The 72,089-nt window shown below is 42.3% G+C and overlaps 2 protein-coding genes across 2 annotated transcripts; both read left to right on the plus strand.

The window, feature by feature from the left end:
- Positions 1-5,069: 5,069 nt before the first annotated feature.
- LOC139837579 (uncharacterized) lies at positions 5,070-6,067 on the plus strand. Its single transcript, XM_071826959.1, has 3 exons — positions 5,070-5,256; positions 5,336-5,524; positions 5,604-6,067. Exons 1-3 carry the CDS (start codon positions 5,092-5,094, stop codon positions 5,814-5,816), a joined length of 567 nt encoding a protein of 188 aa, XP_071683060.1. The 5' UTR covers positions 5,070-5,091; the 3' UTR covers positions 5,817-6,067.
- Positions 6,068-7,413: 1,346 nt separating this feature from the next.
- Positions 7,414-42,895, plus strand: LOC139837993 (uncharacterized). The gene is made up of 4 exons (XM_071827339.1): positions 7,414-7,436; positions 7,524-7,835; positions 8,022-8,358; positions 42,718-42,895. Exons 2-4 carry the CDS (start codon positions 7,733-7,735, stop codon positions 42,893-42,895), a joined length of 618 nt encoding a protein of 205 aa, XP_071683440.1. The 5' UTR covers positions 7,414-7,436; positions 7,524-7,732.
- The last annotated feature ends 29,194 nt before the right edge of the window (positions 42,896-72,089 follow it).

Genomic DNA, 72,089 nt, shown 5'->3' on the forward strand with positions numbered 1-72,089 from the left:
ACCTAGATACTTAGAGTAGACTACACTGAAGAAGATTTTTTTAAAAAAATGTTGTAGTAGCCCCCAAGCGTTATGGCGGAAATATATCCGGCAATAATGCTTCAAAAAGGTCAGTATTTTTAGAACGTAATCGGAACTTATTCTTTGTTTCTGTTATAGGAACAAAAAGCGCTGCACTATGAGCTTCACAAGAACATCGCTTTGCAGCGCCGCATTACCCTGAACCAGGCGGATAAAATCTGTGCTGCTAAGAAAAAGAATGCGGATCTGGAAAGGCAGCTGGCGGAAGCCCAAGTTGTGTTTCCAACCAAGCTTATCATTAGTCCAAATTCCGACTATTGAATTGATTTTTAACTTAACTTTAATAGGTGCATCTTCTTCCCTTGCCACTGCATCCTCCGAGCTGGAGAGTCTGCGCTCCTCATATAAAGATTTAGAGACAAAACTCATGGAGGCAGAGCAGAAGCGAGAACATGCAGAGAAGAAGCTGGCGGAGAAGAACTCTGAGCTTCTCAAAAAGGAAGCTGATTTTGTGATGAAGCGGAAGGTTGACAGCGACACACTGCAGAAACTGCAGATGGAAAACAATGGGCTCCAGAAATACATGGATACTATGGAGAAAGCCTGGGACCTTCTCAATGCAGATGTCATGGGTAAGTATCTGGAACGTCCAAGTCAAACTTATCTTTGAACTCAATCTTACGCTTGTCTCCGACCATTTTATGCAGAGCCGCTTGGATACGACGAAGAATGCCGCAACCAGTTTCCACGTGATGACCTCATCCAGCTCGCCGGAGAAAATTGTAAGGACTTGATCTCAACCTGCCGGAAAATCCGCCACGACCTGGCGATCAAGGACAACTGTACTTGCGACGTCCGCTATGTTATTCACAGAATGGACATTCTGCCGGAACTGGTTGTTGATCTTCAATCCTCATCCGCTCGAGGTGCTGCTGCAATGTCCTTGGCCATGTGCCTGGCCCATGTTCCGGAGCTCAATATTGACAGAGTCACTTCCGATGTTCCTCCGACCTCGGATGTGAATGCGCTCTTGAATGCAGTCAGCGGTTATGACACCCGGATCGCACAGCGTATCCGTCATGAAGAATTTTATGACAAGGTCCTACTTCCTGCTGACGAACCTCTTGAAGCAGAGCTTGAGAAGGAACACGAGGCGGAAGCGTGACCCACCGGATCCGGCGACAGAAGTAAATATACCTGGACTAGCTCCAAGGAGGCCAGAAAGAACAAGTCTGCGGGCAGCGCAACATCTCCGACCAAGGAAGATGAAGAGAGTGATGATGATGATGTGTCTTCTCCACCTCAGGATGAAGAAAAAAGTGAGCCACAACCTGGTGTCGAGGGCTGTTCTTCTCCGACCAAGGAGAAGTAAAGAACTCATTCATGCGGGAAGAAAACAATGCATCATTTTGGCCCCATCGAGGGTTTGTAATATAACTTAAATATTCTTATGTAGCTAGGACGAAATGATTTGCGTGGATGGAAAAAACTTATCCTGCTATCTGTTCAATATATGCATGTTTCATTTATTGGAAAAGAAAGTACTATTTTCTAAGTTTTCCGGCTTTCTTATTTAACCTTCCATGAGCTGGAGGACCTTTAGCCGGAAACGCTCGCCTGCAGCGACGAAGCTCAATGGCAATACATCAATAACCGCAAAAACAAGACCCCAACCAAGGTGCCGGAAGTCGCTACCAGGAATCCACAAGTTCGCAATGAAAAACTTTTCCACCAGAAACTTAAGATTACGTCCTAAAGGACGATTTTGAAAATCACAACTTTTATACACGCCTAGGCGGAAACATCCAGCTCTACGGTTTTAGTTAGAAAAAACATACACGATCCAAAAATGAAAAACTAAAGGAGGTAAAAGACTCAAAGAGTGAACCATATGCTTTATTTCATTACTCATGTATAACTATTACAAAGTATGTAATGTGAAAATTGCTAAGTGTGGAAAGGACGTAGCTGTGCTATATTCCAGGGACGATCTGTTTCATCATATATGTCATCCAGATCCTCTCGCTTTCGTTTCCGGTGCCAATTGGCAGGTCTGTCTTTTAACTCGCGGAAATCAACGAGATAGTAAGATCCGTTGTGTAGCACTTTGCTGATGACGAAGGGTCTTTCCCATGGAGATTGCAACTTATGCTCTTTCACCTGTCGAAGGCGGAGGACCAAGTCACCTTCCTTAAATGAGCGATTCCGAACTCGACGACTGTGATAACGTCAGAGTTTCTGCTGGTAAATGGTGGAACGTTGGTCAGCTAAGTTCCGAGCTTCTTCGATCAGGTCCACAGATAGCTGTCTAGCCTCGTAAGCAGTATATTCGTTGTAGGCGGAAACTCGTGGGGAGTCGTGGAAGATGTCGGAGGGAAGCACACCTTCAGATCCGTATACTAGGAAGAAGGGGGTAATGTCGTCGTGGTGAACGAGCAGATGCCATAGGATGGCTTAGATTGGGGCCGAATGGACGCAAGAGGATTCGGGGGAGGGTTTGCGATCAGGTGGGAAGAGATTCCGGATGGTTTCCTCAAGAACTTGGCCAAGGCCAGAGGTTGAAGAAGAAAGACACAAGGAAGAACTCCCTCTAGATCACCATGTTCATAGATTCACACAAGTTACAGGCTCTACCTTCCTACATACACGCGTACATACTTGCCCGTGAAGATGGGCTGCCCCCTCTCCTTATATAGGGGAGAGGGTGGCTTACACTGCAAGAAACCCTAATGGCATCTTTGACTGGACAAACTACTTTACAGAGTTACTGTACAAAGCTACTTTAACTGGCTACTGTACAAAGCTACTTTAATCATAGATGACACCGGGGCCTTCTTTTATCATAGAAGCTGACGTCCCCCGGCTTCTTTCTCCGTCACCTCTCTCTTTGGCGCCAGGGCTCTGAATAAAGTTACTTGGCTTAGCTCATCCTTGTCTTCTTGCTCTGAAGAGAATCTTTGACCAGTCCTGCCGACAGGCTCTCCTTTCCGGTATCTTTTATACCGGGTCCCGGCATACCCCTTTGGGGATACCGGCTTAGCCTTGCTCTCCCGGATTCCTACTAGGCTTCCGGCAAGAACATTAAACCGGTATCTCGATGGCTCAAACCATCCGGTTTGGCATGCCTTTGGCATACCGGGGGTTATCCCCCCAACATTAGTCCCCGAAGCTGGTATAGCCTGGAGGATTCTATCCTACAGACCATGCCATGTTTTCATCTTTCTAAGATACCGGTTTAGTCACTCATCTCTTGAGCTTAGTTCCGGCACCTTTACCCTTGTTCCTTTTCTTCTCTTTGCAAGGCTCGTTCCGGCATCTCTTTTTTCCGGCACCACGTGTCTTTGCTCCTTCCTCGGCGAAGTCGAGAATATATCGGGCCCCGCGCCTGTCAGTGACATGCGCACTGTAACTGACGCGCCAGTGTCCGCTGTCACATCGTTTCGACTCCCGCGCACGCATTTAATGCACCGCAGCGGATCCCACTACCTCTTCGGGATCCCGCGTGCGCCTCCGTGTGGCCTCCGTTTTCGCGCGTGTATCCGTTCGCCACGTGGCGGCCCAAGGTGCGAACCGTCGCGGGCCGCGAGGCGAACCGCCGCGGCCGGCGGTTCGCTGCCCACTTTCTCTCTCTTATATAAGCACAACTGCCCATTCCCCTTCATCTTCTTCGCATTCTCCTCCTTCGCGCACGAGCTCACGCCTCTGCGCCTCCGCCGCTCTCCGTCCGCCGTCGCCCGTTCAAGCTCCGGCGCCCGGCGGGCTTACGCCGCCCCTCCGCCGAACTTCGCCGTGCGGAGTTCTTTGGCAGCACCTTCCTCGCGTCCGCCGCATTTGTGCTTCTTCGCGAGCTTTTCCGCTTCGCCATCGACGGAGCTCGCCGGCGACCGCAGAGCCGCTCCACCGCCAGCAAACACTCCCCTCAGCGTCCGCGCCGCTCAAGGTTGGTATCAATTTCGCTTTACTCGCCGTTCGCTTGCTTTCCAGATCTTGAGCCTTTGGTGTTCTTATTTGCTCCTTTTCTTTGGTTTTCTTCTTACTCGTAGATCTTCACACGGGGTTGAAGTTTGGGATTCCTGTTTCTCCGCCCATCCTTGCGATGTCTGACGAGGGATCTTCCTCTGCATCCTCTTCTTCTCTTTCTCTCAAGCGCCGTAGACCTTCTCCCGGTGAATCTACGGCCTCAGATCCAATGGAAACCGATTCCGGCAACCAGCAGGAATCCGGTGACCCCCAAGAGTCCGGCGGCCACCTAGAATCCGGTAGCTTTAGCCAAGCTTCCGGTAGCCAAGAGGCCAGTGGCTCTGGTCAAGCCTCTAGCAGTTCCAGCCAATCTTCCGGCGAGGAGCCTTCCCCAACCACCCGCGGAGCCTGGATGGGCTCCTACGTTACTGAGTTTGAGATCGATTGGCTGTACCGGTCTCGGAGGATTCCGGAAGGAGTTGCCTGCCGGATTCCGGATAACGAGATCGAACCGGATCCGGAAGACGACGAGCATGTTGTTTTTCTCGCTCACTTTGAGCGCGGCTTCGGCCTTCCTGCCTCTACTTTTTTCCGGGATTTCCTGGATTTCTACGATCTCCAACCTCACCACCTTCCCGGCAACGCCCTTTTCTATCTTTCTTGTTATGCCACCTTCATGGAGGCTTACATCGGCATTCGTCCCACTCGTGAGACGTTTGCCCGTTTCTTCAACCTGCGGATCAACTCCGTCCAGGGCAAGGAGATCCCCAAGCCCAAGCCGCCCGTGCAGTGCGGCTCCTGCATCGTCGGCTCCCGCCAAGGGAGCACTTTTCTTAAGCTTTCCGGCCTCGAGTCTTGCCGCACCTGGCAAGGAACTTTCTTTTACGTGAAGAACACCGGCCGCGCTGATCGCATCAATCTTCCTCCATATCAAGCGGGCCCCCGATAGAACCAAGCTGGAGCTACAACCCAAGGACGGAACACGCCGAAACCAACCGGGTAGTGCGTTTCTTGGCCTCTCTGAAGAAGGAGACCAACATCTGTTCTGACGATATCATCCAGACTTTCATATCGCGCCGGGTGCTTCCTCTGAAGCGCCGCGCACATAGGATGAGCGAGATGTATGGCCCAGGCGATCCTACCAAGATCACAGGCCGCGCTCTCAGCAAGAAAGACGTTGTTCTCAAGGCCAAGCAGATTTGTCAAACTGCTATGCCTTTTGCGTGGGAATGGGGCCTCCTTCCCCTCAGTTTCTCTAACCGTCCGACCCAAGAAGTAAGAGATTGCGCAATTTGGGGTTGTCTTTGCCGGTAAGTTTCTGCTTTTGCTAACCATCTTTTTTACCTTGTTTCAGGCCAGGGACCGCTTCCCCTCTATCCAGGCAGAGCCGCGAGGACCTCTCCGGAAGCGTGCCTTTGACTCCTTCGACCCGGATCCCTACATCTTTTGGAAGGATCTGAAGATGGGGAAGACTCCGGCTGCGCGCCTTGGCCGGGACCCGCCGGAGCCCACCGGAAATCCGGAGGAGCTGGTTGTGCTCGAGGTATTTTCTTTTCCGGCTTCTTATACTTTGCCATTATCGCTTTCTTGCGAATTGCTTCTTAGCCATATCCAACTCACAGATCCACGAGCGCGTGCCGCCCCTGCGCGCCGAGGCCGGCACTGAGTTTGTGGACAAACTCATGGCCCAGGGCCAGAAGAACAAGCAGCCGGCATCTACTGCCGGCTCCAGCCATGCTCCTCCCTCCAAGCGCTTCCGGACGGAGCCCGTGGGGGAGAAAGAAGTGGGCGTGCGCCGCTACGGGCGCAAAGCGATGCCAACCGCTTCCGGGTAATTTCATTTTCCGGCTTGCCTCCTTTTTTGCTAAGTTCTTTTTCCGGTTGCTTCTTCTCAACCACTTGTCTTTTTTCTTTTTCTCAGCCCCGCTCTCAAGCTTGGCCCAAGGCCATCGGGCTCTGAGGGATCCGCAAGGACCTCAACCCCTCCTCCTCGTTCAAGCCCGGCACCATCTGGTGCCGGCAACACCTCTGCCTCTCTTTCGGGGGGCGCAACAAATTCGGGGCGTGCGGCCCCTTCACTGTCAGATCACCGCACGGAGGAGGATCTCTCCTTCCTCCCAGAACACCAAGACACCGGCGCCAGCAACACCGGCGCCGGAGAAGAAGAAGCTGCCGGGCGGGCGGAGCCTCCTGCTCCTCCCGTCCTTGAAAAGACAACTTCCGCGCCGGAATCTTCCGCGCCGGAAGGTTCTAACACGGGTGACGCTCCTAGCGCTCCCCCTTCTCCACGCACCATCCTCATGCCTCCGCCGGAGGCTCCTCGCGCCCAGCCTTCCAAAGCCGCTCCTGGCGCGCCGCCGGCCAAGACCTCCGGGGCCCCCTCTACTGCACCGCCGCCCAAGCCTTCCAAGCTCATCAAGGGGAAGGCGACGGCCTCCAGCGCCCCTTCGGGCGGCCAGCAGCCCTTGGTGCTGCACGTCTCCAAGGCCGCCAAAGGTGCCAGCATGAAGGCCACCGGCCTCCTCGGCCGCATTACGGAGTTCCAGCGCCAAGGCCGGGACCTGGGGCACCTCCTGCCGTATGCCCAAAAGTGGAACGCCGCGGACATCACTCCGGCGACCCGCGGCATGGGCAAGGATCGGCTGCCGGCACCTGATCCTGTCGGGGATCGGTGTTCTGAGGAGCACTTCATGCGGCTCCGGGCTGCCGTAAAAGAGCTTGACAGCGCGTGGTACGATTCCACGAACAATCTGACGGTATGTAGTACTAACTTTCAATCTTTGCCGGTTTCTTCGTTTCCGGTTCTGCTTTATCTTTTCCTTAGTTTCATGCCGGTTTCTCTCTTGTCTATCTTCCCAGTCCCCGAGTTTTGTGGTGAGAGCGCAGCTCTTAGCGCAAAACTTAACTTAAGTTTTTAGCGTGAAACCGGCACTGCCAGTCCCCGAGTTTCGGGTTAAACATCTTCTCCTTAACACATAATTTACTTTAGAAACGCGCAAAACCGGCACTGCCAGTCCCCGAGTTTCGGGTTAAGAACTTTGTTCTTAGCGCAAAACTTTATCTTAAAAACGCGCAAAACCGGCACTGCCAGTCCCCGAGTTTCGAGTTAAGAACTTTGTTCTTAGCGCAAAACTTTATCTTAAAAACGCGGAAAACCGGCACTACCAGTCCCCGAGTTTCGGGTTAAGAACTTTGTTCTTAGCGCAAAACTTAACTCATTTCTTCTTTTTCTTGAACAGGTCACCGCTGACACTCGGAAGGCCCTCTTCGAGGAGCTTTTATGGGAGCACCGGGAGCTCGCTGAGGCACACGACAAGTGCCAAGGTAAGTTTTTCGTTTCACCGGCATCTTTGGTACCGGAAACCTCTTTTCCTTGTGATATTCACAGTTTCTGTTCAACAGTGATCCCGGAAGCTTCCATCGCGCTCTCAAGGAGCAGCTCGCCACGGCCCAACGTACTATTTTTTCCTTTCTCATTTGAACTTGGTTTCTTTTCATTTTTACTAGTGTAACCTTGCTAACACTCATTTTTCCGGTTACAGGGGAGAAGGATGAGCTCAGCCGGCAGCACCAGGAGGAGCTAAACGCCCTCAAGACCAGCTACCAGGAGCTCAAGTCTCAGTTGATTCAGCTGGGGCTTGACCACGCCAAGGCCCTCAAGGCCGCTGAAGTGACCGCAGCGGCCAAGTTGGACGAGGCTCTGGAGAATGCCTGCAATGCCACTGTGGTGTTGCGGGCAGAGCTGGAGGAGATGGCCAAGGCCCGGAAGGGTGCCGAGGAGAAGGCCGCGCGGCTGGAGGAGGGGCACAAGGAGTGCGATCAGCTGATCCTGCAGACCGACACACTTGCCCTCCGTAAGTTGTTTTCTTTTACACTTTGACTACTGCATACGAGCCTTTTTTCCTTCGACCCCATTTTTGTTTCCGCTATCTTTCCGTCCGGTCTCTCTTCTTCCGGATTCTTTTCTCTCCGGTCTCTTTTTCTTCCGGTCTCTTTTTCTTCCGGACTCTTTTCCTTAAGCTTTTTCTTTCTTTGCACAGGCCTCTTTCCGGACTCGCAGAGGTATGCCGTCAAGAAGGTCGACGCGCAGCGCAAGGACAAAGGCCAAGCGGATCTTACCGTGCCATGGACGCCCAAGGACCATCTGGTCGCGCTTAACGCGCGGGTGTCCCATATGCGCTGCATAGACCGCAATCTTTCGGACATCCCTGATGTAGCTACCCAGCTATACAGGACTTTATGGCCTGGCGAGGAGGTGCCGGACACCTTCTCCCTCATCAACGACCGCCTGAAAGGTGCCGGCAGGAGGATCCGCGAGTGGCGGTGCTCGCTGCCCGCGCTGGAGCGGACTCCGCCCTCCGCGTCGCCTGCTCCCCGGTACCCGGAGCTCAATCTGGACGCCCTTGCTTGGCGTGCGCGAAGGCGCAGAAACGGATCTGGACCCGATCCTCTCCGCCAAGCGGCAGGATCGCGCGTACCGCATCGCGGAGTATGCCGACATGCGCACCTTCATCCCTCCCCCTCCTGGCGTCACGGATTATCTCGACGAGGAGGAGGGTGAAGCCGAAGAAGAGGTCCTGGGCGATGCTGGTGCCGGCGATGCTCCTCCGGAAGCCCCTGCTGCATGATGATTTCCTTTGAAGTGTTTGCTCATTATATCTGTTGGTCCTGTTGCTTTAAGACAATATCTGTTAAATTCTGCCCCGGAATGCCGGGGCTTATGATGTAAAACTTAAGTTTGCCTGTGGTTGTGCTACAACATTTCCTGCCGGTAAGTTATACCGGTAGCTAAGTACTTATGAGTTTGCCTTAGCATATTTTGCTTTTGGTTCCGCTTTTATCCTGCACTGCAAAGATTTCTCAATTGCTTCCGCATCCAATTTGATGCATACTTGGTTCTTTTGCCTTGGCTCTGCCTGCCTTCTACGGGCGTTCTTTGGCGTATGAGCACAAGGTTCTTTCACCAAACAAGCATCTTCTTGAACTTAGAAATAACTTTGAAATTTTGCAAAAAACCGGTTTAACCGGGGTTAATTAAATTTTTCAGATTGTTCTTTCCTCGCTCTCCCTTTTCGCAGTTCATGTGCTTATCCCCTACCGGTTTATCTTGCTTGCCATGAAGCCGGTTTGCGGACAGCAAACAGTAGTCGAAGACTCCGGTAGGATTTAGCACACTACTAAACCGGAAAGAAAAAACATTCAATAAGCAACCGGTAAACTGAAAAAATAGACAAGTTACATGCAACTTAAGTTGGGGTAGTCCCGAGATTCACTCAAGGTTCCGGCATCTTTTATTCATAGCATATAAGGTACAAAAAGGAACTTCTTACACCACCACTTCAAGAGTAGAAAGGACGCAACAGAGCTACGTTCCATGGACGCTTGCTCTCCTCGCCGGACTCTGTCCGCCTTTCCTTTCTTCCATTCCTGTGCATCTATCAAGTAGTATGCATCATTGTGAAGCACCTTGCTTACAATGAAGGGACCTTCCCACGGTGGCAAAAGCTTATGCCGGCCTTCAGCGCTGCACTGTGCGAAGTACAAGATCTCCTTCCCGGAAAACTCTTGGGTTAACCTTCCGGTTATGATAGCGTCTTAGGTTTCTTTGGTAAATGGCTGTTCTTGCCAAAGCCAGCTCTCTTGCTTCTTCTAGCAAGTCCACATCATTTTCTCTGGCCTCTTTGACCTCTTGCTCAGTATAGAGCTGTACCCTTGGTGAATCATGGATGATATCGGTTGGTATCACCGCTTCGCTCCATAAACCATGAAGAAGGGAGTGTATCCGGTAGACCGGTTTGGAGTTGTTCTTATACTCCACAAGATCTGATGGTAGCTCATCGAGCCAACATCCTGACTTTTCCACCGCATCAATGAGTCTAGGCTTGATACCGGAAAGCACCAAGGCATTCATTCTTTCTACTTGGCCATTGCCCTGTGGATGTGCCATCGAGCACAAATCCAACCGGATGTTCTTTTCTTCACAGAACCTTTTGAACTCACCTTGAGCAAAGTTGGTTCCGTTATCGGTGATGATGTGCGGGTATCCATACCGCAAAATGACATCTTTCAAGAATTTCACAGCTGTATGCCCATCACACTTTGCGATAGGTTTTACTTCCAGCCACTTGGTGAACTTATCCACCATGACCAAGATGTGAGTCATGTCGCTTCTTGCAGTTTTGAATGGTCCAACCATGTCAAGGCACCAAACAGCGAATGGCCATGTTAGCGGTATTGTCTTTAAACCGGATGCTGGGGTATGGTTTTGCTTGGCGTACCTCTGGCAGCCGTTGCATTTTCTTACCAAATCCTCAGCGTCCTCCAAAGCAGTGGGCCAATAGAACCCATGCCGGAATACTTTTGCTACCAAAGCCCTTGATGAAGCATGATGCCCACATTCTCCTTGGTGAATTTCCTCAAGCATTTCTTTTCCTTCCTCCGGTTCCACACATCTTTGAAGGACACCGGTAACGCTTCTCTTGTACACCTCACCATTGATGAATGTGTAAGCTTTGGACCTTCTTTGTATCCTCCTTGATTCATTTTCGATAGGCAAGGTGCCGCTGATCAGGAATTCCTTAATAGGTTTAACCCATGATGGTATTTCTCGAACCAAAAACACCGGTGCATCTATCTCCATGCTATCTACCAGCATCGTTTCTTCCGGTATGGGTACAGCAGTCCCCGAGCCTACCGGAGCAGTCCACGAGCTTGCGGAGCGGTCCCAGGTTCCCTTCATCGATATCCATGGGTACTACGTGTGACTCTGGTACAAAAATTGATTCGATTCCGGGCTCGGCTTGATCGATGGCACTCTTAGGTGAGCCAAAGCTATTCCGGGAGGAATTTCTTGCCTAGATGAGCCCAACTTGGACAAAGCATCCGCGGCTTCATTTTCTGCTCGCGGCACATGGTGAAACTCACATCCTTCGAAGAATCCGGCAATCTTTTGCACGTGAAACCGGTACGAGGCCATGTTGGCGTCTTTTGCATCCCAATCTCCTGAGCACTGCTGTACCACAAGGTCTGAATCACCATAGCAAATGATCCGGTGTGCACCGATTTCTTTTGCGACCTTAAGCCCATGGATCAAAGCTTCATATTCAGCGACATTGTTCGATGCCCTGAAATGTACTTGCAAAACATACCGGAGGTGGTCTCCTTTTGGTGAAGTAAGCACCACACCGGCACCTAGACCTTCCTTGAGCTTAGATCCATCAAAGTGCATCTTCCAGTATTCTATCCTCTGATCTGGCGGTTTGTATTGCATCTCCGCCCAATCAACAAGGAAATCAGCCAAAGCCTGTGATTTTATGGCATCTCTTCTTTCATATACCGGCACGTACGGTGATATCTGGATCGCCCATTTTGCAATCCGGCCGCTGGCATCTTTGTTGCACATGATGTCGGAAATTGGTGCTTCACTCACCACCTTCATGGGGTGCTCCTCAAAGTAGTGCTTGAGTTTTGTGGCGGCCATGTACACGCCATAAGTCATTTTCTGGAAGTGAGGGTAGTTTTGTTTTGAGAGGGAGAGCACCTCGCTCAAGTAGTATACCGGCCTCTGGACGGTTTTTTCTTCCTCTTCTCTTTCAACCACAACCACTACACTCACAACCCGGTTTGTTGCTGCTATGTATAACAGCATAGGCTCCCTTTCTAGAGGTGAAGCCAGTATGGGTGCTGTGGCTAGCATCGTTTTTAGCTCCTTAAACGCTGCGTGTCACTGAGGGGTCCAGCATTTAACGTGTCAGATTTCTTCATGAGAGCATAGAGTGGCAGAGCTTTTTCTCCCAACCTGCTTACAAACCGGCTCAGCGATGCCAAGCTTCCGGTAAACTTTTGCACATCTTTTAACTCTCGAGGGATAGCCATTCTTTCTATCGCCCGGATCTTTACCGGATTAACCTCTATGCCCCGGCTTGAAACCAGGAAACCGAGCAGCTTGCCGGCGGGGACACCAAAGGTACATTTTGCCGGATTGAGTTTCATCCGGAACCGCCTTAGGTTATCGAATGTTTGCCGGATGTCATCGATTAAAGTGTTTTTTACCTTAGTTTTTATCACGATGTCATCCACATAGACTTGCACATTTTTTCCAATTTGATCAAACAAGCATTTTTGCATACAGCGCTGGTACGTTGCACCGGCGTTGCGCAACCCAAAAGGCATAGTGACATAGCAATAAGCCCCGTGCGGGGTAATGAACGCAGTTTTTATTTGATCTTCCTTTTTTAAGGGAATTTGGTGGAAACCGGAATAGGCATCCAGGAAGGACAACAACTCACACCCAGCAGTTGAATCAATCACTTGATCGATTCGTGGCAAAGGAAAAGGATCTCTTGGGCAAGCCTTGTTCAGGTTGGTGTAGTCGATGCACATGCGCCACACCTTCGAGCTTTTGCCTCCAGGTTCTCATCTTTCTTCTTTTCAACCATTACCGGATTGGCCAGCCACTCGTGTGCGTGACCTCCACAATGAATCCGGCAACAAGCAGCTTGGTTACTTCTTCTCCTATGATCTTTCTTCTGTCTTTCAGCGAACCGACGCAGTGGTTGCCGCACCGGCTTGGCATCTTTCCGGACGTTTAGAGAGTGCTCAGCCAGCTCCCTCGGAACACCTACCAAATCATCAGTTGACCAGGCAAAGATATTCCGATTCTCACGGAGGAAGCTGACGAGCGCGCTTTCCTATGCTTGATCAAGGCCGGCGCCGATACGAACGGTGCGCTCCGGTAAGCCGGATCCAGCACAATGTTCTTTGTTTCATTGGTTGGCTTGAATGCCGGTGTGCCCATGTTTTCACTCATTGCCGCCAAACTCATTTGTGAGGATTGAGCCAGCGCAACAGCTGTCTGCATTCTTTTCTTTTCCTCCGCGATCACCAGCGATTCTGCTAGGTTTGATCCGGCAGATGCGATTTCAGGTGAGATCTTATAGTTTCCCACCACAGTCAATGGCCCACGAGGTGCCGGCATCTTCATCTTGAGGTAAGCCGTATGAGTGGTGGCCATGAAAGCAGCCAACGCCGGTCTCCCAGCAATGCATGGTAGGGACTGTCCAGATCCACCACCTCAAACTCCAGATTTTCCACCCGGCAATTGTCACGTCCTCCAAATGCCACGTCCACCCGAACTTTTCCTATCGGGGCACAGGACAAGCCAGGGACGATCCCATGGAACGTTGTGCGCGTTGGCTGAAGCATGTTTTGTTATGCCCAGCGTTTGCATGGTGTGCTTGTACATGATGTTGATGCATACGCCATTGTCTATCAGCACCTTGCTGAACTTCACTCGAGTTTGCGGCCCTTTCATGATCGGGTCCACAACAAGAGCATATCCACCCGGATTCGGCATGATCTTTGGGTGATCCTTGGATGACCAGGTAATTTCTGATTGGACCACATCATGTACTTGGGAACTGCCGGCATCACAAAGCATTGACCTCCATGGAGCGCCGGTGTACACTTTGCCGGTCTGTTGGCTCGATGACAAAGACAACACAGCACAGATGCGGATCTTCGTAAACATTCCGGCCTAAAGGTGCCGGTGGAGGTGGCTGGTTATCATTTTGCTCCACCGGTTAACTTGCTTGCATCACGCTTGCCGGTTTGGCTGCACCGGTAAGGCGTTTGCCGGTAAGTGGTGGTGGTGGCGGTAGGCTGTTGTTGCTGCCGCGGCATGTCTTGCGTGTGGCCGCGCATCTTTCACTTGTTCCTTTTTGCATCAAGTACTTGGTCCAGGTACAATCCTTCGTCGAGATGGTTTGACGGATGTGCCGGATTCGGCGTGTGCCACCGGCAAGGTTGATCCATGGCAGCTTCCATGGTGTATTTCGCGGGTTCTTGCCCGTTCTTCTTCTGGACCCAGGGTTTCTTTTCCACCCATTGTTTCTTAGGACCCGCCCATGGCTGCGATCCGGTTTTTTGCCTCTGGCTGTCGCTGGCCTCAAAATTTTCCTGCACAGCAGCAACTTGCTGCGGACCGTACCTTCGATCCGGAAAATCTTCCCTTCTTTTGTTATTCCGGTTGTCCCGGTGTTGTTCGTGGCGCAGCTGTTCCGGCTCCGGTTACCGCCCGGTTGCGTTGGGTCTCCCAACGCATAGCTATCAGCCACACGTATCATCTCTGCCAACGTTGTCGGCATGTTGCGCTGCAACTTTTGCCACAACGGTGAACCTCTTCTGCATCCACTGCTAAACCAAGCAATGGCTTGTGCCTCGATCACCCCCTCACAGGAGTTCCTTGTGGTGTTCCACCGGGCTAGATAATCCCGGTCTGTTTCGTTCGGGCGCTGCACGCACAGAGCAAGTTGCTGCGGCCTGTTTGGCCTCTGATAGGTGCTGCTGAAATTGCTCACAAAGGCCTCCTCAAAATCCAGCCAGCCATTTATGCTTCCTGCCGGCAAGTTGTTTAGCCAGATTCTTGCTGGTCCAACCAAAAACGATGGTATGATCCTCACGGCCCAACGCCGGTTTCCTCCTCCTGCTACGGTTCCTCCACCGCCTGCAACGTATACCGCGGTCACGTAATCCGCGAGCCAATCTTCCGGCTTCGTGGTGCCGTCATACGTCTTTGTGTCACGGGGCAACATAAAGTTGCGAACTGGTGGTTTTTCTTTCATGATCCTTGGGCCAAAACACTTTGGACTGGAGGACCTTCCTCCTCGATCATTTCGACAAGTATACTCTATCCAGACGGTGCCTCGCATCCCGTTCAGTAAGTATCTCTCTCCCGAGGCGTTCTCCCAATGGGTTCCGGTATGCTGCCGGTCTCGTGGAATCGGCTTCATCGTGACATTCGGCATCGCGGCCCTTGCCTGCCGATACCTTGGGGGATCTATTTCCTCCTCCTCGTACGCTGCCCTTGCAGCTCGATAGTTTTGCCCGGTCTCATATCTACCGGCATGATTGTTTCCGGCATAGCCTCTGGCGTAGCCTCGCTCTGCCCCTTGGCTTTTTCTACCGGCATCGTGTTGCCCGGCTTGTTGCTTTCCGGCAAGAACCGGATCGTACACGGTCATCTGCTGCGCATTCACTTCTTTTTCTCTCCTTCTATCCGGATGGGGGACGAAGCCTGCCCATGGGATTTGCTACCGGCATTCTTTGTTGAACGCGGATTTTGAGGCCGCTGCCTTGTTCAGCTTAGCCAGCTGCTCAGCATTTTGCTGCTCTATGGTTTCCAGCAGCTCTCTAACACGCTCTTGCTGCTTGACCAAAGACGCTCCGGTACGCGACTCGCTCAGCTCTACTGCAGCATTAGCAGCTTTTATAGTTTTATCCGGGCTGCTATACTTAGGCTTTTCCACGATGCTAACAGATGCAGAGGCGCTCTTGCGGTAAGAATCTCTTTGCGCAAATCTTGATCTAGGGTGTGAGCTTTTAGCCGGTTTTCCGGCATCCTCGCAGCATGCGCGCTAACAGAAGCAAAGCCATGGGCAGCGTTATCCTCACGTACGGTTAGGTTCAGCTCGCGCTGCGCCCTGACGATGTCCTTGCCGCTCTCCAGCATCTTACGGCGCTGCGCCTCCAGCTCCGCTGAGCCGCTGCCGGATCGATGTTCTGCGCGATGGGGGTGGCGAGGGCGTTCATCGCCGCCTGGAGCGGTGTCTCCGGTGGCGCGGATGATGCTCCCGCTGCGCTGCGCCGCGCTCCAGCGGTGGCTTAGCCGCACGGGTCGAAACCGCGCGACCGGCACCTTCAGCCGCAACCTCCTTTCCTGCACCAGCCACACCGGTCATCATTACCTCGACGCTGCCGGCGGTGCGGCCAGCACAGAGCCATCTTGGCGGGTCCGGTGCCACCAGCACCGGCGAGGCGGCGCGCACGGGGACGGTGCCGAAGTAGACGCGATGGCTGCCGAACTCAATGATGCGGCCGTTCTTGGGAAGACGCCGCCGTTGGCGAAGCAGCCCGCGTTGTCGTTGATGAAGTCCATGGCGTAGATGCTCTGCACCAACGCGGACACCGTACGCTCGCCGGAGATCTCGAGAACGCCCGCCGAATGTGAACTCCATCAAGCGCCACTTCATGCCCCACGGTGGGCGCCAACTGTCGTCGTGGTGAACGAGCAGATGCCATAGGATGGCTTAGATTGGGGCCGAATGGACGCAAGAGGATTCGGGGGAGGGTTTGCGATCAGGTGGGAAGAGATTCCGGATGGTTTCCTCAAGAACTTGGCCAAGGCCAGAGGTTGAAGAAGAAAGACACAAGGAAGAACTCCCTCTAGATCACCATGTTCATAGATTCACACAAGTTACAGGCTCTGCCTTCCTACATACACGCGTACATACTTGCCCGTGAAGATGGGCTGCCCCCTCTCCTTATATAGGGGAGAGGGTGGCTTACACTGCAAGAAACCCTAATGGCATCTTTGACTGGACAAACTACTTTTCTGAGTTCTTGTACAAAGCTACTTTAATCAAGCTCTTGTACAAAGCTACTTTAATCATAGATGACACCGGGGCCTTCTTTTATCATAGAAGCCGACGTCCCCCGGCTTCTTTCTCCGTCACCTCTCTCTTTGGCGCCGAGAACTCTGAATAAAGTTACTTGGCTTAGCTCATCCTTGTCTTCTTGCTCTGAAGAGAATCTTTGACCAGTCCTGCCGACAGGCTCTCCTTTCCGGTATCTTTTATACCGGGTCCCGGCATACCCCTTTGGGGATACCGGCTTAGCCTTGCTCTCCCGGATTCCTACTAGGCTTCCGGCAAGAACATTAAACCGGTATCTCGATGGCTCAAACCATCCGGTTTGGCATGCCTTTGGCATACCGGGGGTTATCCCCCCAACAGGTAAACCATGTTGATCGGTTAGGGGTAGTTTGTAAACTCCACAGAACAGAATCCAACTCCTCAGCCCAAGCTCCTGCTGCGCGGCGCAGCGGTTCTTCAAGGCGAGGTTTAACTCCGGCTAGTATGAGGCCATTGGCTCGCTCGACCTGCCCATTGTAATGTGGATGTGCCACAGACGCTAGGTCAAGGCGGATCCCAACGTCATTACAATAATCCTTCAATTCTCCTTGAGCGAAGTTCGTGCCATTGTCTGTGATTATGTTGTGTGGGATGCCGTATCTCACTACGAGGATGCAGACAAATTTTAGTGTCGTAGCACCATCGGCTTTTCTCACTGGCTTTGCCTCGATCCACTTACTGAACTTGTCAATAGCGACCAAGAGGTACTCAAACCCGTCAGGAGATGATTTTTTTAGTTTCCCAACCATATCTAGCCCCAAGACCGCGAACGGCCAAGTGATAGGGATGGTCTTCAACTCCTGAGTTGGAGCATTTGGTTGGGTAGCATAGTACTGGCAGCCTCGGCAGGTTTTCACTATTTTCTTGGCATCTTCTTTAGCTGTGAGCCAGTAAAATCCTTGCCGAAAAGCTTTTGCAATGAGGGACTTGGGAGCGGCGTGATGCCCGCAATCACCTACATGGATCTCTCTGAGGATTTCAATGCCATCTCGGTTTGAGACGCATTTCAGAAATACCCCATTTGCACTTCGTTTGTAGAGATGTCCATCAACTATCGTGTAGCATCTTGCTCGTCTGACGACCTGTCGTGCGAGGACTTCGTCCTCCGGCAACTTATTGCGGTTCATAAGGTAATCCAGGAAAGGCTTAGTCCAAGCCAGAGTGATTACCATCACCTCCTTAGCCGAAGATACTGCCACATTTGGGTTTTTCGGGCTAGCGCCCTTCACCGAGGGTATCTGTAAGTTCTCAAGGAAAATTCTGGAAGGAATGGGTTTCCTGCCGGATCCGAGCTTGGACAGCATATCTGCCGCTATGTTATCATCTCTCCTGACGTACTTGACTTCATATCCTAGGAAGCACTTGGCGATCTCATCAACTTCATCTCTGTAAGCCGCCATGATGGAGTTTCTGGCGTTCCAGGTTCCGGCTACTTGTTGTGCCACCAGGTCGGAATCTCCACATCATATGATGTGTTTGATCCCAATTTCCTTAGCGATGCGCAGACCGTGTAGTAGAGCCTCGTATTCCGCCATGTTGTTTGTAGCTTCGAAGTGAATCTGCGGGACGTACTGCAATTCTTCTCCGGTGGGGGACTTCAGGGTAACTCCAGCCCCCGAGCCTTGATGTTGCTTGGATCCGTCAAAGTGCATGACCCAAGTTTCAGGTTCCGGCTGAAGTTCGGCATCCGGAGCCTCTGTCCAATCAGTGACGAAATCCGCCAAAATCTGGGACTTGATCGCGGTTCTGGCTCTGTAGCTGATGTCGAAGGCGGATAGTTCTATGCCCCACTTTGCTATGCGTCCTGTCGCGTCAGCGTTGTTAAGAATCCTTGATAGTGGATCCTTGCTTACAACCGTCATGGGGTGCTCTTGGAAGTAGTGTCTCAGCTTCCGGCTACCTAGAACACACCGTAGGCTAGCTTCTGAAAGTGAGGGTATCGTTGTTTAGATTCCGTCAGCACCTCGCTAATGTAATAGACTGGCCTCTGGACACCATGCTCATGACCTTCTTCCTTTCGCTCCACCACGATAACGAGACGGATGAGCTTGTTGGAAGCTGCTAGGTAGAGGAGCATAGGCTCTGACTCTTCCGGCGCTGCTAGAATAGGTGGGGAGGTGAGTATTTCCTTCAACCCCTGAAGTGATGTATCTGCTGTGTCGTCCCAGACAAATTTGTCTGTTTTCTTCAGCAAACTTGTATAGAGGTAGTGCCTTCTCGCTAAGACAGCTAACAAACCTACTAATTGCTGCAACACAACCAATTAGTCGTTGCACATTGATAGCGTGTATACACACGTCCGTTGGGAACCCCAAGAGGAAGGTGTGATGCGTATAGAAGCAAGTTTTCCCTCAGTAAGAAACCAAGGTTTATCGAACCAGTAGGAGCCAAGAAGCACGTTGAAGGTTGATGGCGGCGAGATGTAGTGCGGCGCAACACCAGGGATTCCGGCGCCAACGTGGAACCTGCACAACACAACCAAAGTACTTTGCCCCAACGAAACAGTGAGGTTGTCAATCTCACCGGCTTGCTGTAACAAAGGATTAGATGTATAGTGTGGATGATGATTGTTTGCAGAAAACAGTAGAACAAGTATTGCAGTAGATTGTATTCGATTAAAAGAATGGACCGGGGTCCACAGTTCACTAGAGGTGTCTCTCCCATAAGATAAATAGCATGTTGGGTGAACAAATTACAGTTGGGCAATTGACAAATAGAGAGGGCATGACAATGCACATACATGATATGATGAGTATTGTGAGATGCAATTGGGCATTACGACAAAGTACATAGACCGCTATCCAGCATGCATCTATGCCTAAAAAGTCCACTTTCAGGTTATCATCCGAACCCCTTCCAGTATTAAGTTGCAAACAACAGACAATTGCATTAAGTATGGTGTGTAATGTAATCAATAACTACATCCTCGGACATAGCATCAATGTTTTATCCCTAGTGGCAACAGCACATCCACAACCTTAGAACTTTCTGTCACTGTCCCAGATTTAATGGAGGCATGAACCCACTATCGAGCATAAATACTCCCTCTTGGAGTTAAGAGTAAAAACTTGGCCAGAGCCTCTACTAATAACGGAGAGCATGCAAGATCATAAACAACACATAGGTAATAGATTGATAATCAACATAACATAGTATTCTCTATCCATCGGATCCCAACAAACACAACATATAGCATTACAGATAGATGATCTTGATCATGATAGGCAGCTCACAAGATCCGACAATGAAGCACATGAGGAGAAGACAACCATCTAGCTACTGCTATGGACCCATAGTCCAGGGGTGAACTACTCACTCATCAATCCGGAGGTGACCATGGCGGTGTAGAGTCCTCCGGGAGATGATTCCCCTCTCCGGCAGGGTGCCGGAGGCGATCTCCTGAATCCCCCGAGATGGGATTTGCGGCGGCGGCGTCTCTGGAAGGTTTTCCGTATCGTGGCTCTCGGTACTGGGGGTTTCGCGATGAAGGCTATTTGTAGGCGGAAGGGCAGAGTCGGGAGAGTCACGAGGGGCCCACACGCTAGGCCAGCGCGGCCAGGGCTTGGGCCGCGCCGCCCTACTGTGGCGCCGCCTCGTGGCCCCACTTCGTTAGTCCTCCGGTCTTCTGGAAGCTTCGTGTGAAAATAGGCCCCTGGGCGTTGATTTCGTCCAATTCCGAGAATATTTCCTTACTAGGATTTCTGAAACCAAAAACAGCAGAAAACAATCGGCTCTTCGGCATCTCGTTAATAGGTTAGTGCCGGAAAATGCATAATAATGACATATAATGTGTATAAAACATGTGAGTATCATCATAAAAGTAGCATGGAACATAAGAAATTATAGATACGTTTGAGACGTATCAAGCATCCCCAAGCTTAGTTCCTACTCGTCCCGAGTAGGTAAACGATAACAAAGATAATTTCTTAGTGACAATGCTACCAACATAATCTTGATCAATACTATTGTAAGCACATGTAATGAATGCAGCGATTTGAAACAATGGTAAATGACATGAGTAAACAATTGAATCATAAAGCAAAGACTTTTCATGAATAGTACTTCAAGACAAGCATCAATAAGTCTTGCATAAGAGTTAACTCATAAATCAATAATTCAAAGTAAAGGTATTGAAGCAACACAAAGGAAGATGAAGTTTCAGCGGTTGCTTTCAACTTGTAACATGTATATCTCATGGATATTGTCAATGTAAAGTAATATAACAAGTGCAATATGCAAGTATGTAGGAATCAATGCACAGTTCACACAAGTGTTTGCTTCTTGAGGTGGAGAGAGATAGGTGAACTGACTCAACATAAAAGTAAAAGAAAGGTCCTTCAAAGAGGAAAGCATCGATTGCTATATTTGTGCTAGAGCTTTAGTTTTGAAAACAAGAAACAATTTTGTCAACGGTAGTAATAAAGCATATGAGTTATGTAAATTATATCCTACAAGTTGCAAGCCTCATGCATAGTATACTAATAGTGCCCGCACCTTGTCCTAATTAGCTTGGATTTACATGGATTATCATAGCATAGCACATGTTTCAACCAAGTGTCACAAAGGGGTGCCTCTATGCCGCCTGTACAAAGGTCTAAGGAGAAAGCTCGCATTGGATTTCTCACTTTTGGTTATTCTCAACTTAGACATCCATACCGGGACAACATAGACAACAGATAATGGACTACACTTTAATGCATAAGCATTCAACAACAGATAATATTCTCATAAGAGATTGAGGTTTGTTGTCCAAACTGAAACTTCCACCATGGATCATGGCTTTAGTTAGCGGCCCAATGTTCTTCTCTAACAATATGCATGCTCAAACCATTTGATCATGATAAATCACTCTTACTTCAGACAAGACGAACATGCATAGCAACTCACATGATATTCAACAAAGAGTAGTTGATGGCGTCCCCAGAAACATGGTTATCGCTCAACAAGCAACTTAATAAGAGATAAAGTGCATAAGTACATATTCAATACCACGATAGTTTTTAAGCTATTTGTCCCATGAGCTATATATTGCAAAGATAAAGAATGGAAATTTTAAAGGTAGCACTCAAGCAATTTACTTTGGAATGGCGGAGAAATACCATGTAGTAGGTAGGTATGGTGGACACAAATGGCATAGTGGTTGGCTCAAGGATTTTGGATGCATGAGAAGTATTCCCTCTCGATACAAGGTTTAGGCTAGCAAGGTTATTTGAAACAAACACAAGGATGAAGCGGTGCAGCAAAACTCACATAAAAGACATATTGTAAACATTATAAGACTCTATACCGTCTTCCTTGTTGTTCAAACTCAATACTAGAAATTATCTAGACCTTAGAGAAACCAAACATGCAAATCAGATTTTAGCATGCTCTATGTATTTCTTCATTAATAGGTGCAAAGTATATGATGCAAGAGCTTAAACATGAGCACAACAATTGCCAAGTATCACATTATCCAAGACATTATAGCAATTACTACATGTATCATTTTCCAATTCCAACCATATAACAATTTAACGAAGAAGAAACTTTCGCCATGAATACTATGAGTAAAGCCTAAGGACATATTTGTCCATATGCAACAGCGGAGCGTGTCTCTCTCCCACACAATGAATGCTAGGATCCATTTTATTCAAACAAAACAGAAACAAAAACAAACCGACGCTCCAAGTAAAGTACATAAGATGTGATGGAATAAAAATATAGTTTCAGGGGAGGAACCTGATAATATTGTCGATGAAGAAGGGGATGCCTTGGGCATCCCCAAGCTTAGACGCTTGAGTCTTCTTGATATATGCAGGGGTGAACCACCGGGGCATCCCCAAGCTTAGAGTTTTCACTCTCCTTGATCATAGTGTATAATTCTCCTCTCTTGATCCTTGAAAACTTCCTCCACACCAAACTAAAAAAAACTCATTAGAGGGTTAGTGCACAATCAAAATTTACATGTTCAGAGGTGACACAATAATTCTTAACACTTCTGGACATTGCACAAAGCTACTGAAAGTCAATGGAATCGAAAAATCCATCAAGCATGGCAAAACAGGCAATGCGAAATAAAAGGCAGAATCTGTCAAAACAGAACAGTTCGTAAAGACGAATTTTTAAGAGGCACCAGACTTGCTCAAATGAAAATTCTCAAACTGAATGAAAGTTGCGTACATATCTGAGGATCACTCACGTAAATTGGCATAATTTTCTGAGTTACCTACAGAGAATTAGGCCCAGATTCGTGACAGCAAAGAAATCTGTTTCTGCGCAGTAATCCAAATCTAGTATGAACCTTACTATCAAAGACTTTACTTGGCACAACTATGCAACAAACTAAGATAAGGAGAGGTTGCTACAGTAGTAACAACTTCCAAGACTCAAATATAAAATAAAGTTGCTGTAGTAAAATAAACACATGGGTTATCTCCCAAGAAGTTCTTTCTTTATAGCCATTAAGATGGGCTCAGCAATTTTAATGATGCACTCGCAAGAAATAGTATTTGAAGCAAAAGAGAGCATCAAGAGGCAAATTAAAAACACATTTAAGTCTAACATGCTTCCTATGCATAGGAATCTTGTAAATAAACAAGTTCATGAAGAGCAAAGTGACAAACATAGGAAGATAAAACAAGTGTAGCTTCAAAAATTTCAGCATATAGAGAGGCATTTTAGTAACATGAAAATTTCTACAACCATATTTTCCTCTCTCATAATAACTTTCAGTAGTATCATGAGCAAACTCAACAATATAACTATCACATAAAGCATTCTTATCATGAGTCTCATGCATAAAATTATTACTCTCCACATAAGCATAATCAATTTTATTAGTTGTAGTGGGAGCAAATTCAACAAAGTGGCTATCATCATATATAGGAGGCATATTGTAATCATAAAAGAAAATTTTCTCCTCAATGCTTGTGGGACTAAAAAGATCATGCTCATCAAAGCCAGCTTCCCCAAGCTTAGAATTTTCCATAGCATTAGCAACAATGGTGTTCAAAGCATTCATAGTAATAACATTCCCATTAGCATGCATATAAAGTTCCATGGGTTTTTTAATTCTCTCTTCAAACACATCATGTCCTAATTCAAGATAAATTTCATAAAGGTCTCTCATATTTTTGTTGTTTTCCATTATGCTTAACTAGTGAAATAAAAACATGCATGATATTAAGTAAAGTAAAACAAGTAACTAATTTTTTTGTGTTTTTAATATGGAGAACAAGATAGTAAATAAAGTAAAACTAGCAACTAATTTTTTATTTAGTGGGCCGGCCCATTAAAGTTTTGACCAGTCAACCTTAGAGGTTAGGCCCGGCCCACGTAACTAATGGACCAGCCCAGCTATATAGTTGACCGGTCAAACTAAGTCAGCTGGCCCGGCCCGCAAACTTAATGGGCCGGCCCGCTTAAGACGTGGCAGGCCTCGTGTGGGCCTACCATCTACCACGGGGTTTCAGCCGGTTAACGCCGTTAATCGGCGCTAATCTGCTCGCCACGTGTCAGTTTGCATGACGTCAGCAGTCAACGGGCTCCCGGAAACACTTGGGCAACGATCCGATTTTCCGTGGCGGAAGGGCGCCCAAGCGCGACGGACCGAAAAAATCGTCGTAGGACTTTGCCTGACGCAGTTTCCACAACAGAACCCATATCGTCTAAGCTTGGGGGGAGTTGATACGTCCAATTTGCATCACTATTTTGTATCATAATTTGCTGTTATTCATTAATATATTTCATGTTTGGACACAATACTTATGTTATTTCATCTATTTTGCATGTTTCATCATTATTGGAGGATCAAGCACCGGAGCCAGGATTCTGCTGGAAAAAGCACCGTCAGAACGCAATATTTCGGAAGATCAACTGTGGAAGGAAATTATACCAAAAATCCTATTTTCCCAGGATGACGAAGGAAGCCGGAAGGGGAGCCAGGTGGACCCAAGGTGGGCCCACACCACAGGCGGCGCGCGGCCCATGGCCTGGCCGCGCCACCTGGTGGTGAGGGGGCCCCACAGCCTCTTTCGCCTCCTTTTCTTCGCGAAATCCTTCGTCCCAAAGACCTAAGCCACAGAGGGTACCTCGCGAAGAGTTACAGCCGCCTCTGCGGGGCGGAGAACACCAGAGAGAAAAGAGCTCTCCGGCGGCTGAGATCCGCCGGGGAAATTCCCTCCCGGAGGGGGAAATCGACGCCATCATCACCGTCATCGAGCTGGACATCATCTCCATCACCATCACCATCATCTCCACCATCATCACCGCCATCTCCACCGCTGCACATCGTCACCGCCGTAGCAATTTGGGTTTGATCTTGATTGTTTGATAGGGGAAACTCTCCCGGTATTGATTTCTACTTGTTGTTGATGCTATTGAGTGAAACCATTGAACCAAGGTTTATGTTCAGATTGTTATTCATCATCATATCACCTCTGATCATGTTCCATATGATGTCTCGTGAGTAGTTCGTTTAGTTCTTGAGGACATGGGTGAAGTCTAAATGTTAGTAGTGAACCATGGTTGAGTAATATTCAATGTTATGATATTTAAGTTGTGGTGTTATTCTTCTAGTGGTGTCATGTGAACGTCGACTACATGACACTTCACCTTCATGGGCCTAGGGGAATGCATCTTGTATTCGTTTGCTAATTGCGGGGTTGCCGGAGTGACAGAAACCTAAACCCCCGTTGGTATATCGATGCAGGAGGGATAGCAGGATCTCAGAGTTTAAGGCTGTGGTTAGATTTATTCTTAATTACTTTCTTGTAGTTGCGGATGCTTGCAAGGGGTATAATCACAAGTATGTATTAGTCCTAGGAAGGGCGGTACATTAGCATAGGTCCACCCACACAACACTTATCAAAACAATGAAGATTAATTAGCCATATGTAGCGAAAGCACTAGACTAAAATCCCGTGTGTCCTCAGGAACGTTTGGTCATTATAAGTAAACAAACCGGTTTGTCCTTTGTGCTAAAAAGGATTGGGCCACTCGCTGCAATTGTTACTCTCGCACTTTACTTACTCGTACTTTATTCATCTGTTACATCAAAACCCCCTGAATACTTGTCTGTGAGCATTTACAGTGAATCCTTCATCGAAACTGCTTGTCAACACCTTCTGCTCCTCGTTGGGATCGACATTCTTACTTATCGAAGATACTACGATACACCCCCTATACTTGTGGGTCATCAAGACTATTTTCTAGCGCCGTTTCCGGGGAGTGAAGCGCTATTGGTAAGTGGAATTGGTAAGGGAAACTTTTACTGTTAGTGCTGATTTTATTTCTGCCTGCTACTATAATTCATTATGGAGAGATCTTCTCTCGAATGTTTGTTTGGAAAATCTACTACTACTGCAAAGGTAGTGGATAAGGCGCCAGGTGAGGAAGAGATACCATACAAAATACCTATGAAAATTATTGAACGTGTAGTGGATAACCGTTATACAGGGGATGGAACTGTCCACCCTGGAGATCATTTACTGTTTTTACATGAATTATGCGGTTTATTCAAGTGTGCAGGTATTGCTATGGATGAAGTGAGGAAGAAACTATTCTCTATATCGCTGTACAGTAAAGCGGCGCATTGGTATAAATTATTGGATAATGGGGATTCTCTTGAATGGAATGATATTGTGCCCCGGTTTTATTCTAAGTTCTATCCTCCAAGTGAAATTCATAAGGATCGGAACCGCATATATAATTTTTGGCCTCATGATGGAGAGAGTATTGCCCAAGCGTGGGGGAGATTGAAGTCTTTAATGCTCAAATACCCCATTCATGAGCTTCCTGGTAATGTTATTATTGATAATTTCTATGCAAGACTTTCTTTTGAAGACAAGACCTTGCTGGATACTTCTTGTTCTGGATCATTCACGCGCAATAAGGAAGAGTTTAAAAGGGACCTTCTTAATCGGATCCAGGAAAATACTGAAGGATGGGAAATCGACAAAGAAAGAGAATCAGGTATAGATTATGATTACAAATGCATTGAAGCTTTTATGGATACTGATAAATTTCGTAATATGAGTGCTACTTATGGTCTTGATTCTCAAGTTGCTGCAAATCTTTATAAAGCTTTTGCCTCTCATTATGAATTGCCTAAGAAGAATTTTGATAAGTATCATGAACCGTATAAAGATAAAATTGATTCATCTATTAATAAATGCGTTGTAGTTGAAACTGTTGATCATGTTATTCCTGAAGCTTATATTGGAAAAACTCCTTTCCCTGCTAAAATGAAGGAGTACTCTGTTATAAATAGTGCGGTTCATAAAAGTGAAAAGAAACCTATAGAACCTGAAGAACAAATAAAAGTTGAACCTGTTGTTGCAATAGTTAAAGATCTTGTGACTGAAAATGTGGAGGATGGTCATATTATTTTCTGTGAAGATGCTTCTAATATTGTTTCACATCCTAATAAACCCAAACAAGTTAGTATTCCTATGCTATCTGTTAGAATTGGTGATCATTGCTATTATGGTTTATGTGATATTGGTGCAAGTGTTAGTGCTATTCCTTATGAGCTTTACACGGAGATTATGCATGAAATTGATTCTTGTGAACTTGAAGATATTGATGTGGTTATTTAGCTGGCTAATAGAGAAACTATTTCTCCAATTGGTATTGTTCGAGATGTGGAAGTTCTATGTGGTAAGATTAAATATCCTGCCGACTTTTTGGTACTTGGTTCTGCTGCTAGTGATTATTGTCCTATCATTTTTGGTAGACCTTTTCTAAATACTTGTGGAGCTATTATAGATTGCAAGAAAGAGAAAATTTTGACTAAATTTGCTGGTGAATCTTATGAGTTTAACTTCTCTAAATTTACCAAAACTCCTTATAAAGCTGATTTGCCTAATGATGATTTTAAATTTGAAAAGTGTGCATCTATTGTTCTTGTTCCTAATAATCCTTTGCAGCAACATTTGGAGAATAGCGAGAGTGAAGTTTTTAGGAAAGAAAGAGATGAGCTTGAGGAAATTTTTCTTCGCCAACCTATTCTTAAGCATGATTTACCGGTGGAAGATTTGGGTACAACACCGCCACCAAAGGAAGATCCTGTCTTTGATTTAAAACCTTTGCCTGATAATCTTAAATACGCTCATATTGATGATAAGAAAATATATCCTGTTATTATTAGTTCTAAGCTTACAGAGTTTGAAGAATAAAGGCTATTGGAAATATTGAAGAAACACCGAGATGCTATTGGCTATACTCTTGATGACTTGAAGGGGATTTCTCCCTCTATTTTCCAACATGCCATTAATATGGAAGATGATGCGAATCCTGTTGTTGAACCTCAGCGTCGTCTAATTCCTAAGATGAAGGATGTGGTAAGAAATGAGGTATTACGACTTCTTGAAGCTGGTATTATATATCCTATTGCTGATAGTAGATGGGTTAGTCCTGTGCATTGTGTTCCTAAGAAAGGAGGAATGACTGTTGTGCCTAATGATAATGATGAGCTCATACCTCAAAGAGTAGTTGTAGGTTATAGAATGTGCATTGATTTTCGTAAAGTTAATAAAGTTACTAAGAAAGATCATTATCCTTTGCCTTTTATTGATCAAATGTAAGAAAGGTTATCTAAAAATACTCATTTTTGCTTTCTTGATGGTTATTCTGGGTTTTCACAAATTGCTGTTAAAACTAAGGATCAAGAGAAAACCACTTTCACTTGTCCCTATGGAACCTATGCTTATAGATGTATGCCTTTTGGTTTATGTAATGCTCCTGCTACTTTTCAAAGATGCATGTCTGCTATTTTTCATGGCTTTTGCGAGAGTATTGTAGAGGTATTCATGGATGATTTTTCTGTCTATGGGAATTCTTTTGATAATTGTTTGCGGAACCTTGATAAAGTTTTGCAGAGATGTGAAGAAACTAACCTTGTTCTTAATTGGGAGAAATGCCACTTTATGGTTAATGAAGGAATTGTATTGGGACATAAAATTTCCGAGAGAGGTATTGAAGTTGATAGAGCTAAAGTTGAAGCAATTGAGAAGATGCCCTATCCTAGCGATGTTAAAGGTATTCGTAGTGTTCTTGGTCATGCTGGGTTTTATAGGAGGTTTATTAAAGACTTCTCTAAGATTTCAAAGCCTCTTACTAATCTTCTTCAAAAAGATGTACCTTTTGTTTTTGATGATGATTGTAAGGAAGCTTTTGAAACTCTAAAGAAAGCCTTAACAACTGCTCCTATAGTTGAACCTCCTGATTGGAACTTACCATTTGAAATTATGTGTGATGCTAGTGATTTTGCTGTAGGTGCTGTTCTTGGACAGCGAGTAAATAAAAAATTGAATGTTATTCATTATGCTAGTAAAACTCTTGATGCTGCTCAAAGAAATTATGCTACTACTGAAAAAGAATTGTTAGCTGTAGTCTTTGCTTGTGATAAGTTTAGATCTTATATTGTTGATTCAAAAGTTACTATTCATCTTGATCATGCCGCAATCAGATACCTTATGCAAAAGAAAGATGCTAAGCCAAGGCTTATTAGATGGGTACTTTTGTTGCAAGAATTTGATTTACATATTGTAGATAGGAAAGGTGCTGATAATCCTGTTGCTGATAATTTGTCTAGATTGGAAAATATTGCTTATGATCCTGTTCCTGTTAATGATAGTTTTCCAAATGAACAATTGGCTGTAATAAAGGTGAGCTCGCGAGACAGTCCTTGGTATGCTGATTATGCTAACTTTATTGTTTCCAAGTACTTGCCTCCGACCTTTTTAGCTCAGCAAAGGAGGAAATTCTTTTATGACTTGAGGCATTATTTCTGGGATGACCCACACTTATATAAATAAGGAGTGGATGGTATTCTGCGAAGATGTGTTCCCGAATATGAACAGCAGGAAATATTGAGTAAATGCCATGGGAGTGCTTATGGAGGACATCACGCCGGAGATAGAACCGCGCAAAAGGTTCTACAATCGGGTTTTTATTGGCCAACTCTCTTCAAAGATGCAAGGAAGTTTATTTTATCTTGTGATGAATGCCAAAGGGTTGGTAATATCTCCAGACGCAATGAAATGCCTATGAATTATACTCTTGTTATTGAACCATTCGACTGTTGGGGATTTGACTTCATGGGACCCTTTCCCTCTTCAGAAGGTAACACTCATATACTTGTTGCTGTTGATTATGTTACTAAATGGGTGGAAGCCATACCTACAAAAAGTGCTGATGGTGAGACCTCTTTAAGAATGCTTTTAGATATTATTTTTCCTCGATTTGGAGTTCCTAGATATATTATGACTGATGGAGGTTCTCATTTTATTCATGGTGGTTTTAGAAAAACTCTTGCTAAATATGGCATTAATCATAGAATTGCTTCTGCTTATCATCCTCAAACTAGTGGGCAAGTAGAACTATCAAATAGAGAAATTAAATCTATCTTGCAAAAGACCGTTAATAAAACTAGAAAGAATTGGGCTAGTAAATTGAAGGAAGCATTATGGGCTTATAGAACTGCTTATAAAAACCCCATGGGAATGTCACCTTATAAAATGGTTTATGGGAAAGCTTGTCATTTACCCTTAGAACTAGAGCACAAAGCTTATTGGGCTGTTAGAGAATTAAATAAAGATCCTAAACTAGCTGGTAATAAGAGGTTGCTGCAATTGAGTTCTCTAGATGAATGGAGAAGTGAAGCTTATGAAAATGCTAAACTCTTTAAAGAGAAAGTTAAAAAATGGCATGATAGAAGGATTATCAAAAGAGAATTTAATATTGGGGATAAAGTCTTATTGTATCGGTCTCGTCTCAGATTCTTTGCAAGGAAATTACTCTCGAAATGGGAAGGACCATATGTTGTTGAGGAGGTGTATCGTTCAGGAGCAATAAAAATTAGCTCTCTCCAAGGCAATGTCACACAAGTGGTAAATGGACAAAGACTCAAGCATTATATCTCAGGTGATTCTTACAGTGTAGATGTTGATGTTATTCGAGTGGAAACACCGGAGGCTTTCATCAAAGGACAAATTGACAGTCTGCCAGAACTCGATTTTGAATAGGTAACAGTACTGGTAATGAAAAGTTCGCAATTTACTTTCCGAACAATATTTTTGCTGTTTTTGGAAAATATGAAAAATTACGAGATCGAAACGGAGTGGAGGAGGCGCACGAGGAGGTGCCCCCACAGGCCGGCGCGGGCCCCAGCCTGGCCGCGCCGCCCTGTGAGGAAGCCACCTCGTTGCCCCTCTCCGACTCTGGTTCGACCTGGTACTTTCCTTTTGACATAAAAATTCATGCTATATAATCCCCCGGACCCCTGGAGGTCCGTATATCGTTTTCTCGACGAGTTTTGTTTCGAGCTGTTTCTGCCAGGATTTGTTTTCAATCTAGGAGCACTATGGCCTCCAACAACAAGGGAAAGGGGCTTTCGGAGGAGGAAGTGAGAAGGGTGTCATCAAAACAAGAGCAGCAAGCCGTTGGGAGTAAGCAAATCTTGGTGGGATCTGTTGACACTCGACGTTCTTTCTCTCATAACTTGCAGGGATCCTTACCACCTGCTCTTAGCCTCGACTCTTTCCCCGTGTTGGAAGAGGCTCTGCGGACTACCAATGAGTTTTGTGATCAATACCGGGCTCTAAGAAGAGAAGTGGAGATACTCCAGGAGGAGAATTACCGTCTCCATAGAATGCTGGAATATTACTCGATTCCCATCACAAGGTCGCCACTGCCAACTTCAGATAACAGTGAATCTCTTCGAGTCTTAGTGCAGAATTGCCAAGCTGAGAAACTAAAGCTGAAGGAGATCTGTAAGAAGCGCGTGAGGAATTCATCACCACCACCGCTAAAGGAGTAATTCATCATCGGTATTGGCATCCCCTTGGTTTGTTCCAAGCTTGGGGGAGTGCCGCGGTATCACATCCTCATTACCTTTTACTTTCTACTGTCAAGTAGTGTCATATCATGAGTAGGGAAGTTATCATATAAGATGGGTTGCAGTGTGGAAGTATCTCTCCTTTAGTTGGTTATCTATGTATCCCTTGGTGTGAGTTATCGTTATGAAATATTAATGAGAAGTCTTATCATTTACATATTGCACATCTTATTTTAGGTTGCAATTCTATTATATGATTTACCTTGTTTTTAGTATTGGTACCACTTTGGGAGCATCGAATAAATCTATTTGGTTTTGGCAAACTTAGCATTGGTCAATAGCAACAACACTTTGAGGTTTAAGTAGAAAAGAGAAATACATGTAGTTGTTTCATTGTCTTCCTTTCTTGTTAGCTCATAGCTTATTATTCTGAAGTTAAAATTGTTTGTGCTTACAAGGAAGATGCATGATTATGTCTATCACATGTATATTTGTTTGTTTCCATCAACTCTTATGCTTGCTAATTAACCTTGCTAGCCAAAGACCTGTACTGAGAGGGAATGCTTCTCGTGCATCCAAACCTGAACCCAAACCTATGCCATTTGTGTCCACCATATCTACCTACTGCATGGTATTTTGTGCCATTCCAAGTAAATACTTCATGTGCTACCTTTAAACAATTCAAAATTTATTACTTCTTATTTGTGTCAATGTTTTATAGCTCATGAGGAAGAATGTGGTGTTTTATCTTTCAGTCTTGTTAGGCAGCTTCCACTAATGGACTAGTGGCTTCATCCACTTATCCTATAATTTTGCAAAAAGAGCTGGCAATGGGGTTCCCAGCCCCAATTAATCAACTTTCATTAATAATTCTCTTCACATGTTTTGCTCTGATTCATCAGTAAGCAACTTAATTTTGCAATAGACACTCCTCCATGGTATGAGATTATTGGAAGGCACCCGAGATTCGGTTAGCCATGGCTTGTGTAAGCAAAGGTTGGGGGGAGTGTCATCCTTAGATAAACTAAAGTACATGTGTAAACAAAAGAGAAGAGGGATGATCTACCTTGCTGGTAGAGATGACGTCCTTCATGGGAGCCGCTCTTTGGAGGTCTGTTTGGCAAGGGGGTTAGAGTACCCGCTACCAGTCGTTGACAACAACAAACACCTCTCAAAACTTTACTTTTATTCTCTTTATATGATTTCAAAACTGAAAAAGCTCTAGCACATGATTTAATCCCTGCTTCCCTCTGTGAAGGGCCTGTCTTTTACTTTATGTTGAGTCAGTAAACCTATTTCCCTCCATCTCAAGCAAGCATTTGAGTAGTTGTGATCAAACCATTATATTGTGATTTACTTCATCATGTCTTTTACTTTTCCTTGTTTAGTACAAGTTTTATCTGAATGAATATAGCTTTGCAAGTTATCAATGATCATGAGGAGACTATTATGATTGAGTATGCAAGTTGTGCAATATAAACTTTAATATGAGAGCATTGCTCGATAGATAAGTATAACCTGTTAATTGTTCTCTGACCAAGAACGAAGTTTGCCATCACCAACTATGATTTCTTATGCATCTTTATTTGTGATTACCTTATACTTGTTTCAAGTTGAGTTATATGACACTACAAGAAAAGTTGCCATGGCCGACGAAGTTGAAGTCGCGCCGTGGTTGCTGGTGTACCATGGCCGACGATTTTGGGTCCCTCCGTGGTGCATGTCAAAACTTTTTTTTTCTCGTTTTTGAGGCCACCTAGCCCGACGAAAGCGGCCAAAACGTCGCGTATGGTGGCCCGGGACGTGGTGCATCTCGAAATCTCGGGTTCGCCGGCCGAGTCAACGCAAATCCGCACCGCCGAGGGATGTAGGGCCCAGATGGCAGCCTCTCTGGCATTGTTTTTTTTCTCGATCGCGCCATCTCGTTCAACGTTCTCCGATCGAGCCGTTTACGATGCAGGATCATGGGTCCCGCATGTCATCCTCTATGAACCAAAATTCTTTCTATTCTTGGATTTTTTTTGACCCCCTGATTTCTGGCTACTTCCTTTTTCTTTTGATCCCTTGCCGCCTTGGAAACATTGAGACCGCTGCTGCTAAATGGGACCCGCATGTCATCCTCTATGTGCAATCAACTTTCTTTTCTTGGAGTTTTTTTTGGCACCTCATATTTGGTCACTTGCCTTTTTTTTTCGATCCCCTGCCGCCTCTCAAACGGTGATACCGCTGCTGCTAAATGGGACCCGCATGTCATCCTCTATGTACTATAAAACTTTCTTTTCTTGGATTTTTTTGGCACCTCATATTTGGTCACTTGCCTTTTTCTTTCGATCCCCTGCCGCCTCTCAAACGGTGATACCGCTGCTGCTAAATGGGACCCGCATGTCATCCTCTATGTACTATTAAACTTTCTTTTCTTGAATTATTTTTGGCTCCTCATATTTTTTCACTTGCCTTTTTCTTTCGATCCCCTGCCGCCTCTCAAACGGTGATACCGCTGCTGCTAACTGGGACCCGCATGTCATCCTCTATGTACTATAAAACTTTCTTTTCTTGAATTATTTTTGGCACCTCATATTTGGTCACTTACCTTTTTCTTTCGATCCCCTGCCGCCTCTCAAACGGTGATACCGCTGCTGCTAAATGGGACCCGCATGTCATCCTCTATGTACTATAAAACTTTCTTTTCTTGAATTATTTTTGGCTCCTCATATTTTTCACTTGCCTTTTTCTTTCGATCCCCTGCCGCCTCTCAAACGGTGATACCGCTGCTGCTAAATGGGACCCGCATGTCATCCTCTATGTACTAGAAAACTTTCTTTTCTTGAATTATTTTTGGCTCCTAATATTTGGTCACTTGCCTTTTTCTTTCGATCTCATGCCATGTTTGAAACGTTGAGGAACCTGCTGGCTCATGGGACCCGCATGTCATCCTCTATGTGCTATAAAAGTTTATTTTCTTTATTTTTTTTCACCCTCTGATTTTTGGCTATTTCCTTTTTCTTTTGATCCCCTGCCGCCTTGGAAACGTTGGGTAAGCTGCTGACTCATGGGACCCGCATGTCATCCTCTATGTACAATCAACTTTCTTTTTCTTTTGATCTCAAGCCGCATTTGAAACGTTGAGACCGCTCGCTAAATGGGACTGCATGTCATCCTCTACGTACAATAAAGTTTCTTTTCTTGGATTATCTTTGGCTCCTGATATTTTGTCACTTGCCTTTTTCTTTCGATCTCATGCCGCCTTTGAAACGTTGAGTAAGCTGCTGGCTCATGGGTCCCGCATGTCATCCTCTACGAACAATAAAAGTTTCCTTTCTTGGAGTTATTTTTTACCCCTAATTTCTGGCTATTTGCCTTTTTCTTTTGATCTCCTGCCCCCTCTGAAACGATGAGGACGCTGTTGGCAGGTCGGTCCCACATGTCATCCTCTATGAACAATAAAAGTTTCCTTTGATGGATTTATTTTGAACCCCTAATTAATTTCTGGATATTTCCCCTGCCGCCTTGGAATCGTTGAGGATGCTGCTGCCTCATGGGTCCCGCATGTCATCCTCTCAGAACGGTAAATGTTTATTTTCTTGGATTTTGTTGACCAAACGATTTTTGGCTTATTTTTTCTTTCGATCACGTGCAGCCTTTAAAACGTTGAGGACGCTGCAGCTCACGGGTCCCACATGTCAACCTCTATGAACAATAAACGCCGAGGATCTTGCTGCCTCATGGGTCCCGCATGTCATCCTCTCGGAACGAAAATGTTTCTTTTCTTGGATTTTTTACCAACAGATTTATGGTTTATTTTTTCTTTCCATCCCCGGCCGCCTTTAAAACGTTGACGACTTGTTGGCTCATGGGTCCCCGATGTCAGCCTCCCGTACAAGAAACATATGATATCTTGATTATTTTGAGACAATAAACAATGTATTGCGCTCACGAGCTATTTCAAACGGATAATTAAATATATATTTTTACATAAACAAACTTATATGTTGAATCTCCTTGTTTTTTTGTCTTTGCGAAGCATAGGACTTTCCTATTTTTTTAGAAAATTCGGAACTTTCCTGTTTTGGAGTGGGCTGAAATTGTACGAGTCAAAAGGCCAAGCGAGATAGTTCGAAGGCCCAGATGTCGAGATGCAACCCAATTGAAATCTTTCTTCTTGGATTTTTTCACCCCTGATTTCTGGCTACTTCATTTTTCTTTTGGTTCTGTGCCACCTTGGAAACGTTGAGACCGCTCTTGCAAAATGGGACCCGCATGTCATCCTCTACGTACAATAAAATTTCTTTTCTTGGATTATTTTTGGCTCTGATATTTGGTCACTTGCCTTTTTCTTTCGATCCCGTGCAGCCTCTCAAACGGTGATACATTCTTGCTAATTGGGACCCGCATGTCATCCTCTATGTACAATCAAGTTTCTTTTCTTGAATTATTTTTGGCTCCTGATATTTGGTCACTTGCCTTTTTCTTTCGATCTCAAGCCACGTTTGAAACGTTGAGGAACCTGCTGGCTCATGGGACCCGCATGTCATCCTCTATGTACTATAAAAGTTCATTTTCTTTGTTTTTTTTCACCCTCTGATTTTTGGCTATTTCCTTTTTCTTTTGATCCTCGCCGCCTTGGAAACGTTGAGTAAGCTGCTAGCTCATGGGACCCGCATGTCATCCTCTATGTCGATCAACTTTATTTTCTTGGATTTTTTGACCCCTAATTTACGGCTACTTTCTTTTTCTTTTGATCTCAAGCCGCATTTGAAACGTTGGGACCGCTTGCAAAATGGGACCCGCATATCATCCTCTATGTAAATAAAGTTTCTTTTCTTGGATTATCTTGGGCTCTGATATTTTGTCACTTGCCTTTTTCTTTCGATCTCATGCCGCCTTTGAAACGTTAAGTAAGGCTGCTTGGCTCATGGGTCCCGCATGTCATCCTCTACGAACAATAAAAGTTTCCTTTCTTGGAGTTATTTTTTACCCTAATTTACGGCTATTTGCCTTTTTCTTTTGATCTCCTGCCCCCTTTGAAACGATGAGGACGCTGTTGGCAGGTCGGTCCCACATGTCATCCTCTATGAACAATAAAACTTTCCTTTGATGGATTTATTTTGAACCCCTAATTAATTTCTGGCTATTTCCTTTTTTTCTTTGATTCCCTGCTGCCTTGGAAACGTTGAGGATACTGCTGCCTCATCGGTCCCGCATGTCATCCTCTCAGAACGATAAATGTTTTCTTTTCTTGGATTTTTTACCAAGCGATATTTGGTTTTTTTATTTTCGATCCCACCGCCTTTGAAACGTTGGCGACGCTGATGGCTCATGGGTCCACGATGTCGACCTCCCCGTACAAGAAACATGTGATATCTTGATTATTTTGCAGACAATAAACAGTGTATTTCGCTCTGAGCTATTGCAAACGGATAAATTAAATCTTTATTTTTACAACTTATATCTTGAATCTCCTTGTTTTTTGTTTTGGTGAAGCATAGGACTTTCCTGTTTTTTTTTGAGAAAAATCCGAACTTTCATGTTCTGGAGTGGGCTGAAATTGTATGAGTCAAAAGGCCCAGAAGGATAGTTCGAAGGCCCAGATGTCCAGATGCAGCCCAATTGAAATCTTTCTTTTCTTGGATTTTTTTCACCCCTTATTTACGGCTACTTCATTTTTCTTTTGGTCTGTGCCGCCTTGGAAACGTTGAGACCGCTGCTGCAAAATGGGACCCGCATGTCATCCTCTATGTACAATCAAGTTTCTTTTCTTTGATTATTTTTGGCTCGATATTTGGTCACTTGCCTTTTTCTTTCGATCTCATGCCACGTTTGAAACGTTGAGGAATCTGCTGACTCATGGGACCCGCATGTCATCCTCTATGTACAATAAAAGTTTGATTTCTTGGATTTTTTTCACCCTCTGATTTTTGGCTATTTCCTTTTTCTTTTGATCCCCTGCCGCCTTTGAAACGTTTAGTAAGCTGCTGGCTCATAGGTCCCACATGTCAGCCTGTATGAACGATAAAGCTTTCCTTTCTTGGAGTTTTTTTTGACCCCCTAATTTCTGGCTACTTTCATTTTCTTTTGATCTCAAGCCGCATTTGAAACGTTGGGACCACTGCCGCACAATGGGACCCGCATGTCATCCTCTATGTACAATCAAGTTTCTTTTCTTGGATTAATTTTGGCTGCTGATTTTTGGTCTATTGCAATTTTATTTCTATCTCATGCCACGTTTGAAACGTTGAGGAACCTGCAGGCTCATGGGACCCGCATGTCATTCTCTATGTACAATCAAGTTTCTTTTCTTGAATTATTTTTGGATCTTGATATTTGGTCACTTGCCTTTTTCTTTTGATCCCCTCTGCCCCCTTTGAAACGTTGAGTAAGCTGCTGGCTCAAGGGACCCGCATGTCATCCTCTATGTCCATCAACATTCTTTTCTTGGATTTTTTTGACCACCTAATTACTAGCTACTTTCTTTTTCTTTTGATCTCAAGCCGCATTTCAAACATTGAGACCGCTGCTGCAAAATTGGACCCACATGTCATCCTCTATGTACAATAAATCTTGGATTATTTTTGGCTCCTGATATTGGGTCACTTGCCTTTTCTTTCGATCTCATGCCGCCTTTGAAACGTTGAGTAAGCTGCTTTGGCTCATGGGTCCCGCATGTCATCCTCTACGAACAATAAAAGTTTCCTTTCTTGGAGTTATTTTTGACCCCTAATTTACGGCTATTTGCCTTTTTCTTTTCATCCTGCCCCTTTGAAACGATGAGGACCATTTGTTGGCAGGTCGGTCCCACATGTCATCCTCAATGAACAATAAAAGTTTCCTTTGGTGGATTTATTTTTGACCCCTAATTAATTTTTGGCTATTTCCTTTTATTCTTTTGATCTCTGGCGCCTTGGAATCGTTTAGGACGTTGCTGCATAATGGGTCCCTCATGTCATCCTCTCAGAAAGGTTAATGTTTCTTTTCTTGGATTTTGTTTACCAACTGATTTTTGGCTTTTTTTTTTCTTCTTTCGATCTCTGCCGCCTTTAAAACGTTGACGGCATTTCTGGCTCATGGGTCCCACATGTCGGCCTCTATAAACAATAAACGTTGAGGATCTCTTTGCCTCATGGGTCCCGCAGTCATCCTCTCGTAATGATAAATGTTTTCTTTTCTTGGATTTTTTTACCAACTTATTTTTGGTTTTTTTATTTTCGATCCCTGCCGCCTTTGAAACGTTGACGACGCTGCTGGCTCATGGGTCCCCGATGTCGACCTCCCGTACAAGAAACATGTGATACGCTACGAGCTATTGCAAATCGAGCTATTGCAGGACAATAAACATTGTATTTCGCTACGAGCTATTGCAAAGCGATAAATTAAATCTTTATATTTACATAAACAAACTTATATGTTGAATCTCCTTGTTTTTTGTTTTTGCGAAGCATAGGACTTTCCTGTTTTTTTTTAGAAAAATCCGAACTTTCCTGTTTTGGAGTGGGCTGAAATTGTACGAGTCAAAAGGCCCAGCAAGATAGTTCGAAGGCCCAGATGTCCAGATGCAGCCCAATTGAAATCTTTCTTTTCCTGGATTTCTGGCTACTTCATTTTTCTTTTGGTCCTGTGCCGCCTTGGAAGCGTTGAGACCGCTGCTACAAAATGGGACCCGCATGTCATCCTCTATGTACTATAAAACTTTCTTTTCTTGGATTTTTTTGGCACCTCATATTTGGTCACTTGCCTTTTTCTTTCGATCGCCTGCCACCTCTCAAACGTTGATACAGCTGCTGCTAAATGGGACCCGCATGTCATCCTCTATGTACATTCAAGTTTCTTTTCTTGGATTATTTTTGGCTCTTGATATTTGGTCACTTGCCTTTTTCTTTCGATCTCATGCCGACTTTGAAACGTTGAGGCTGCTGGCTCATGGGTCCCGCATGTCATCCTCTATGAACAATAAAAGTTTCCTTTGTTGGATTTATTTTTGACCCCTAATTAATTTCTGGCTATTTCCTTTTTTTCTTTTGATCCCCTGTCGCTTCTCAAACGGTGATACCGCTGATGCTAAATGGGACCCGCATGTCATCCTCTATGTACTATAAAACTTTCTTTTCTTGGATTTTTTTGGCACCTCATATTTGGTCACTTGCCTTTTTCTTTCGATCGCCTGCCGCCTCTCAAACGTTGATACAGCTGCTGCTAAATGGGACCCGCATGTCATCCTCTATGTACATTCAAGTTTCTTTTCTTGGATTATTTTTGGCTCTTGATATTTGGTCACTTGCCTTTTTCTTTCGATCTCATGCCGACTTTGAAACGTTGAGGCTCTTTGGCTCATGGGTCCCGCATGTCATCCTCTATGAACAATAAAAGTTTCCTTTGTTGGATTTATTTTTGACCCCTAATTAATTTCTGGCTATTTCCTTTTTTTTCTTTTGATCCCCTGTCGCTTCTCAAACGGTGATACCGCTGATGCTAAATGGGACCCGCATGTCATCCTCTATGTACAATAAAGTTTCTTTTCTTGGATTATCTTTGGCTCCTGATATTTGGTCACTTGCCTTTTTCTTTCGATCTCATGCCGACTTTGAAACGTTGAGGCTGCTGGCTCATGAGTCCCGCATGTCATCCTCTATGAACAATAAAAGTTTCCTTTGTTGGATTTATTTTTTACCCTACTTAATTTCTGGCTATTTCCTTTTTCTTTTGATCCCCTGCCGCCTTGGAATAGTTGAGGATGTTGCTGCCTCATGGGTCCCGCATGTCATCCCCTCAGAAAGGTAAATGTTTCTTTTCTTGGTTTTGTTTACCAACTGATTTTTGGCTTATTTTTTCTTTCGATCTCCTGCCGCCTTTAAAACGTTGACGACGCTGCTGGCTCATGGGTCCCTGATGTCAGCCTCCCCGTACAAGAAACATGTGATATCTTGATTATTTTGCAGACAATAAACAGTGTATTTCGCTCTGAGCTATTGCAAAGGGATAAATTAAATCTTTGTTTTTACATAAACAAACTTATATGTTGAATCTCCTTGTTTTTTGTTTTTGCCAAGCATTGGACTTTCCTGTTTTGGAGTGGGCTTAAATTGTACGAGTCAAAAGGCTTCCAGCATGATAGTTCGAAGGCCCAGATGTCCAGATGCAGCCCAATTGAAATCTTTCTTTTCATGGATTTTTTGACACCACGATTTACGGCTACTTCCTTTTTCTTTTGATCTGTGTCACTTTGGAAACTATGATACCGCTGATGCTAAATGGGACCCGCATGTCATCCTCTATGTACAATAAAAGTTTCTTTTCGTGGATTATTTTTGGCTCTGATATTTGGTCACTTGCCTTTTTTCTTTCGATCCCGTGCAAAATGGGACCCGCATGTCGTCCTCTATTTACAAAAAAGTTTCCTTTCTTGGAGTTATTTTTTACCCTAATTTGTGGCTACTTCCTTTTTTTTTGATCCCCTGCCGCCTTTGAAACGTTGAGGACTCTGCTGGCTCATGGGCCCCACATGTCAGCCTCTGTGAACAATAAACCTTTCCTCTGTGAACACTAGCATTGACGAACTGAATGTGAACATGCGTTACAGGCTTTTTTTAGTAAATTTTGTCAACCAATTGCTAGCTTATGTATATATCACTAGTAGTACATACATCGCGAAAGCATTAGAATATTAGACCATGTTCACAAGAATAACATCAAGTCTGAACTACATTAACAGAGTGATAAAATATATTGTTCAGACCAGTACAAAATATAGGGAGTTAAACTAACACTATGCAGAAATTGGCCCATCTCTTGCATATATCCCTCTAGCAAAGGGATCAGCCACTGACAAGTCATGTACCAACCAGCTAAGAACACCGTCCGAGCTGAACTTATCTAAGGATGGTAAATATCCAAACTGAAAATCAACATCTCTATAAGCGGTGTTCTTCAGGTCTAGCTGCTCGAACTGGGTATCCCACCAGATCTTCTTGTGATGATATCTTACACCAAAATTCATTACTTTGAGCATTCTAGTGTTACGTATAAAGAACACGGAGACAATAACATCATTTCTCCTTCCTCGGTAGTCGAAATCGAAATTTCTTTGAGGTGGAGATCAAGGCATTCAATGGGACAGTGGCTCATTATGCAGCACATGAACCTTATTGCCGGTTCTATAAAACTGCAAAGAAGTCAAATTAAGTAGTCAGTACAATAACAAAGTACTTCATAGCTATCAACTAATGAATATCTCGGTGAGTTGAATCATGTGTTAATTGAGGACCGTGGAACAACATAATCCCCGACACGTTCTAATTTGATAGATGCACTTTTTTACATCTGTTATTGTCATTGTAAAGTTGGGGAAATGTTACCAACATGGGAAACTCCAATCCGCAACTAGTTGCGGGTGCACCCCATTTTTCTTTTGACACTTCCAAGTTTCCAAAAAAATGTAAACTAAAAGTCTGGACATACATTGTGTTCTATCATGTGCTTCTGTGAAGTTTCATCCAAAAATATGATAATATGTGATCTACACAAAAAAAGAACAAATGATGTGTAAATAGTAAGTCACACTATTTACATATGTCTTCTCTTTTTTACACAGATCACATATTATCATGTGTTTATATGAAACTTCACAGATGCACAAGATACAACACATTGTATGACAAGAAGTTTAGTTTTGAACCAACATAATATAACTCCATTGTGGATGTTCTTCTAGTACAATTGTTCAAATGATCTAGGCTAATAACAGGTTAACTCCATGTAACTCTACAGTTTTTGCTCATAGTGGTAAACGATTAACAACAACGAATTTACCTGGATATATAGCTTCTCCGTGCAGGAAAGCATCTAAGAAATGCAAGTAGTTGATCCAGACGAGGGCCGTCAGATTTTAGAACCAAGTTCTTCACTGTGCACAGAGAATTTTCCAAGCTTATGGGCATCATCCTCTACAGGACAATGGTACATATGTCAAAAAAAATAACAAAAATGTGAATTAATTCAACAAGAAGAAGGCTGTTCTACCAAAAAGTTTATGCGTCCAATAACAAGTTGGCAGCCATGGTACGACGCAAAGCCCAACACCATCAACTTTGGTGCGTTGGCGACCTGGATTAGTAGTGGAACATCATCAACGCATATGACCAATCTCTCGAGGCAAGATGCATCCATAATTTGCACCGTGTCTAACTGAATAAGTTCGGTGGTGTTGCGTTTCCAATAGCTAGCCACACTAATTGTACGAAGATTTGGCATTTCAATGTTGAGTTGGGTGAACCCGTGGACCCCCTCAAGGTGAAGTGCCTCGAGCACAATACAGCGGGTGAACAGGCGGTCGATGTTCGTCGCCTTACAGATGTAGACGTTATAGAGCAAGAGCCTTTTGAGTTGGGGGAAAAGAAGCATGGAGTTGGCATGAATCTCGGGCAAATAGCAAGTAGAAATGCTGACAATGCGCAGCGTGGGCGCGCAGCGGAACGCGGACAACGGGAAGGAGCGCATCACTGTTCCAGCATCAAATCTGAGGTTCTCGACGCAAGATAGGGTGCTGGACTGGAACCAGCTGTCGAGCGTGGTGTCGACCTTGCAAGTGGTTCTGAAGGGGTCGATTGACACGCTTCTGGCGGGGCCAGGGTGAGCGGCGAGGATGCGGAGACCGCGGCGATGCGTTTGTGGTTTTGCTTGGCGAGTTGGTCGTCGATCTCGAGGTTAAGTGGGACGGAGTGCCAGAGGTGGCGCCACCGTTTGGAGACCAAGGTTGTGCTTACAGCGGATATAGTGGGCAGGTGGGAGATGATGATGTGGAGAATCTGGTCCGGTAGGCGGCTGATGAGGTCGTTGTCGCCGACGAGGAGGTTAAGTGGGACGGAGCGCCAGAGGTGGCGCCACCGTTTGGAGAGCAATGTTGTCCTTACAGCGGATATCATGGGCAGGAGGGAGATGATGATGTGCAGCATCTCGTCGGGGAGGCGGCTGATGAGGTCGAGGCTCGACGGAGGCTCTTCCCGATCTGGCTCGACCCGCCTTCGGGAGTTGAGCGGCTCCGCCTCCATCTGACACGGCGGCGACACACGCAACGCCGCGATCGTGCGCTCGAAGTGTGTAGCAGGTAGCGGAGCGGATCTGCTGGACGGGGAATAGGCGCGATGGCGGTGGTGAGGACAGAAAGGTACTCGGCGGTGGATTTAGGTGGATGGCGGATGCAAGTGCGCTGGGGTTTTTGGAGGAGACGGCAAGCGCTATGCAAGGAACTATTGCGGCGGGCGGCCAGCCGGGGTGCCTGAGGAGAGAAAGGTATACTACTAGTACTAATGATGCGGTGCGGCGTTTGCGTCTCCCTTCCCCACGCGTGCAGCCTTCACATTTCACAAGACGTGCGAGTTTTTCAACAGAGATTATCAAGTGGAGAGACTTTCCCAATGCAATTGTCTCTCCACTTGATAATCACTCTTGAAAACACCGAGAAGATGGCGGTGAAGAAGACGGAGAGGCAAGGAAAAAAACAATATGAATTGAAATCAAATATAATACGGGCGTTCCTTCTCTCTCTGGTCTCTGCTGCACTTACTGCACCTGTGGTGCAGGCGTGTGACCCGAGAAGAAGCTAATGTACTGTATAGCCGTCCCTTGCACGCCGTGTAGCTGTATTTTGTCTCGTCAAATCAGCTCGGGACAGTTTCAGCAGAGTTTTTTCTTGCCATCATCATAATAGGCGAACATTACCACGGGCACACGGTAGTGCACATCCAACTTCTACTACTCAATCCTCCATATGCTGCACAAACCACCACTTTAACTTTTTCTTCGCAGTTTTCATGATTTTTAGCAGTTTCCACCATGTGGTGGTCTAATCTGTTGCAATTTTTACCACTTGGTCATCTGATCAGTTATTTTGTCATGTCGATAGCAAAATCAACAAGTGGATGCCAACTTTTTTGAAGGGCTACTCTCTAAAACACAGTTTGCATTATGGCATGTTTGGTATTTTTCCCTAGGTAGTACATCCAAAAAAAAAATTGACTACATGCTTTTATTTGCCTATTTTAAGCACCTTTTACCATGATTTCAAATTTAGGTCAAACTCACGGGGGCCATAGGATGCACGGCATTTATTTGGCAATTGTTTCAGTATGGCCAACTAGTTAGGCCTCCTTTGGTTCATAGGAAAAGGAAAATAATAGAATTGGGATGTCATGTCTACTTGAATCCTATGGGAATCGTGCTCCTTTGATTCATATGATTGTCATAGGAATTATGTTGGATTTGGTTCTTATGGGAAAAATTCCTATACAAGTCATTTGATTCATAGGAACTATTCATATAGGAATCTTGTAGTGCAAATCTTATAGGAAAAAACCATTAGCTAATACCTCATGGAAAAGTTCCTTTGCCACAATCAAAGACACATCATGCCGAAGTTTTGTTCTAGGACATGGACACGTTCAAGCTAATCATGGTAATAGATGATACAACATCGCACACATAAATAGACGACATGTCTAAAATCATACATTTTTTGAACACAGAAATGTCCCGAAGGACACAGCGACACTGCTTTTATATTATGATGATGACGGTGGGATTACAGACTGCAAGCTAGGAGGACCCTCCAAGTAAAAGGAAACTACAGACAAGACATCCAAAAGTACAAAAAGAACTCTAGTTCTAGAAAAGGAAACTCCATCCGGTCCTTCTCCACCGAGTAAATATTCTCTTACTTTGCATCTCAAACATTTCCCTGACTTTGAGTCCCTGAACGCGCGCTAGTACACTCAATAAAGACAGAGAGAGAGAGAGAGATCTTTGAGGAGGACTTTGAGTTCTAGTACCTCACCTGCCCGAAATAAGTACGCTGGCAGCCTGACCTGCCCTAAGTACGTCCGGTCAAATCGATGCCTTGCCTTGCACGCCGTCTGCGCGCATCCATGTCTTCCCGATGAAATTGTCAGTCCAATAAAATCGGAAATTTAATTCGGCTATTGGGCAGATATGCTACCTCGACCCAAAAAAACATATTTTTAATTTTCAAAAAATTCTAACAAAAAAATCCGCATGTACTTCTCGATAATCTATGTGTGTTCGTGTAGTTTCGTGAAAAGCCGATATTTTTTGTGGTTGATGTAAGAAGACAAAAGCAAGTACTCCGTATTACAAACAGCTTTATTTTTAGCAATAAATTTTATCTTTTTTACATAGCCCAAACGATAATTTAGTTTTTTATGGAAAGACTTTATGCGCTCTTAGCATGTGAAGATGAAAAGATTAATTTTTTGTTTGGAATTTTTTACATTTCAAAATATATAGATGTTGCAGTTCAAACTAAAGGGAGCATACGCAACCAGGAGCCAAAACATCCTCCCCCAAAAAATATGATTTGTTTTCTATTTGCGACGCTTCCGCGATGCCTATCACATGTCTGTATAGCCGCAGCTAGCACCATCGAGCACGCCCCAATGCTCTGTGTATTGTCTTGTCAATTCAATGGTCAAGGTAATCTGACCAAAAGATACGTCTTGGAGTACGCGTGCGCCTTATTCCTTGAAATGGAGGTAGTGTGGCCCAAATGCGAAAAGTGTTACTCCTCCTATTCTAGTATACCATACTACGTATTACTCAAAACAAGTTAGAAGTTATGTCAAGTATGACTAGTGCAAATAAACCCTCTGGCATTAAGAGTATGTTACAAGTTCGGATCATGATGAACAAGTTAAATGTAATCTTCAAAACGTACAGCTATGTCAAGTATGACTAGTGCAAATAAACCCTCTGGCATTAAGAGAAACATCAAATAGTACAAAACACCTGAACAAAAACGAAATTACAATAAAATCCTTGAGATGCCCTTCGTCTTCAACCTCCAGACCATGTCGACAGCACCATGGCCAACACTAATCCAACCCAGGAAGCCAGAATCCTAGGATAAGCAAGCTCGGAAGGTAGGTGGCCACGGAAGCTCTAGCACGTACCAATTCAGCACGCGCGAGGGCCCGCCCAGCATCTCAATCGGCACGGTGTGAAGCCAGTCCTCGTCTCGAGCTCTCTCGAAGCGTGAGAGCTCGCCGGATTCTCTGTCGAGAGCAAGAATGAAGTTTCCGAGCCCACCGAACACGTACCACTGGAAGAAACGGGCGTTGCACCCCACAAAGAGGATATCCGACAGGCCTGTGTGCGTGGCGTGGAGAGGCACGATGGCGCCGGAGGAGGTCCAAGCGTGGCCACCAGGGCCAGGCGAGAACACGCAGGTCTTGCAGATGCCGTCATGATAGATCAGGCACGTCACCCTGTAATTTGATAGACTGATGCGCGCCGCAGCGTCCTCGCCATGGAGGGCGGCGCCCAGGAACAAGCTTACGATGTTGTGTGCGAAACAGCAGGGGGTGGAGGGACCGTCACGTACTGACCTGCCAGGGGATCGCAGACGACGAGACGTGAAGGCTGCTCGAAAGGCTTTCCGTGTTCGGTGTGGTCGAAGTCCGCAAGGAGTAGGAGGCCGCCCCGAGAGTCGGCGAGCTCCAAACTGAGGTCGCCGTTTGGCGCCCGTGGGAGGAAGTCGAGCGCGAGATTATTTGCGGCGACCCCGGCCCAACATGACGAGGAAGAGGGAACGAAGTGGGGCAGCAAGCCAGACGGCCGATAGTGACAATGGGAGAAGCTGATGTGGTAGTGGCCGGCGACTATGGAGGATGGCGCACCGTGGCGAGCGGAGAGGACACGAAAGTCCTCCGCCGCGATGACCTTGCGCCAGCTCCTGCAGGCGAACGCGGCGCGGACGAGATCCAGTGGCGAGGTGAGGCGCAGGAACACCAGCCCGAGAAGTTCATCCGGGATGGCGTCACCCTTGTCCTCCTGCCCGGACTTCCTCTGAGCATTCTTCCAGCGGGGGCGGCTGTGCCCCATCTCCGGCTGGACCTAGCTCGCGTACGGGGGCGAGGTATGCTGTAGGGAGGAAGCTAGGGAAGTAGCGAGGCGGCCAGCTTGGTAGAGACTAGAGGAGTTAAGGAGGAGACTTATGTACTGAAAAAGTTCCGTGGAATCAAATTCCTATATTGGTTAATTACATGCAAGGATGAGCAGAGTAGTTGGTTGTGTAATTGAGACGAGATTACGAGCTTGATCCCCACACACGAACCACATCGTAAAGCTTCATGAAAGAAAAATAGGAAAACAACAAAATTGTGTGGCACAACAGTTGCTTTCTCCAAGTTCCTATAGAGGGAGTACTATGAACATATTCAAACTAGACAAATCATGTATCCCCTAACCCCTAAAACTCAGTCTTATGAAATCTAGCATAAAGAGATCGAAGTCGTTTTGGGTTTCAAACATGGAAATTTCAAGAACATCCCAAAAGCTTCATTTTAGAGTGACTAAGAAGGATCCATGCTTACCTTTTCATTTTCATGTTTTAAACTTGTTTAAATCATGGTCAAACCTAGGATTTGACCAAGATTCAAATGGGCCTAAAAATTCAGAAAAAATCAAAAGAATGAAAAACCAAAGCACATATATAGCATTCTTATGTCATATATATAGTAAGCATTCAAGTTGATAAACAAGGTCTAGACATATATATTCAAACCAGAAAAATCATGTATATATCTACCCCTAAAACCCTAAACTCTGTCTTATGAAGTCAATCATGAAGAGAAGTGGTTTTGGGTTTCAAACATGGAAATTTCAAGAACATCCATAATGCTTCATTTTAGAGTGACTAAGAAGGATCCAGGCTTATCTTTTCATTTCATGTTTTAAACTTGTTTAAATCCTGGTCAAACCTAGGATTTGATGAAGATACAAATGGGTGGGCACAATATTCAAAAAAATCAGAAAAATGAAAAACCAAATCACATTGTCTTCTTATGACATATCGTAAGCATTCAAGTTGATAAACAAGGTATAGATATATCCAAACCAGACAAATCATGTATCTACCCCCTGTCGATCTTATGAAGTCTAGCATGAAGGGAAGTCCTTTTCGGTTTCAAACATGGAAATTTCAAGAACATCCCAAAAGCTTCCATTTTAGAGTGACTAAGAAGGATACAGACTTCGTTTTTTATTTTCATGTTTTAAACTTGTTTAAATCTTGGTCAAACCAAGGATTTGACCAAGATTCAAATGGGCCTAAAAATTTAGAAAAAAATCAAAAGAGAATGAAAAACCAAAGCACATAGCATTCTTATGTCATATGTATAGTAAGCATTCAAGTTGATAAACAAGGTCTAGACATATTCAAACCAGAAAAATCATGTATATATATATCTACCCCTAAAACCCTAAACTCTGTCTTATGAAGTCAATCATGAAGAGAAGTGGTTTTGGGTTTCAAACATGGAAATTTCAAGAACCTCCCAAAAGATTTATTTTAGAGTGACTAATAAGGATCCATGTTTACCTTTTCATTTTCATAATCTAAACTTGTTTAAATCTTTGTCAAACCTAGGATTTGACCAAGATTCAAATATATGGGCATAAAATTCAAAAAAAAATCAGAAAAATGAAAAACAAAAGCATATAGTCTTCTTATGTCATATAGTAAGCATTCAAGTTGATAAATTAACAAGGTTTGGACATATTCAAACCATACAAATCATGTATCTACCCCCTAACCCTAAACTCAGTCGATCTTATGAAGTCTAGCATGAAGAGAGGTCGTTTTGGGTTTCAAACATGGAAATTTCAAGAACATCCCAAAAGTTCATTTTAGAGTGACTAAGAAGGATCTAGGCTTACTTATTCGTTTTCACGTGTTAAACTTGTCTAAATCTTGGTCAAACCTAGGATTTGACCAAGATTCAAATGCGCAGAAAATTAAAAAAAATCAGAAAAATGAAACCCAAAGTACATAGTCTTCTTATGTCATATAGTAAGCATATTCAAGTTGATAAACAAGGTTTGAACCTTGATCTGTAGTACTGGGCAAAACCCTAGTTTAACCTATTTAGGGCTCCTTTGATTTAAAGGATAGGAAAAGCATAGGAATAGGAAAGGTATAGGATTGGAATGGCATGTCTACTTAAAACCTATAGGAAGATGAAGTTTGTTTGATTGTAGCAAAGGAATTTTTCCATGAGGTATGAGCTAATGCTTTTTTCCTATAGGAATTACACTAGGGCTCCTTTGATTTAAAGGATAGGAAAAGCATAGGAATAGGAAAGGTATAGGATTGGAATGGCATGTCTACTTAAAACCTATAGGAAGATGAAGTTTGTTTGATTGTAGCAAAGGAATTTTTCCATGAGGTATGTGATACGTCTCCAACGTATCTATAATTTCCGATGTTCCATGCTTGTTTTATGACAATACCAACATGTTTTGTTCACACTTTATGTCATTATTATGCGTTTTCCGGAACTAACCTATTGATGAGATGCCGAAAGGCCAGTTGCTGTTTTCTGCTGTTTTTGGTTCCAGAAAGGCTGTTCGGGCAATATTCTCGGAATTGGACGAAATCAACGCCAAACCTCCTATTTTTCCCGGAAGGCTCCAGAACACCGAAGAAGAGTCGGAGAGGGGCCAGGGGGCCACCACACCACATGGCGGCGCGGGCCAGACCCTGGCCGCGCCGGCCTAGGGTGTGGCGCCCCAGTGCCCCCTGCGCCGCCTCTTCGCCTATAAAAGCCCTTTTCGACCTAAAAACGCAGTACCAATTGACGAAACTCCGAGAAAGACTCAGGGCGCCGCCACCGTCGCGAAACTCAATTCGGGGACAGAACTCTCTGTTCGGCACCACGCCGGACGGGGAATTGCCCCGGAGCCATCTCCACCGCCGTCTTCACCGCCATCTTCACCGCCATCGCTGCCTCCATGATGAGGAGGGAGTAATCCACCCCCGAGGCTGAGGGCTCCGCTGTAGCTATGTGGTTCATCTCTCTCCCATGTACCTCAATACAATGATCTCATGAGCTGCTTTACATGATTGAGATTCATATGAGTTTGTATCACAATTTATCTATGTGCTACTCTAGCAATGTTATTAAAGTAGTTTTATTCCTCCTGCACGTGTGTAAAGGTGACAGTGTGTGCACCGTGTTAGTACTTGGTTTATGCTATGATCATGATCTCTTGTAGATTGCGAAGTTAACTATTGCTATGATAATATTGATGTGATCTATTCCTCCTACATATGCATGAAGGTGACAGTGTGCATGCTATGTTAGTACTTGGTTTAGTCTGTTGATCTATCTTACACTATAAGGTTACTTAAATATGAGCATTATTGTGGAGCTTGTTAACTCCGGCATTGAGGGTTCGTGTAATCCTACGCAATGTGTTCATCATCCAACAAAAGTGTAGAGTATGCATTTATCTATTCTGTTATGTGATCAATGTTGAGAGTGTCCACTAGTGAAAGTGTAATCCCTAGGCCTTGTTCCTAAATACTGCTGCGTTACTACTGCTTGTTTACTGTTTTACTGCGTTACTACTGCTGCAATACTACCACCATCAACTACACGCCAGCAAGCTATTTTCTGGCACCGTTGCTACTGCTCATACTTATTCATACCACCTGTATTTCACTATCTCTTCGCCGAACTAGTGCACCTATTAGGTGTGTTGGGGACACAAGAGACTTCTTGCTTTGTGGTTGCAGGGTTGCATGAGAGGGATATCTTTGACCTCTTCCTCCCTGAGTTCGATAAACCTTGGGTGATACACTTAAGGGAAAACTTGCTGCTGTTCTACAAACCTCTGCTCTTGGAGGCCCAACACTGTCTACAGGAAAGGAGGGGGAACGTAGACATCAGTATGAGCTAATGCTTTTTTCCTATAGGAATTACACTAGAAGATTCCTATAGGAATTTTTCCTATAGGATATATTCCTATGAATCAAACAACATGTAAAGGAATTTTTCCCATAGGAACCAAATCCTACACAATTCCTATGCAAATCCTTTGAATCAAAGGAGCCCTTAATTATAGATTCGTAGGTTGATTTTTCTACCTTTTTATTATTACTATGCAGCACATGTGTGTTTGCCCGTCGAGTGAAACTCGGAGGAAGAGGGATCACTCGGAAGGAGAGAAGAAGGGAGAGCATTATGGTGTCTTCCCTTTTTCGGGTGATGATGTTGACTTTTGTGCAGGGGTTTGTCAGTGAGCAGGAGGTGCGAGCGAGCGAGCGAGCGAGCGAGTCGAGCGAGGCCGAGAATGAGAGAGATTTGTTTTTTTTTGTGAGAGGGACAACCGAAGGATCCAGAAGGACCCACAGGCTTCCAATACGCATCCTGATGCGTCTTCTCTTGACAAAGAAGATGGCTGGGAGTTTGCGTACCTATTGCACGTGACTTGTGCTCACTGAAGTGTGGGACCTCACGCGTGGGCACCACACGTAAGTGACAGACCTGTTGGTGTAAAAACTCGGTTGATTATTATAGTGCATTAGAACAAAGTTTCCTATGGATTCAAGGGTAGGAAATCCAAGTTAACTCATTTACATGACATTATTTTTCTTATGTCATATAGTAAGCATTAAAGTTGATAAACAATGTCTAGACATATTCAAACCAGACAAATCATGTATCTATACCCCTAACCCCTAAACTCTGTCTTATGAAGTCAAGCATGTGAAGAGATGTGGTTTTGGGTTTCAAACATGGAAATTTCAAAAACCTCCCAAAAGCTTCATTTTAGAGTGCCTAAGAAGGATACATGCTCCCCTTTTCATTTTCATGTTTTAAACTTGTTTTAATTATCTTGGTCAAACCTAGGATTTGACGAAGATACAAATGGGTGGGCACAAAATTCAAAAAATCAGAAAAATGGAAAACCAAATCACATAGTCTTCTTATGTCATATCGTAAGCATTCAAGTTGATAAACAAGGTCTAAATATATCCAAACCAGACAAATCATGTATCTACCCCTCGATATTATGAAGTCTAGCATGAAGGGAAGTCGTTTTGGGTTTCAAACATGGAAATTTCAAGAACATCCCAAAAGCTTCATTTTAGAGTAAATAAGAAGGATACAGACTTCCCTTTTCATTTTCATGTTTTAAACTTGTTTAAATCTTGGTCAAACCAAGGATTTGACCAAGATTCAAATGGCCCTAAAAATTCAGAAAAAATCAAAAGAATGAAAAACCAAAGCACATAGCATTCTTATGTCATATGTATATATAGTAAGCATTCATGTTGATAAACAAGGTCTAGACATATATATTCAAACCAGAAAAATCATGTATATATCTACCCCTAAAACCCAAATTAAACTCAGTCAATCATGAAGAGAAGTGGTTTTGGGTTTCAAACATGGAAATTTCAAGAACCTCCCAAAAGCTTCATTTTAGAGTGACTAAGAAGGATCCAGGCTTACTTATTCGTTTTCACGTGTTAAACTTGTCTAAATCTTGGTCAAACCTAGGATTTGACCAAGATATGATTCAAATGCGCAAAAAATTAAAAAAATCAGAAAAAATGAAAAACCAAAGTACATCATATTCAAACCATACAAATCATGTATCTATACCCCCTAACCCTAAACTTTGTCTTATGAAGTCAAGCATGAAGAGAAGTGGTTTTGGGTTTCAAACATGGAAATTTCAAAAACCTCCCAAAAACTTCATTTTAAAGTGGTCGAGAAGGTTACATGCTTCCCTTTTCATTTTCATGTTTTAAACTTGTTTAAATTATCTTGGTCAAACCTAGGATTTCATGAAGATACAAATGGGTGGGCACAATATTCAAAAAAATCAGAAAAATGAAAAACCAAATCACATTGTCTTCTTATGTCATATCGTAAGCATTCAAGTTGATAAACAAGGTCTAGATATATCCAAACCAGACAAATCATGTATCTACCCCCTGTCGATCTTATGAAGTCTAGCATGAAGGGAATTCATTTTCGGTTTCAAACATGGAAATTTCAAGAACATCCCAAAAGCTTCCATTTTAGAGTGACTAAGAAGGATACAGACTTCCCTTTTCATTTTCATGTTTTAAACTTGTTTAAATCCTTGTCAAACCAAAGATTTGACCAAGATTCAAATGGGGGCCTAAAAATTTAGAAAAAAATCAAAAGAGAATGAAAAACCAAAGCACATAGCATTCTTATGTCATATGTATAGTAAGCATTCAAGTTGATAAACCAGGTCTAGACATATATATTCAAACCAGAAAAATCATGTATATATCTACCCCTAAAACCCTAAACTCTGTCTTATTATGAAGTCAATCATGAAGAGAAGTGGTTTTGGGTTTCAAACATGGAAATTTCAAGAACCTCCCGAAAGCTTCATTTTAGAGTGCCTAAGAAGGATCCAGGCTTATCTTTTCATTTCATGTTTTAAACTTGTTTAAATCCTGGTCAAACCTAGGATTTGATGAAGATACAAATGGGTGGGCACAATATTCAAAAAAATCAGAAAAATGAAAAACCAAATCACATTGTCTTCTTATGTCATATCGTAAGCATTCAAGTTGATAAACAAGGTCTAGATATATCCAAACCAGACAAATCATGTATCTACCCCCTGTCGATCTTATGAAGTCTAGCATGAAGGGAAGTCGTTTTCGGTTTCAAACATGGAAATTTCAAGAACATCCCAAAAGCTTCCATTTTAGAGTGACTAAGAAGGATACAGACTTCCTTTTTATTTTCATGTTTTAAACTTGTTTAAATCTTGGTCAAACCAAGGATTTGACCAAGATTCAAATGGGCCTAAAAATTTAGAAAAAAATCAAAAGAGAATGAAAAAAACAAAGCACATAGCATTCTTATGTCATATGTATAGTAAGCATTCAAGTTGATAAACAAGGTCTAGACATATTCAAACCAGAAAAATCATGTATATATCTACCCCTAAAACCCTAAACTCTGTCTTATGAAGTCAATCATGAAGAGAAGTGGTTTTGGGTTTCAAACATGGAAATTTCAAGAACCTCCCAAAAGATTTATTTTAGAGTGACTAATAAGGATCCATGCTTACCTTTTCATTTTCATAATTTAAACTTGTTTAAATCTTTGTCAAACCTAGGATTTGACCAAGATTCAAATATATGGGCATAAAATTCAAAAAAATCAGAAAGATGAAAAACAAAAGCATATAGTCTTCTTATGTCATATAGTAAGCATTCAAGTTGATAAATTAACAAGGTTTGGACATATTCAAACCATACAAATCATGTATCTACCCCCTAACTCTAAACTCAGTCGATCTTATGAAGTCTAGCATGAAGAGAGGTCGTTTTGGGTTTCAAACATGGAAATTTCAAGAACATCCCAAAAGCTTCATTTTAGAGTGACTAAGAAGGATCCAGGCTTACTTATTCGTTTTCACGTGTTAAACTTGTCTAAATCTTGGTCAAACCTAGGATTTGACCAAGATTCAAATGCTTGTAAAATTAAAAAATCAGAAAAATGAAAACCAAAGTACATAGTCTTCTTATGTCATATAGTAAGCATATTCAAGTTGATAAACAAGGTTTGAGCCTTGATCTGTAGTACTGGGCAAAACCCTAGTTTAACCTATTTAATTATAGATTCGTAGGTTGATTTTTCTACCTTTTTATTATACTATGCAGCACATGTGTGTTTGCCCGTCGAGTGAAACTCGGAGGAAGAGGGATCACTCGGAAGGAGAGAAGAAGGGAGAGCATTATGGTGTCTCCCCTTTTTCGGGTGATGATGTTGACTTTTGTGCAGGGTTTGTCAGTGACCAGGAGGTGCGAGCGAGCGAGCGAGCGAGGCCGAGAATGAGAGAGATTTGTTTTTTTTGTGAGAGGGACAACCGAAGGATCCAGAAGGACCCACAGACTTCCAATACGCATCCTGATGCGGCTTCTCTTGACAAAGAAGATGGCTGGGAGTTTGCGTACCTATTGCACGTGACTTGTGCTCACTGAAGTGTGGGACCTCACGCGTGGGCACCACACGTAAGTGACAGACCTGTTGGTGTAAAACTCGGTTGATTATTATAGTGCATTAGAACAAAGTTTCCTATGGATTCAAGGGTAGGAAATCCAAGTTAACTCATTTACATGACATTATTTTTCTTATGTCATATAGTAAGCATTAAAGTTGATAAACAATGTCTAGACATATTCCAACCAGACAAATCATGTATCTATACCCCTAACCCCTAAACTCTATCTTATGAAGTCAAGCATGTGAAGAGATGTGTTTTTGGGTTTCAAACATGGAAATTTCAAAAACCTCCCAAAAGCTTCATTTTATAGTGCCTAAGAAGGATACATGCTTCCCTTTTCATTTTCATGTTTTAAACTTGTTTTAATTATCTTGGTCAAACCTAGGATTTGACGAAGATACAAATGGGTGGGCACAAAACTCAAAAAAATCAGAAAAATGGAAAACCAAATCACATAGTCTTCTTATGTCATATCGTAAGCATTCAAGTTGATAAACAAGGTCTAAATATATCCAAACCAGACAAATCATGTATCTACCCCCTGTCGATCTTATGAAGTCTAGCATGAAGGGAAGTCGTTTTGGGTTTCAAACATGGAAATTTCAAGAACATCCCAAAAGCTTCATTTTAGAGTAAATAAGAAGGATACAGACTTCCCTTTTCATTTTCATGTTTTAAACTTGTTTAAATCTTGGTCAAACCAAGGATTTGACCAAGATTCAAATGGCCCTAAAAAATTCAGAAAAAAATCAAAAGAATGAAAAACCAAAGCACATAGCATTCTTATGTCATATGTATAGTAAGCATTCATGTTGATAAACAAGGTCTAGACATATATATTCAAACCAGAAAAATCATGTATATATCTACCCCTAAAACCCAAATTAAACTCAGTCAATCATGAAGAGAAGTGGTTTTGGGTTTTCAAACATGGAAATTTCAAGAACCTCCCAAAAGCTTCATTTTAGAGTGACTAAGAAGGATCCAGGCTTACTTATTCGTTTTCACGTGTTAAACTTGACCAAGATATGATTCAAATGCGCAGAAAATTAAAAAAATCAGAAAAATTAAAAACCAAAGTACATCATATTCAAACCATACAAATCATGTATCTATACCCCCTAACCCTAAACTTTGTCTTATGAAGTCAAGCATGAAGAGAAGTGGTTTTGGGTTTCAAACATGGAAATTTCAAAAACCTCCCAAAAACTTCATTTTAAAGTGACTGAGAAGGTTACATGCTTCCCTTTTCATTTTCATGTTTTAAACTTGTTTAAATTATCTTGGTCAAACCTAGGATTTCATGAAGATACAAATGGGTGGGCACAATATTCAAAAAAATCAGAAAAATGAAAAACCAAATCACATTGTCTTCTTATGTCATATCGTAAGCATTCAAGTTGATAAACAAGGTCTAGATATATCCAAACCAGACAAATCATGTATCTACCCCCTGTCGATCTTATGAAGTCTAGCATGAAGGGAAGTCATTTTCGGTTTCAAACATGGAAATTTCAAGAACATCCCAAAAGCTTCCATTTTAGAGTGACTAAGAAGGATACAGACTTCCCTTTTCATTTTCATGTTTTAAACTTGTTTAAATCCTTGTCAAACCAAAGATTTGACCAAGATTCAAATGGGGGCCTAAAAATTTAGAAAAAAAATCAAAAGAGAATGAAAAAACCAAAGCACATAGCATTCCTATGTCATATGTATAGTAAGCATTCAAGTTGATAAACCAGGTCTAGACATATATATTCAAACCAGAAAAATCATGTATATATCTACCCCTAAAACCCTAAACTCTGTCTCTTATGAAGTCAATCATGAAGAGAAGTGGTTTTGGGTTTCAAACATGGAAATTTCAAGAACCTCCCGAAAGCTTCATTTTAGAGTGACTAAGAAGGATCCAGGCTTATCTTTTCATTTCATGTTTTAAACTTGTTTAAATCCTGGTCAAACCTAGGATTTGATGAAGATACAAATGGGTGGGCACAATATTCAAAAAAATCAGAAAAATGAAAAACCAAATCACATTGTCTTCTTATGTCATATCGTAAGCATTCAAGTTGATAAACAAGGTCTAGATATATCCAAACCATACAAATCATGTATCTACCCCCTATCGATCTTATGAAGTCTAGCATGAAGGGAAGTCGTTTTCGGTTTCAAACATGGAAATTTCAAGAACATCCCAAAAGCTTCCATTTTAGAGTGACTAAGAAGGATGCAGACTTCCTTTTTTATTTTCATGTTTTAAACTTGTTTAAATCTTGGTCAAACCAAGGATTTGACCAAGATTCAAATGGGCCTAAAAATTTAGAAAAAAATCAAAAGAGAATGAAAAAACAAAGCACATAGCATTCTTATGTCATATGTATAGTAAGCATTCAAGTTGATAAACAAGGTCTAGACATATTCAAACCAGAAAAATCATGTATATATCTACCCCTAAAACCCTAAACTCTGTCTTATGAAGTCAATCATGAAGAGAAGTGGTTTTGGGTTTCAAACATGGAAATTTCAAGAACCTCCCAAAAGATTTATTTTAGAGTGACTAATAAGGATCCATGCTTACCTTTTCATTTTCATAATTTAAACTTGTTTAAATCTTTGTCAAACCTAGGATTTGACCAAGATTCAAATATATGGGCATAAAATTCAAAAAATTCAGAAAAATGAAAAACAAAAGCATATAGTCTTCTTATGTCATATAGTAAGCATTCAAGTTGATAAATTAACAAGGTTTGGACATATTCAAACCATACAAATCATGTATCTACCCCCTAACCCTAAACTCAGTCGATCTTATGAAGTCTAGCATGAAGAGAGGTCGTTTTGGGTTTCAAACATGGAAATTTCAAGAACATCCCAAAAGCTTCATTTTAGAGTGACTAAGAAGGATCCAGGCTTACTTATTCGTTTTCACGTGTTAAACTTGTCTAAATCTTGGTCAAACCTAGGATTTGACCAAGATTCAAATGCGCAGAAAATTAAAAAAAATCAGAAAAATGAAAACCAAAGTACATAGTCTTCTTATGTCATATAGTAAGCATATTCAAGTTGATAAACAAGGTTTGAGCCTTGATCTGTAGTACTGGGCAAAACCCTAGTTTAACCTATTTAATTATAGATTCGTAGGTTGATTTTTCTACCTTTTTATTATTACTATGCAGCACATGTGTGTTTGCCCGTCGAGTGAAACTCGGAGGAAGAGGGATCACTCGGAAGGAGAGAAGAAGGGAGAGCATTATGGTGTCTCCCCTTTTTCGGAGTGATGATGTTGACTTTTGTGCAGGGTTTGTCGGTGAGCGGGAGGTGCGAGCGGCGAGCGAGCTAGCGAGGCCGAGAATGAGAGAGATTTGTTTTTTTTGTGAGAGGGACAAAGAAGGATCCGGAAGGACCCACAGACTTCCAATACGCATCCTGATGCGTCTTCTCTTGACAAAGAAGATGGCTGGGAGTTTGCGTACCTATTGCACGTGACTTGTGCTCATCGAAGTGTGGGACCTCACGCGTGGGCACCACACGTAAGTGACAGACCTGTTGGTGTAAAACTCGGTTGATTATTATAGTGCATTAGAACAAAGTTTCCTATGGATTCAAGGGTAGGAAATCCAAGTTAACTCATTTACATGACATTATTTTTCTTATGTCATATAGTAAGCATTAAAGTTGATAAACAATGTCTAGACATATTCCAACCAGACAAATCATGTATCTATACCCCTAACCCCTAAACTCTGTCTTATGAAGTCAAGCATGTGAAGAGATGTGGTTTTGGGTTTCAAACATGGAAATTTCAAAAACCTCCCAAAAGCTTCATTTTATAGTGCCTAAGAAGGATACATGCTTCCCTTTTCATTTTCATGTTTTAAACTTGTTTTAATTATCTTGGTCAAACCTAGGATTTGACGAAGATACAAATGGGTGGGCACAAAATTCAAAAAAATCAGAAAAATGGAAAACCAAATCACATAGTCTTCTTATGTCATATTGTAAGCATTCAAGTTGATAAACAAGGTCTAAATATATCCAAACCAGACAAATCATGTATCTACCCCCTGTCGATCTTATGAAGTCTAGCATGAAGGGAAGTCGTTTTGGGTTTCAAACATGGAAATTTTAAGAACATCCCAAAAGCTTCATTTTAGAGTAAATAAGAAGGATACAGACTTCCCTTTTCATTTTCATGTTTTAAACTTGTTTAAATCTTGGTCAAACGAAGGATTTGACCAAGATTCAAATGGCCCTAAAAAATTCAGAAAAAATCAAAAGAATGAAAAACCAAAGCACATAGCATTCTTATGTCATATGTATAGTAAGCATTCATGTTGATAAACAAGGTCTAGACATATATATTCAAACCAGAAAAATCATGTATATATCTACCCCTAAAACCCAAATTAAACTCAGTCAATCATGAAGAGAAGTGGTTTTGGGTTTCAAACATGGAAATTTCAAGAACCTCCCAAAAGCTTCATTTTAGAGTGACTAAGAAGGATCCAGGCTTACTTATTCGTTTTCACGTGTTAAACTTGACCAAGATATGATTCAAATGAGAAAATTAAAAAAATCAGAAAAATGAAAAACCAAAGTACATCATATTCAAACCATACAAATCATGTATCTATACCCCCTAACCCTAAACTTTGTCCTATGAAGTCAAGCATGAAGAGAAGTGGTTTTGGGTTTCAAACATGGAAATTTCAAAAACCTCCCAAAAACTTCATTTTAAAGTGACTGAGAAGGTTACATGCTTCCCTTTTCATTTTCATGTTTTAAACTTGTTTAAATTATCTTGGTCAAACCTAGGATTTCATGAAGATACAAATGGGTGGGCACAATATTCAAAAAAATCAGAAAAATGAAAAACCAAATCACATTGTCTTCTTATGTCATATCGTAAGCATTCAAGTTGATAAACACGGTCTAGATATATCCAAACCAGACAAATCATGTATCTACCCCCTATCGATCTTATGAAGTCTAGCATGAAGGGAAGTCGTTTTCGGTTTCAAACATGGAAATTTCAAGAACATCCCAAAAGCTTCCATTTTAGAGTGACTAAGAAGGATACAGACTTCCTTTTTTATTTTCATGTTTTAAACTTGTTTAAATCTTGGTCAAACCAAGGATTTGACCAAGATTCAAATGGGCCTAAAAATTTAGAAAAAAATCAAAAGAGAATGAAAAAACAAAGCACATAGCATTCTTATGTCATATGTATAGTAAGCATTCAAGTTGATAAACAAGGTCTAGACATATTCAAACCAGAAAAATCATGTATATATCTACCCCTAAAACCCTAAACTCTGTCTTATGAAGTCAATCATGAAGAGAAGTGGTTTTGGGTTTCAAACATGGAAATTTCAAGAACCTCCCAAAAGATTTATTTTAGAGTGACTAATAAGGATCCATGCTTACCTTTTCATTTTCATAATTTAAACTTGTTTAAATCTTTGTCAAACCTAGGATTTGACCAAGATTCAAATATATGGGCATAAAATTCAAACAAAATCAGAAAAATGAAAAACAAAAGCATATAGTCTTCTTATGTCCTATAGTAAGCATTCAAGTTGATAAATTAACAAGGTTTGGACATATTCAAACCATACAAATCATGTATCTACCCCCTAACCCTAAACTCAGTCGATCTTATGAAGTCTAGCATGAAGAGAGGTCGTTTTGGGTTTCAAACATGGAAATTTCAAGAACATCCCAAAAGCTTCATTTTAGAGTGACTAAGAAGGATCCAGGCTTACTTATTCGTTTTCACGTGTTAAACTTGTCTAAATCTTGGTCAAACCTAGGATTTGACCAAGATTCAAATGCGCAGAAAATTAAAAAAATCAGAAAAATGAAAACCAAAGTACATAGTCTTCTTATGTCATATAGTAAGCATATTCAAGTTGATGAACAAGGTTTGAACCTTGATCTGTAGTACTGGGAAAAACCCTAGTTTAACCTATTTAATTATAGATTTGTAGGTTGATTTTTCTACCTTTTTATTATTACTATGCAGCACATGTGTGTTTGCCCGTCGAGTGAAACTCGGAGGAAGAGGGATCACTCGAAAGGAGAGAAGAAGGTGAGAGCATTATGGTGTCTTCCCTTTTTCGGGTGATGATGTTGACTTTTGCGCAGGGGTTTGTCAGTGAGCAGGAGGTGCGAGCGAGCGAGCGATTCGCGCGAGGCCGAGAATGAGAGAGATTTGTTTTTTTTTTGTGAGAGGGACAACCGAAGGATCCTGAAAATGAAAAGGCAAGCATGCATGGATCTTTTTGAAACCAAAAACCACTTCTCTCTCATTCATGCATGCTTGCCTTCATAAGACAGAGTTTAGGGTCAGGGGTAGATATATACATGATTTTATGGTTTGAATATGTTTAGACCTTGTTTATCAACTTGAATGCTTACTATATATATGACATAAGAATGCTATGTCCTTTGTTTTTTCATTCTTTTGTTTTTTTTCTGAATTTCTATGCCCATTTGAATCTTTTGGTCAAATCCTAGGTTTGACCAAGATTTAAACAAGCATAAATCCTAGGTTTCATTTTTCTGATCTTTTTTTAAAAAAATCTTCACATTTGAATCTTGGTCAAATCCTAGGTTGTTTGACCATGATTTAAACAAGTTTAAAACACGAATATGAAAAATTAAGCATCTATCCTTCTTAAGTCACTTTAAAATGTAACTCTTGGGAAGGTTTTTGAAATTTTCATGTTTGAAACCAAAAACCACTTCTCTTCATGCTTGACTTTCATAAAATCGACCGAGATTAGGGTTAGGGGGTAGATGAATGATTTGTCTGGTTTGAATATGTCCAAACATTGTTTATCAACTTTAATGCTTACTATATGACATACGTGTATCTCTAGATCGCAAATTTAACTAATGTAACACAAAATACATACAACAAAATATATATCATTAGAAAAACTCAGATGTTATACTATTTAATGGTATAATTTTTATAGCATAAATATTATATTATATTAGTTAAATTAACAATATTGGGATACGCGTAGGCCTTGTAAACCGGGACGGAGGGAGTACCCAGCTATAACTCCTCTTTCCTCTCTATCCCATCGTCTTCTCCCCTCGTTGCTAACTGCACGGATTGATTTCTCTTCTCGTCTTCTTCCCAAGGACCGTTGGAAAATGGAGATAAAAAGCTGCAGCACATGGAGTTCCGTCGGGCCATCGCCGGAAATAACACTCACAAGCAATGGAGGGAGAGAGAGATGGCGATTTAGAGTTCCATGTCCATGAGAAAGTTCCGTCGTGGGCATGGGTGGAAGCTCTCGACGCAGACATGCAGACCTGGATCCAATCCTTCGGCGACGGCGGCCATGTCATGGTGGATCAGTTGGTTGTGCCGCCTGCGATGGAGATGGTGGCGCCGCCCGCGATGGACACGGTCGTGGCCGTCGTCGACGAGGTTGTGCCTGCCGTCAACAGCGAAGAAAAAGAAGAGGCTCAGGGCGTCATGCGTGAAGGCGAGGGGGCGGTGCTCGTCGTCCAGGCAGAGCAGGCGGAGCTCGACCATGGCGAGGGCGCGCAGGTGGTTGCTGCCGTGCATGCTGCAGCCGCCGAGAATGCTAAGGAGAAGTATGAGAGCAAGTACAATAAGTCCTAGTCAGCTGGCTACAACGCCGGCGACATCGAGTTGCAGAGGGTCTTCGCTGTAATTTCAATCTTGTTTGGGTGCCTTTCTGTAATTTTTGTCCTTTAAAATCATCAGTGGTTTCCCGCAAAAAAAAAAGCTGGCTACAAGGATTAAAATAATATATTGGTGTCTAGTTCGAGGAGAGAGAAGCGGAGAGAGAGTGTAAGAGCGGAAATTCAATTCGGCTCCCGGGTGCGTATGCTCTCTACGCAAAAAATCATATTTCAAAATGTCGAAAAATTTGGACACAAAATTCTACATGTACATCTCCATAATATACGAGCGTTCGTCAAGTTTCATGAAAACCGATATTTTGTGTGGTCTATATAAAAAAGCGAAAGTTTATCTTGTGAAAAGCATTATTTTTAGCACTGAAATTTGTCTTTTTTACACACGTCACATGATAAGTCGATTTTTTATGAAACGACTTTGTGAGCACGTAGCATGTGAAGATGTACGTGCAAACTTTTAATTTCAATAAGAAAACTACGTATGTGCTTTGGTTTTTCATTTTTCATTTTTTTTTGAATTTTCCGCACATTTGAATCTCTGTCAAATCCTAGGTTGGACCAAGATTTAAACAAGTTTAACACGTGAAAATGAAAAGGTAAGCATGGATCCTTCTTAGTCACTCCAAAATGTACCAATTGATAGATGTGTTAACTTTGCTTCATGGAAAAAATAATGTCATGTAAATGAGTTAACTTGGATTTCCTACCCTTGAATCCATAGGAAACTTTGTTCTAATGCACTATAATAATCAACCGAGTTTTTACACCAACGGGTCTGTCACTTACGTGTGGTGCCCATGCGTGAGGTCCCACACTTCAGTGAGCACAAGTCACGTGCAATAGGTACGCAAACTCCCAGCCATTTTCTTTGTCAAGAGATAAACTCTGTCTTATGAAGTCAATCATGAAGAGAAGTGGTTTTGGGTTTCAAACATGGGAATTTCAAGAACCTCCCAAAAGATTTATTTTAGAGTGACTAATAAGGATCCATGCTTACCTTTTCATTTTCATAATTTAAACTTGTTTAAATCTTTGTCAAACCTAGGATTTGACCAAGATTCAAATATATGGGCATAAAATTCAAACAAAATCAGAAAAATGAAAAACAAAAGCATATAGTCTTCTTATGTCATATAGTAAGCATTCAAGTTGATAAATTAACAAGGTTTGGACATATTCAAACCATACAAATCATGTATCTACCCCCTAACCCTAAACTCAGTCGATCTTATGAAGTCTAGCATGAAGAGAGGTCGTTTTGGGTTTCAAACATGGAAATTTCAAGAACATCCCAAAAGCTTAATTTTAGAGTGACTAAGAAGGATCCAGGCTTACTTATTCATTTTCACGTGTTAAACTTGTCTAAATCTTGGTCAAACCTAGGATTTGACCAAGATATGATTCAAATGTGCAGAAAATTAAAAAAATCAGAAAAAATGAAAAACCAAAGTACATCATATTCAAACCATACAAATCATGTATCTATACCCCCTAACCCTAAACTTTGTCTTATGAAGTCAAGCATGAAGAGAAGTGGTTTTGGGTTTCAAACATGGAAATTTCAAAAACCTCCCAAAAACTTCATTTTAAAGTGACTGAGAAGGTTACATGCTTCCCTTTTCATTTTCATGTTTTAAACTTGTTTAAATTATCTTGGTCAAACCTAGGATTTCATGAAGATACAAATGGGTGGGCACAATATTCAAAAAAATCAGAAAAATGAAAAACCAAATCACATTGTCTTCTTATGTCATATAGTAAGCATTCAAGTTGATAAACAAGGTCTAGATATATCCAAACCAGACAAATCATGTATCTACCCCCTGTCGATCTTATGAAGTCTAGCATGAAGGGAAGTCATTTTCGGTTTCAAACATGGAAATTTCAAGAACATCCCAAAAGCTTCCATTTTAGAGTGACTAAGAAGGATACAGACTTCCCTTTTCATTTTCATGTTTTAAACTTGTTTAAATCCTTGTCAAACCAAAGATTTGACCAAGATTCAAATGGGGGCCTAAAAATTTAGAAAAAAATCAAAAGAGAATGAAAAACCAAAGCACATAGCATTCTTATGTCATATGTATAGTAAGCATTCAAGTTGATAAACCAGGTCTAGACATATATATTCAAACCAGAAAAATCATGTATATATCTACCCCTAAAACCCTAAACTCTGTCTTATGAAGTCAATCATGAAGAGAAGTGGTTTTGGGTTTCAAACATGGAAATTTCAAGAACCTCCCGAAAGCTTCATTTTAGAGTGACTAAGAAGGATCCAGGCTTATCTTTTCATTTCATGTTTTAAACTTGTTTAAATCCTGGTCAAACCTAGGATTTGATGAAGATACAAATGGGTGGGCACAATATTCAAAAAAATCAGAAAAATGAAAAACCAAATCACATTGTCTTCTTATGTCATATCGTAAGCATTCAAGTTGATAAACAAGGTCTAGATATATCCAAAACCAGACAAATCATGTATCTACCCCCTGTCGATCTTATGAAGTCTAGCATGAAGGGAAGTCGTTTTCGGTTTCAAACATGGAAATTTCAAGAACATCCCAAAAGCTTCCATTTTAGAGTGACTAAGAAGGATACAGACTTCCTTTTTTATTTTCATGTTTTAAACTTGTTTAAATCTTGGTCAAACCAAGGATTTGACCAAGATTCAAATGGGCCTAAAAATTTAGAAAAAAATCAAAAGAGAATGAAAAAACAAAGCACATAGCATTCTTATGTCATATGTATAGTAAGCATTCAAGTTGATAAACAAGGTCTAGACATATTCAAACCAGAAAAATCATGTATATATCTACCCCTAAAACCCTAAACTCTGTCTTATGAAGTCAATCATGAAGAGAAGTGGTTTTGGGTTTCAAACATGGAAATTTCAAGAACCTCCCAAAAGATTTATTTTAGAGTGACTAATAAGGATCCATGCTTACCTTTTCATTTTCATAATTTAAACTTGTTTAAATCTTTGTCAAACCTAGGATTTGACCAAGATTCAAATTTATGGGTATAAAATTCAAACAAAATCAGAAAATGAAAAACAAAAGCATATAGTCTTCTTATGTCATATAGTAAGCATTCGAGTTGATAAATTAACAAGGTTTGGACATATTCAAACCATACAAATCATGTATCTACCCCCTAACCCTAAACTCAGTCGATCTTATGAAGTCTAGCATGAAGAGAGGTCGTTTTGGGTTTCAAACATGGAAATTTCAAGAACATCCCAAAAGCTTCATTTTAGAGTGACTAAGAAGGATCCAGGCTTACTTATTCGTTTTCACGTGTTAAACTTGTCTAAATCTTGGTCAAACCTAGGATTTGACCAAGATTCAAATGCGCAAAAAATTAAAAAAATCAGAAAAATGAAAACCAAAGTACGTAGTCTTCTAATGTCATATAGTAAGCATATTCAAGTTGATAAACAAGGTTTGAACCTTGATCTGTAGTACTGGGCAAAACCCTAGTTTAACCTATTTAATTATAGATTCGTAGGTTGATTTTTCTACCTTTTTATTATTACTATGCAGCACATGTGTGTTTGCCCATCGAGTGAAACTCGGAGGAAGAGGGATCACTCGGAAGGAGAGAAGAAGGGAGAGCATTATGGTGTCTTCCCTTTTTCGGGTGATGATGTTGACTTTTGTGCAGGGGTTTGTCAGTGAGCAGGAGGTGCGAGCGAGCGAGCGACCGAGCGAGTCGAGCGAGGCCGAGAATGAGAGAGATTTGTTTTTTTTTTGTGAGAGGGACAACCGAAGGATCCAGAAGGACCCACAGGCTTCCAATACGCATCCTGATGCGTCTTCTCTTGACAAAGAAGATGGCTGGGAGTTTGCGTACCTATTGCACGTGACTTGTGCTCACTGAAGTGTGGGACCTCACGCGTGGGCACCACACGTAAGTGACAGACCTGTTGGTGTAAAAACTCGGTTGATTATTATAGTGCATTAGAACAAAGTTTCCTATGGATTCAAGGGTAGGAAATCCAAGTTAACTCATTTACATGACATTATTTTTCTTATGTCATATAGTAAGCATTAAAGTTGATAAACAATGTCTAGACATATTCAAACCATACAAATCATGTATCTATACCCCTAACCCCTAAACTCTGTCTTATGAAGTCAAGCATGTGAAGAGATGTGGTTTTGGGTTTCAAACATGGAAATTTCAAAAACCTCCCAAAAGATTTATTTTAGAGTGACTAATAAGGATCCATGCTTACCTTTTCATTTTCATAATTTAAACTTGTTTAAATCTTTGTCACACCTAGGATTTGACGAAGATTCAAATATATGGGCATAAAATTCAAAAAACAAATCAGAAAAATGAAAATCAAAAGCATATAGTCTTGTTATGTCATCTAGTAAGCATTCAAGTTGATAAATTAACAAGGTTTGGACATATTCAAACCATACAAATCATGTATCTACCCCTAACCCTAAACTCGGTCGATCTTATGAAGCCTAGCATGAAGAGAGGTCGTTTTGGGTTTCAAACATGGAAATTGCAAGAACATCCCAAAAGCTTCATTTTAGAGTGACTAAGAAGGATCCAGGCTTACTTATTCGTTTTCACGTGTTAAACTTGTCTAAATCTTCGTCAAACCTAGGATTTGACCAAGATATGATTCAAATGCGCAGAAAATTAAAAAAATCAGAAAAATGAAAAACCAAAGTACATAGTCTTCTTATGTCATATAGTAAGCATATTCAAGTTGATAAACAAGGTTTGAACCTTGATCTGTAGTACTGGGCAAAACCCTAGTTTAACCTATTTAATTATAGATTCGTAGGTTGATTTTTCTACCTTTTTATTATTACTATGCAGCACATGTGTGTTTGCCCGTCGAGTGAAACTCGGAGGAAGAGGGATCACTCGGAAGGAGAGAAGAAGGGAGAGCATTATGGTGTCTCCCCTTTTTCGGGTGATGATGTTGACTTTTGTACGTGCAGGGTTTGTCGGTGAAATTTGGAGGTGCGAGCGAGCGAGCGAGCGAGGCCGAGAATGAGAGAGATTTGTTTTTTTTGTGAGAGGGACAACCGAAGGATCCAGGAGGACCCACAGACTTCCAATACGCATCCTGATGCGTCTTCTCTTGACAAAGAAGATGCCTGGGAGTTTGCGTACCTATTGCACGTGACTTGTGCTCACTGAAGTGTGGGACCTCACGCGTGGGCACCACACGTAAGTGATAGACCTGTTGGTGTAAAAACTCGGATGATTATTATAGTGCATTAGAACAAAGTTTCCTATGGATTCAAGGGTAGGAAATCCAAATTAACTCATTTACATGACATTATTCTTCTTATGTCATATAGTAAGCATATTCAAGTTGATAAACAAGGTTTGGACATATTCAAACCATACAAATCATGTATCTATACCCCCTAACCCTAAACTTTGTCTTATGAAGTCAAGCATGAAGAGAAGTGGTTTTGGGTTTCAAACATGGGAATTTCAAAAACCTCCCAAAAACTTCATTTTAGAGTGACTGAGAAGGTTACATGCTTCCCTTTTCATTTTCATGTTTTAAACTTGTTTAAATTATCTTGGTCAAACCTAGGATTTCATGAAGATACAAATGGGTGGGCACAATATTCAAAAAAATCAGAAAAATGAAAAACCAAATCACATTGTCTTCTTATGTCATATCGTAAGCATTCAAGTTGATAAACAAGGTCTAGATATATCCAAACCAGACAAATCATGTATCTACCCCCTGTCGATCTTATGAAGTCTAGCATGAAGGGAAGTCGTTTTGGGTTTCAAACATGGAAATTTCAAGAACATCCCAAAAGCTTCATTTTAGAGTAAATAAGAAGGATACATACTTCCCTTTTAATTTTCATGTTTTAAACATGTTTAAATCTTGGTCAAACCAAGGATTTGACCAAGATTCAAATGGCCCTAAAAATTCAGAAAAAATCAAAAGAATGAAAAACCAAAGCACATAGCATTCTTATGTCATATGTATAGTAAGCTAGCATTCATGTTGATAAACAAGGTCTAGACATATATATTCAAACCGGAAAAATCATGTATATATCTACCCCTAAAACCCAAATTAAACTCAGTCAATCATGAAGAGAAGTGGTTTTGGGTTTCAAACATCGAAATTTCAAGAACCTCCCAAAAGCTTCATTTTAGAGTGACTAAGAAGGATCCAGGCTTACTTATTCGTTTTCACGTGTTAAACTTGTCTAAATCTTGGTCAAACCTAGGATTTGACCAAGATATGATTCAAATGCGCAGAAAATAAAAAAACAGAAAAATGAAAAACCAAAGTACATAGTCTTCTTATGTCATATATATAGTAAGCGCATTAAAGTTGATAAACAAGGTCTGGACATATTCAAACCATACAAATCATGTATCTATACCCCCTAACCCTAAACTTTGTCTTATGAAGTCAAGCATGAAGAGAAGTGGTTTTGGGTTTCAAACATGGAAATTTCAAAAACCTCCCAAAAACTTCATTTTAAAGTAACTGAGAAGGTTACATGCTGCTTCCCTTTTCATTTTCATGTTTTAAACTTGTTTAAATTATCTTGGTCAAACCTAGGATTTCATGAAGATACAAATGGGTGGGCACAATATTCAAAAAAATCAGAAAAATGAAAAACCAAATCACATTGTCTTCTTATGTCATATCGTAAGCATTCATGTTGATAAACAAGGTCTAGACATATATATTCAAACCAGAAAAATCATGTATATATCTACCCCTAAAACCCTAATTAAACTCAGCCAATCATGAAGAGAAGTGGTTTTGGGTTTCAAACATGGAAATTTCAAGAACCTCCCAAAAGCTTCATTTTAGAGTGACTAAGAAGGATCCAGGCTTACTTATTCGTTTTCACGTGTTAAAGTTGTCTAAATCTTGGTCAAACCTAGGATTTGACCAAGATATGATTCAAATGCGCAGAAAATTAAAAAAAATTAGAAAAATGAAAAACCAAAGTACATAGTCTTCTTATGTCATAGTAAGCATATTCCAGTTGATAAACAAGGTTTGGACATATTCAAACCATACAAATCATGTATCTATACCCCCTAACCCTAAACTTTGTCTTATGAAGTCAAGCATGAAGAGAAGTGGTTTTGGGTTTCAAACTTGGAAATTTCAAAAACCTCCCAAAAACTTCAATTTAGAGTGACTGAGAAGGTTACATGCTTCCCTTTTCATTTTCATGTTTTAAACTTGTTTAAATTAACTGTGTCAAACCTAGGATTTCATGAAGATACAAATGGGTGGGCACAATATTCCTAAAAATCAGAAAAATGAAAAACCAAATCACATAGTCTTCTTATGTCATATCGTAAGCATTCAAGTTGATAAACAGGGTCTAAATATATCCAAACCAGACAAATCATGTATCTATACCCCCTAACCCTATAGTTTGAGGCCATTTGGATGAGGTCGAAAAAATTCTTGGATTAGAATCGTGTTGTTCGAACCCCGTAGTTGGATTTTTTTGAACCTTGATCTGTAGTACAGGGCAAAACCCTAGTTTAACCTATTTAATTATAGATACGTATATCGATTTTTCTACCTAGGATTTGACCAAGATTTATGCGCATAAAATTCAAAAAAATCAGAAAAATGAAAAACCAAAGCACATAGTCTTCTTATGTCATATAGTTAGCATTAAAGTTGTTAAACAAGGTCTAGACATATTCAAACTAGACAAACCACATGTATCTACACCCCCTGACCCCTAAACTCTATCTTATGAAGTCAGGCATGAAGAGAAGTGGCTTTGGGTTTCAAACATGGAATTTTCAAAAACCTCCCAAAAACTTCATTTTAGAGTGACTAAGAAGTATACATGCTTCCCTTTTCATATTCATGTTTTAAACTTGTTTAAATTATCTTGGTCAGACCTAGGATTTGACAAGATTCAAATGGGCATCAAAATTCAAAAAAATCAGAAAAATGAAAAACAAAAGCAAATAGTTTTCTTATGTCATATAGTAAGCATTCAAGTTGATAAACAAGGTCTAGACATATTCAAACCAGAAAAATCATGTATATATCTACCCCTAACCCTAAACTAATCTGCCGATCTTATGAAGTCAATCATGAAGAGAAGTGGTTTTGGGTTTCAAACATGGAAATTTCAAGAACCTCCCAAAAGCTTCATTTTAGAGTGACTAAGAAGGATCCAGGCTTACTTATTCGTTTTCACGTGTTAAACTTGTCTAAATCTTGGTCAAATTTAGGATTTTACCAAGATTCAAATGCGCAGAAAATTAAAAAAATCAGAAAAATGAAAAACCAAAGTACATAGTCTTCTTATGTCATATAGTAAGCATATTCAAGTTGATAAACAAGGTCTAGACATATTCAAAGTTTCAAACTAGACAAACCATGTATCTACCCCTAACCCCTAAACTCTGTCTTATGAAGTAAAGCATGAAGAGAAGTGGTTTTGGATTTCAGACATGGAAATTTCAAAAACCTCCCAAAAACTTCATTTTAGAGTGACTAAGAAGGATACATGCTTCCCTTTTCATTTCCATGTTTTAAACTTGTTTAAATTATCTTGGTCAAACCAAGGATTTGACAAGATTCAAATGGGCATCAAAATTCAAAAAAAAATCAGAAAAATGAAAAACCAAAGCAAATAGTTTTCTTATGTCATATAGTAAGAATTAAAGTTGATAAACAAGGTATAGACATATTCAAACCAAAAAAAATCATGTATATATCTACCCCTAACCCTAAACTCTGTCTTATGAAGTCAATCATGGAAATTTCAAGAACATCCCAAAAGCTTCATTTTAGAGTGACTAAGAAGGATCCATGCTTACCTGTTCATATATTTTAAACTTGTTTAAATCTTTGTCAAACCTAGGATTTGACCAAAAGATTCAAATGGGCATAAAATTCAAAAAAATCAGAAAAATGAAAAACACTACGAACAGTGAACAATACTGTTTCGCGTCCCTACAGTACACCATGGACAGTGTTGCGAGTGACCTGTGTCCTTCACGGATAGAGATCAGGTGACATGCACCTTTCGCATGTCACCTGGTGACATGCGGCTTAAATCTAAATTTAAATATTGCGAAAAAATCATGTCCCAACCTATAGCCCTCTCGATTTATAGGCCCCTGCCGCCTCTCCCCATTCACTTCACTTCTCGCTACCTCACTCCTCTCGATTTATAGGCCCCTGCCGCCTCTCCCCATTCATCTTCAAAATCCTATAGCCCCAACCTGTACAGTGCTCGTCGGCGGCTGTACCATCCACAACCTCT

Source organism: Lolium perenne, chromosome 3 (genome assembly GCF_019359855.2).
Source record: "Lolium perenne isolate Kyuss_39 chromosome 3, Kyuss_2.0, whole genome shotgun sequence".
Lineage (NCBI taxonomy): Eukaryota > Viridiplantae > Streptophyta > Magnoliopsida > Poales > Poaceae > Lolium > Lolium perenne.

What these genes read in the sequence shown, in the direction of transcription:
- LOC139837993 (XM_071827339.1), top strand. Translation starts at nt 7,733, where the DNA reads ATGGCCAAGGCCCGGAAGGGTGCCGAGGAGAAGGCCGCGCGGCTGGAG. An exon ending in GACCGACACACTTGCCCTCC is followed by an intron (nt 7,836 to 8,021) that starts GTAAGTTGTTTT and finishes TTCTTTGCACAG; the next exon opens with GCCTCTTTCCGGACTCGCAG. An exon ending in TCCGCGTCGCCTGCTCCCCG is followed by an intron (nt 8,359 to 42,717) that starts GTACCCGGAGCT and finishes GACAATGCGCAG; the next exon opens with CGTGGGCGCGCAGCGGAACG.
- LOC139837579 (XM_071826959.1), top strand. Translation starts at nt 5,092, where the DNA reads ATGAGCGAGATGTATGGCCCAGGCGATCCTACCAAGATCACAGGCCGC. An exon ending in CTAACCGTCCGACCCAAGAA is followed by an intron (nt 5,257 to 5,335) that starts GTAAGAGATTGC and finishes ACCTTGTTTCAG; the next exon opens with GCCAGGGACCGCTTCCCCTC. An exon ending in AGGAGCTGGTTGTGCTCGAG is followed by an intron (nt 5,525 to 5,603) that starts GTATTTTCTTTT and finishes TCCAACTCACAG; the next exon opens with ATCCACGAGCGCGTGCCGCC.